The sequence below is a fragment of the Canis lupus genome, chromosome 3 (assembly GCF_048164855.1).
Source record: "Canis lupus baileyi chromosome 3, mCanLup2.hap1, whole genome shotgun sequence".
Lineage (NCBI taxonomy): Eukaryota > Metazoa > Chordata > Mammalia > Carnivora > Canidae > Canis > Canis lupus.
Window position 1 is genome coordinate 79,496,831 of NC_132840.1, and position 50,972 is coordinate 79,547,802.

The following is a 50,972-nucleotide window of genomic DNA, read 5'->3' on the forward strand; positions in this document are numbered from 1 at the left end:
GCTCGGCTCTGCTCGGGTCCCGGCGGCCCCCCCGCCCTCGCCCCCGCCCCGCAGGGGCCCCGCGGCCGCCCCCGGGCAGGGGACCTGTGCACCTGCGGCGGCGGAGGGAGGGGCGGTCGGCAGGTCCTCCGAGCCTCCCCAAGCCCCCGGGGCCCCGGCTCTGGTGCCGCACACCCCGGGTAGGGAAAGGGCCGGCGCGAGGAAGCCCCAGGAGCTGAGCGGGAAACTGAGGACAGGAGCCAGGCTCCCAGCTCCTCGCCTCGGAAGAGTGGTTTAGGGCCTCATGCCGACTGCGGAGGGGTTTATGGGCGGCTCTGGGAAGGTAGACCGCACAACGCCCCCCGTTTCTTTATCCCCGTATCTTCGCTGCCCCCCATCCGTCATCAGGCCCTCTCTGATCCTTTAATTTCCGGGCCAGCTCTTGTTCGCTGTGAATCTAATTTAACCGTGTCCCCCCCCCATCCCCCCCGCCAGGCGGTCCGCAGGCACCTCGGCGCCCTCTGGCGGCCGCAGCGCCCTCACAGAGGGGCGCGCACCTGTTCCTGCTTCTCCGTCCAACAGCCCAAACACAGATGCTTCGAACATCCGGGCACAGCTTAGGGCACAGCTTAGCCACCGAGCAAAGGTCACCGGGGCCAGAAAGCAGAACAACGAATTCCTGGCGCTGCCTGCTCTGGGTGCCAGTTGACTGGGAGGAAGAGCAGCCAGGCCTCCGATTCCATTTATTCCACAAGGTTCTGCTCTATTTTAACGCGGAATGTGGTCCTTGTGCCCGACTGCGCAGGGGCTTTTTCTACACAGCGCCCCGTAGACCTTCTCAGGTGCCTCTTCCTAGTGTGACTTGCCTGGCTGCGCTTCAAATACCTGCCATGCAGTGGCTTTGAGAAATGCCTGTGCAAACACTAGACCGCTCATGCAACCCCTGGAATCTAACACTTGGCAGCTCAGCGGCAGCCAGCAAAGGCAACAGAAAAGAGAACTGCGGGTCTCATACACTTATGCAAGGCCGTACACACTTGCATTGTCAAGCGATTGTGTGTGTGTGTGTGTGTGTGTGTGTGTGTGTGTATGTGTACTTGGGGGCTGTTGGTTTGGTTTTTTCTACTCTACCACACTCAGATTTTTCTTTAGTTTACAGTGCAAACCACCACCTCCTATAAACATCCCCCTTCATTTCCAGACCAGGGTTAAGTGACCCCAAATAAGGAACTCCTTCCAAGAAAGGTAGTACAAAGTCTCTTGTCTGTGTCCAGGAATGCCAAAGCATCTAATTACACGGGCTGTGCTCAGCCCTATCAAGTGCTATACAAGGTAGAGTCTCAATATTCACTCTCTGTAGCTGACTTTTCCTTTGGAATGTAGATCCTAAATAATTTGCAACATCGGAAGTAAAGCTGCAACCAAAGATGGGTAGGCGGCGAATCTCTCCCTGTGACACAGGGGCAGGCCCTTCAGGACTCTCACACTGCCCTCATCCCAACCAAAAAATTTCCCACTCACTCCTATCCCAACCATTTCTTTCTGCTGGCCCCGCATCAAAGTGACAGAAATTAGCAGAGCAGCTCCCTTCCTTTCTGAAAGCTTTTGCCAGGATGCATTTTAGGATGAACACTGCTCCCTGCCCTTGTGTAATGTGAGGATGTTGGCAGATAACCTGTGAGTGACCTGGAGACTGCTTCCATAAACATGTTGCATTCAAGAGCTAAGTTCATAGTTTGATATGTTAAGAGACATGCAGGCCACTAGCGTTTCTTCCAATCATACTTCACCTCATCTCTCAAAATGTGCTAATTCTTAGTTTGAACATGGTGTCTCCATTCCCCACCCCCACCCCCAACTCAGATATATGGCTTCATTAAGGGTCCACTTTTTGTCTTTAGCAATGCTCATATAGTTATATGATACCCTGTTACCCTCTCTTCTAGACTGTTCTGGCCAAAGAAACTGGATATTCAGTTATCAGCAATCTCCTTTCTTTCCAAGCTTCATTTCCCAGTGTCGTTTCGTCCTCTTGCCCCTACTGCTCACCCATTCCAAGCCAAATGGTGAAAACATACTGGTTCCTGGATCCAGCCTTGGCCACCTTCTCTGTGCTGCCCACAGTGCTCTAGTAGTAATGCCTCATTCTCAGGTAGATTAAAACAGGTAAAATTAGGTAGATTTAAAACATCCACACTAAATTTTCCCCAAATGACCACCCCAGCTAAAGTAATAGCAACAGGGAGTGGGATAGAAAGAAAAATGCACAAAGCATGTTGGTTTTGGGGTTGGTTGGTGGCAAAGTTTGGGGGATACCAAAGTTTGATAATGCTTTTTCCTGAAGCACTTAGCACTGAATATTAAGAAATTACTGCTAAAAGATTGTCAGCAGAACCTCAGCCTTTAAGTCTGTAATTCCAAGTTCTAAAGAAAAGCAAAGTCATAAAAATTCCCTAAGGCCCATCCCTATAGACTGTGCCCAGGGAGAAGAGGTGCTACACTCAAATTCCAAGAATATTTATACTCCCCCTGAACTAGTATCCATTTTTAAAATTTGTTTTGTTAAGTAAGCTCTACAACCAACGTGGGGCTTGAACTCACAACCCCAAGATTAAGAGTCACGTGCTCTACCAATGGAGCCAGCCAGGCACTTCCACTAGCATCCATTTTTAGCAGCTCATATCAGAAAACAGCCAACTGCTTAAACCTAGACTAAAATGACATTAATAAAAGTCATCCCATTGATTAAAAGCACTCCAGCCATTCGAAAAATAAGCATCAACTAAGAGGTATCAGGATGAGAAAAATCACTGATTTGAGTCATTCAGGTTGTAGGAAGGAGAACATTTTTTTATCAATATGCAATTTTATCTTCAATAGTATAAAAAATAGGGAAAATTATAGCTCTTACCTGGATTTGCAGTCCATCTAAAGTAGAGAACCTGAGAGATGTTGGGGCAGTCATTAAAGATAAATCACCAATCTAATAAGTCCCAGCCGTGAGACCAAAGTGACCCTTGACTGCTCTTCTAGTAAGCTCGTTGTTAGCCATGAGCACTAACCACTAAGTGGAGCGCTAGGTGATGCAAAGAAATCCCCGAAAGGTCTAAATGAGATAGCTACTTTCCTAATGGACTGATACCTTACAACTTCCTTTTCTGTGCATCACTCAAAAAAGTTTTTGAATGTTTCTATTGGATCTTCTCTTCTTTATATAAACAGCATGATGACCACACTTCTCCATTTGTACTCTCATTTGAGAGAGCTGCCCTTGACTACTGAGTATAAAGATGAGGAATGAAAATCTCTTACTAATTCACGTACTTAGGGTCAGAAGGAACATCTCAGTCATTTAAAAAAAGGAAAGAAGAAAGAAAAGAAAAGAAAAGAAAAGAAAGAAAGAAAGAAAGAAAGAAAGAAAGAAAGAAAGAAAGAAAGAAAGAAAAGAAAAGAGAAAAGAAAAGAAAAGAAAAGAAAAGAAAAGAAAAGAAAAGAAAAGAAAAGAAAAGAGAAAAAATGAAATGTCCAGTGACTTTGGTACTCTGACAAGAAATAATGATATTGGTCAGCGGGGTACAGAGAGTAAGTGAAGATATCCTACTCCCTTTGTTCTGTACATTCTCAGCAGAAAAGTCAGAGCACAGTCCCCAGTGCCAGTGAGACTATACCCTGCTACAAAAAGTTCAACTAGTACTCCAAGAGGTCAAGAATTACTTTAATATTTTTTTTCTTAAAAAGTTTAAATGGCAACACAACCGTAAAGTTGGTACATCACAGAAACAAAGGTCTTTGCAGGCAACACTGATTGGGAATAGCAAAACACTTGGGTGGTGAAAAAAATGAGACTCTAAATTATATACAATCGTAGCTAAGGGTGATATTGAAAAACAGTCTTATTTACTGTGACTCAAGATTTAACTTGCCATTATCTATTGCTTATTTATTCAGGGTTGTAAATAATACTTATATAGAGACATAGAGATGTGTAAAAATGAAACATTGTGAAAAAAATACAATTTTTCAATTTCATATGAAACTCAAAGTATAAGTTTTGTCCAATATGGAATGTACCTACATTTGTTTATATCAGGGCTCTAAAATCCATTTAAAAATTGTTTTTTGTTTTTAAAAAAGAAAACAGCTAACCCACCATGCAAGTTCGCTGTATATCTTGCTTGCTCAAAATGAGCATTTTCAGGTGAGGTCTGTTTTTTTTTTTTTTTTTTTTCTGCCCAAAGTCTAGTATGATTCTGTAGAAGTTGTACTGGCCCAATGGTGGTAAGAGTTCCCATGAAGAGCCTGATGGCAGCATCTGGATGAGAGGCAGTCTGAGTAATGCCAAGTGAGTAGAGAAGAGGGAGGTAAGAGCCCAAATCCTTATGAAGGATGACATTCAGTTGTTAAATTTTAAGGGGTACCCAATGGCTTTTTCCAGGCACTCGACTAAAGAGCCAGCGGAAAGAAAATCCCTCTCTACTTCTACAAATTTGATATAGATGGATTTGGGGGAAATTCCGGGATCCACGATACAGTTCTGAGATAAAAACCCATTAATACCAACCCAATCTTTGCTGAAGGTTTTGGCATTTGCCTGGAAATGTAAAAATAAGCATTGCTGGAGAGTCCTGACCTCAGCAATCCCGAGGTAGCAATAGATTATTCGGGTGGGTTCGATTTCCACCTGTAATGAGGCTTGCGCTGAGAGGGTCTCCAAGTCAACCCGGCCCTCCTTTCCTGGGTCCAGAGGACGTCGCTCCAAGTGCGGTGAAGGGGGCCTCTCAATACATTCTTCGTAGCCAATGGCATAAAGGCCTGGACTTTTGGGAATGCCTCCTGGTAATAAATATTGAACCACGTTCCCACCAGTTGGTTTGGAATGGGCAATGGGTATCCAGTCAATTTCCATGTGCAGCTCCAGGCATCTAGCCTCACTAATGGTGATCTCTAAGAATTTGTAGTAAACATTTTTCCAGTTCATTTTCTGCACACGGGTCATAATGATTCGTCCCTCGGGCTTCTCGGAGTTGAAGTACTCCCGGAGTCGCTTGCCAAGGGGCACCTGGGAGCTGATCTCAGCATAATGATAACGGATGTCCTCTTTCCAACGGGTGTTATAACCAATTCCAAAAATGGCCAGTTTATTAGAAAGATGAAGCCTTGAAAAGTCTGTCCAGCTCTGAAATAGTTCCCATTTCAATTGTACTGATTCCAAAATCTGTACAATGTTTTGCATGATGTCTCTCTTCCTAGAAAGAGAAATACAAAGTCAAATTCCTCAGGGATCAGCACGGTCCAACAGAACTTTCTGCATTGATGCAAATGTTCTAGATCTGTGCCATCCGATATAGTAGCCATTAGCACTTAAAATGTGACCAGTGTGAGTGACACAGGAGATTTTTAGTCATAACTGGAAATTACGGTTAAATAGTGGCTACCCTATTGGACAGTGCAGGTCTAGATAAACACAGCATTAAAATCTGAGAAATACTCTTTCCTAGGAAGTTTCTAGGAATTATTGATAAGCTGCTTACCATTACTTCTATAGTCTGGCTGTATTAAACTTAGTAACTATTGATATGTAAGACCCTAAGATTTCAGAAACCCAAGGATTTAGAATTTAAAATTTTTTTAATTTATTAATTCCAGTATAGTTAATATACAGTGTTATATTAGTGTCCGGTGTACAATATGGTTTAACACTTCCATACAACAGCCAGCGCTCCTCACGACAAGAGCCCTGCTTAATCTCCATCCCCCATTTCCTACCCCCCACCCCCACTCCCCTCTGGGAGTCATCAGTGTGTTCTCTATAGTTAGAGTCTGTTTCTTGCTTGGTCTCTCTCTCTCTTCTCCCTTTGCTTGTTTTTTTTGCTTCTCAAGTTGTATACAGTGAAATCGTATGGTATCTATCTTTCTCTTACTGACTTATAAAGTGGCTATTACAATGCATATGATGGCCTTCAGACCTAAGTACCAAAAGCAGATGAAGGATGTTGTATTTAAAAAACTATCCACTATTACTTAAAGTAATGAATAACTTAATTTCTAATCTGTAAATTCTTAAGAGTTCAGTTATTTTGACCCATTCATGCTTCCTGTAGGAAATGTACAACAGATTATGACTAATGACCTGATGCAGAAACAAAATGGTATTTTCTTCTATTTGTCTGAAATTCATTACTACTCCCAAATTTAGAAGAATGGTCAGTTAAGCACAGAATCAAGATCTGAGAATTCAGATGGAAAAGGTCTACATCAAGCTTAGGATTTAAAAGGGAAAAATGAATGAATGGAGACTACTCTAGAAAAAAAATTTGTTTTTAAGATTTTATTTAGTTATTCGTGAGACACACACACGAGAGGCAGAGACATAGGCAGAGGGAGAAACAGGCTCTTTTCCCCCGCAGGAGCCTGATATGGGACTCGATCCCAGGACTCTGGGATCATGACCTGAGCCAAAGGAAGATGCTCAACCACTGAGCCACCCAGGAGCCCCTAGAAAATATTTTCTAAAGTGGAACAAAAGTATAGAAATAATTTTGATTTGGATAGTAACAGGGAAAACATGCTGGGAAGTTCTTGTTTCACATGCTGCTTAACTCATAATTCTAACTGATACTTCATGATAACTCATGTGCTATATATGAGGGGATATGTAATTACAAGTTTGTTTCTCAGGTATGGCAAAACTTTGATATTGAAAGACTGAAGTCTGTTAAATATTAACCTAGCAACAGTCTCTTACAGTTTTATCGTTACAGGTTTGAGTTACAAAAATATTCAACGACCACCCTTATGTACAATCAAATGTAGGCAAGAGACAAGAGGTATATCGTTGCTAACAGGTTCTTGGAAGGAGATAGATGCTTCAAAGTTTCATATTAAGATCCTTGCATCTTGGGGGTGCCTGGGTGGCTCAGCTGGTTAAGCATCTGCCTTTGGCTCAGGTCATGATCTCAGGGTCCTGGGATTGAGCCCCGCATTGGGCTTCCTGCTCAGTGGGGAATCTACTTCTCCCTCTGCCTCAGCCCCTCTCCTTCCCCTTCCTCTCCTCCTCCCCCTGCTTGTGTTCTCTCTCTTGCACTCTCTCTCCCTCTCTCCAATAAATAAATAAAATCTTTAAAAAAAACAAAACATAAATCCTTGTATCCTCTAGGGGAAGAGTTTGGGGAACAAACTGGGGGAAGCTTCCACATAGTCATTTTCAATCTGTCCTCTTAACACTCTTTGGCTTTCTTTGTAAGATGACAAGACGCTAAGATTTTGTTATCTGCTGCTGCTTGGAGCCAAAGACTGCCCTAGACTCCTCTTCCACTCTTTAGTTTGTTATGAAAGTTCTCAAGCTTTGGAGTGGCCATCAAGATGAAATCACTGCATTTCTGGAGAACTGTTTTTCTTCTCAGAGTACACAAAGGCACTCAGTTGATTGCTAATGTTTAGCTTGGTGTTCATGAGGTGAAGATATAGGACCGTGCTTCTGCATGAATGCTTTAAAGAAAAGCTCTCTTTCGTAGCCACCCTGCTTCCTCATCCTCTTTTGAAATGCTACACTGATCACAAGGACTAGGCTAAGGACTTGAGATGGACGGCAGAGATTTTCATCTGTTCTGCTCACTGATATATCACAATGCCTGACATAAAGTAGGCACTTGACAAATAAACATTGGCTAAATGAGATTAGGTGACTCTTCTTTATGGATGAAGGATGGTATCTTTTAACTACAGGCTATGTCCACTAGCTCAGGCTAATCCCACCTATACTTAGAGGGGAAAAAAAATCCAATGCCCAGATGGAATTATTTTACTCAGCACTCTCCTAGCCCTAAATAATCAATAAGGAACAGTTCTGAAGAAACTTGCACTGGAAAATAAATGGCCTAATAAGAACCACAAAAATCTCTCACCATGTGAGCTAGAACCTGGAGAGCAAAGCTGTCTATTTCTATGGAACCTGTCAGTGTCTTGCCCTGCTGCTCTGATGCCAACCTGAAGATCCCTGGGCCTAAGACTCATCACATTTTCAAAACTATGGAGCACAGTGAAAATGAGACCCAGTTATTTAAATGGCTCTAGAGAACTGTCTATTTTAGTTCCTGATTTCTAAAGTTCCAACCACAGGAAAAGTGCAGATGGTTTGAAGGTGACACTAATTCTGTGAGGTCTGAGTTCACATCAACTGGGCCTCCCCTGTAGTGAAACGAAGTGGTAGTGAAAGGACGAGTGGGATGTTTTAGTGAAGGAGAGACAATGGCCTTTTTGGGGACTAGGGGTTTGAAGGTAGGGACTAGTAATAATGCATCTTTAAAAATATTCATCAAAGTTTCCCTTCCTTTGGGACATTCTGATGTCACAATTTGAAAACAGACCCATTTCCTAACAAGAGATGGCCTCAGTAAAACCTACTGACTTGAGTCATAAACTTCTTTTTTGAGGGGTAGGGAGTGGTTATAATTTTAAGGAATAATCCTGGATCCCTAAACTTTCACCCTCTCCCCAGATATGGGAGCAACTGGTACTCTGGTCCCACAGATACTCTGAAGACAGTAGCATTCGCAAAGCAGGTGGTGGTGGTGTTTTGCTCAGTGAAAACCACAGTTTCCTTTTCATATTGCTTGTTGCTTATCATACCACCTTGCCTGTTCTCCTTTTTTCCCACCATATCCCTCAAACATCAAGATCACATATGTGGAATGAAATACAGAAAGAAAAAAAAAGGGGGTGCTATCAATGCTTCCAGGTGACCAGGTGGGAAAAAAAATGGTGTTCCTCTACTTTTCCCATAAATTCATCTTTTAATATATTTGTTTCATACATTTAATCAGGGACTTCCTTAAAGTTAAGGAATAATTTCCTTAAAGTTATTGAAAAGAACCACAAACATAGTATCACTGAAACCCAGACACCTGTGCTATCCTTACAGAAGAGATACTGCTGAGGGAGGAGGATCAGGTGAAGTAGCTAGCCAGTGGAAGGAGTCTAGCCCCAGACTTCATCTTTCTTCTGGCAACTACTTTCTTTTCCAAATGTATAAAAAGGCTACCTACGAGCTTGATTTTTGATCCCCAAAATGTAATATCATAAGGAAATGTAAGTGCCCCTCTGGCCCTCCTGTCACCTCACCCAACCCCAGCTAAACTCAGGGCCATTTTTGTGCTATAATTAAACACCTACATATCTACATCTGCATACAGGGAAGCACCATCAACACATTTATTTTTGTGTAATACATTTATTTCTTTACGTTGTATACAAAATCCTCAACATTTTAGATTAAATACTAGCAAATGTAAGCTAAGAGGATGAGAAGCAGTGAGTACACTTGCTCCCTCAGTGGTACGGCAGTTACTTTCCATACGTGCCTAATGACAGCAGTGACTTTCTAGGTCTTCCCAACAGTCATTAAATTTAGGTAAATACACTTTGTAGAAAGAAGCATCTACTTACTGTGCTTCTTCAGAAGACTCTTGTTTTATTTTTAATGTTCTCTTTGTGACAGGTATTTCATCTGAAAAGCAAGGTTTTTGAAACAAATTATATTTTTCTAAGTAGCATACATTTAGGCAGAGAAGTAACTGTATTGACTGTTCATCCCATACTTTCCAATGCAAGGCTGTAATTGTAGTGTCAAACCCTGTCCAATGCCAGATTTATAAATATAACTCTTTTATAATGAGATGCATACATTTATATGCAAGATCAGAAACCAGCTCTACAAGTATAAAATTCTTCAAGGTCACCAGTGGATTGCTAGCTAGGAGCTTAAAGCTTAATTTCACTGCAAACATGATTTTTAAAGGAACGAGAATGAAAAACGATTCTCTTCTATTTAGATTTTCTGTGTAGGTTTTACAGAGCAATTTTCGCCCCAGTATCATGATCAATATACTCTGGACATTATTTTTCCCTAAGGTTTGGGTGACTTAACTCTTTAGGGCAAAACTCCCCGTAATGGGAAGCCAAAGCAATTTAGACCTTATTATCTTAGAAATTAAAAGGCAGCCATCATTTGGCATCAGCCCTTTCTATTCTCCCAATCTTTACATTGCGTTACTCTTACAGTTTTATAGCCTCTTTCTTCTCTCCCTTCCAATATTGAGAGATTTTTTTTAATAGCATTTGTAGGAGATATTAGCATTTAATCCTTTTTCTTTTCAATTAGCATTTCTTTATCATCAGGAATTCTATGAAATGGTGCCTATGGATTTTTATCTTAAGCTAGGAAAGCACATTTAGAGTGCCAATCCTACTTATAGTTCCTTGGAGGTTGCCTGAGCAACTCACTGAGGAGTCGAAACATTTACTTAGAAGTGAACACTCATCACATAACTTGCTATCAAAGCACAGTGGCTGCAGCAGAAACTGGATTCGGACTTCCAAAGTATGAAAATCCAAACTGGAGCGTTTGTTGCAAAAAAAACCAACAAATATTAGACCACCCCAGTTTGGACTTGACGGCCAGGAGTTTTGTTTTCCATCTTTAATGCTAAGTCTAAATACTTCCAGCTACTGCTTGGATGGGATCCTTCATGAATTGTGAAGGAGTATAATCACTGACAAAATTCAAAAGCAGCTCTTTTCAAGATAAAATGAGGCTTCTCTTCCTTTTTTTGTTTTGTTTTCTTTTGTTTTGTTCAGACTCAAGTCTGGCTGGGGACCTTTTCCAAATCATAAAGAGAAAAGTATTTGGAATAATGGAAGGAAAAGATACTCATGAGCAGCTGAACCAAGAGTTAACATTCTTGGCAGCTGTCTTAGAACCAAGGATATGCAGGATATTTTAAACTGCTTAGGATTCCACCTGCCACTGATTAGGAATTCTGTGTCTTTAGGACTTTTGCTGGTACCCAAATCCAAATGACCAACACCAAGCACCTGTTGGCAATTTAGGGCTAAACCAACGATGACCAAATTGCCCCCAAGTAAGGCTGGCTGTGTGCCTGATGCTGACAATGGGAACGGTACCAGAAGAAATGACAGATACTAAGTACTGGTGCATATATAAAGGTGTACACACACACACACACACACACACACACACACACACACACACACATTAGTTAAGCATCATATATATTGGCTTTCTTACCCAATTCCTGATCTGTTGGATAACCATGGAGATCCTGACTGTGGTTTCCCCAGTCCTCCTGTGGATACTCCTCCATAGTGCTGCCATCTGACTCCAGCTCCTGGTACAAGCCACTACTGTTAATAAGTACAGGCTGGCAGGGCTGAGCATCCCATCCTCCCTGACCAAACACCTGTTCCAACTGTTCAAATGTGTAACTGCTCTTTCTTTTCCCAACACCATGTTCTTTCACCCGACTGTAACACCTGCGAAGGGTCTAAGACACAAAGTCTTTTGTTATTCCTTTAAAGCTGTACTTCCTCTTCCAGGTACGGACCACAGATATTAATTACTATGAGACAGACACAGACAGACAAACAAAGACACATTGTTACAGGAATGCTAGATTTCAAATTCATTATTATATTAGAAAAAAAAACTAATTTAGCATTTACTCAAACAGGTTATAATTCAAACAATTATTTTGCAATTAATCATCCATTTAACAACAAGAAACATTACAACATTATTGCATGTACCCCATACACATATTTTTATACCCCCACTCCCCCCTTAAAAAGAATAAGAAAAAAAAAAAGAAAAAGAAAACAAGAAATACCAGCCAGCCAATAGGATGCACACCTGCCACAGAAGAGAAAGAGCTGCTATTGTGCCCAGAATTTGGAAAAAGTGAGGGAAGGGAGGACAGAAAGAAGAATTTCCCAAAGCAAAGAATATAACCTTCCTTACGCTTAAGAAGGAAAACAGAGTAAAAAACAATGCCTCAATGAATCAGCTAGTAAAACATATTACTTACAAAGTCTGTAGTCCTTACTAACTTACTCTGTCTTTAGGGAAGTTGCTAAAATTTGAAGGAAGTCAAATCAATTATGCTACAGATCCCTAGTCTCAAACATCAACCATTAAGAAACAACACACTACTTCCTACAGCAAAAGATCAGCCAATACTCATCCATTCTATCAACTCAAACTGCCAGCTAAACAAACCAACAAAGGAGGCCAATAATTTCCTTTTTTGTTGGGGGGGGGGGAGTGAGGTGGAGGGGTATCATTTCATTTCTTCCTCTGCCTTGTGCCACACAACAAATAAAAATCACTACTTGAGTCCACAGAGAAAACCTGGATGATTTTATTATCTTGCACAACCCTTCCATTTTCATCTTGGTCTTCTAATGAGTACTTCTGATCATTTGCCCAGTTTTGTTAATTAATGGTAGATCTTAATTCTGTCTTACATGATATTTTAAAGGATAAATCATGGACTTAGTCCTGGCATCCAAATTTAGTTAGTGCTACCCAGTGTCTATCATCTCTGCTCCTCTTGCTCCTTCTAATCTCCCTTCTACTTGACTGGATTTCACTCAGTTTTCTTGAGAGACAAGACCTTTTCTCCTTGATGGCTCCCAAATATTTTCTAACTCAACTGTGCAAAACCAGCTCACCTCAGACTTAATTTATATGCACTAGCCAGACTGTAAGTTTCTCCTAACAGTGAGATTACTTTCCACTTTCCATAAGCCAATATATCACATATTCTCACCAAACTAAACCAACTCTTAATAATCTTTACAGAGCCTCCGTGAAAGTTCCATATCTACAAATCACAGTTGACAAACGACAAGAAGACACTGTCAAATACTTTGCAGATCTGTCCCCTGAGAACAGAAATCCAGATGGGCAAAAGGAATAATAAAAGCATGACACATAGGATGATCTTCCTCAGACATAAACACAGCCGTGATGTGTTACCCCATCTGAAAAACCAGCCAGTCTACCCCCTGCATAAGCACCTGCCTTTCTCCCTTTCTAGAGAACTCTTCTGGTGCCTCAAATGATGCCTTAAAGAACTGAGATTTCTGATTAATGCACTCTTAAAAAAAAAAAGTGTTCCCTCTTTGCCTTTGTAAAACATAGTTACAACTACATAACACAAAACTTTCTAGAAAAAAATCAGACATGAACTTGGGAAATGTGTCTCAGGGCAACCCTTCCAATGGAAGGAGACATATGCCTGCAGCAGATCTCATTTGACTTTCTATATATTCTCCTTTCCCAGTGCCCTCTGCCCTCCTTGCAGGGATTGGAATTTGAATTGCAAACATCTCCTGCCAATTTATTTTTATCTCACAATGTCTAGTTGCTGCCTCCAAGAACATCCCAACCACTCTTTTCAACTGCTCCAAGGACCGTACATGGAGAGTCCCGGCCGTGTCCCTTTCACCCTTCCAAGGCCATAAATGGAGATGCCACTGCTCACTTCTGACTGGCTGCCTAGAGAAAAGCATGCAGCACACCAAAGAGCCCAGTCAGATCTGTCACTAAGGGTTATTTCAGAAGTCAAGAAATAAAACTGATGTTCCTTTGAAGAAAGGTGCCACGGTTATCAGGATGGGATACAGGCATAAACAAAGCCACCAATCTCTGACAATATACATGGTGGGAAACCACAAAAAAGATTTACTTTCTTTGAAACCACCAAATTGAGCTTGAAATTTTAATTGGCTTATGTAATTGTGAATGAGGAAACTACCAATATCTAATGATTTTAGATATGGAAGAACAGTCAGATGATATATATTTCATCAAAAAAGGCTAAAAGATCTTGCCTCCTCTTTCATCGTGTACTTTTGTAATACACTTTGATAGTGTAATGTGCTGATATGTAAAATATCTATCAGGAGCCTGGAAGACAAATGTTTAGTAATTCCTAAATCTGTATGATAGGAATTCACTATATTGAAATCCTGTTGAAAGGATTTCCAAATTGATTTAACTCTCTTAAGACATAAATACACATAAGAGGTACCTTCTGGGTTCAGTAAAAGATCCACAGATCCAAGGAGAAGCTGTTTGGATAGGACACATCAACTAAGATAGAAAAAAAAAAAAGTGAGAACTCAAACGTGAAATTGACCACCACTATAGGAGACACTGGAATTCAGTGAAACTGCAGGGACTTTAGAAACGGATAAAAGGAGCATATGGAGACCTTCCAATCAGAAAAAGTTACACTTCCCACGCTCTAAATGATGAACCAAAGCAGGCAATTAAATGACTGTGTGTCTGTGTCAACAGTCCTAAATAAGCCAACTTAAAAACCTACTCTAAATCTGAGATTAAGAGAACGCTCCAGAATCTAGGAAAAACAAAGTCTCACCTCCCATTTCAGACAGCCATGCCAAACCCAACAAGAATCTCAGTTTAGCCTACTTGGAAGGCCATTTCCTACTCAACACAAATACCTTACTTCCCTTCCTTCTTTCTTTACCTCATTTGTCTTAGAAATGTGCAGTAATTTAACGTCTAGCACTTATTTTTTTAATTAAGATCTTGGTGGGGGGGCAGAGAACGGGGAAAGAATCTGCTTAAAATTATTAAAGACTAGTCTATTCACAATTGCAAAGAATAATATTATCCTTATTGGCTAGAAATTTCCATGGTAAATCAATCTTACAATCTCACTGGGGAAGAGGAGTGAGATAACATTGTTATCTTGAATGAAGTCAGAGGGACAGAGGTCAGGAGGAGTCAAGAAAATCTGGAAAGAAGAACTAAAGCATAGGTAACAACTAGATCAGGCGGTCAAATCAGAGGAGTTCGTAGGGAACCGATTTGGAAAAAATGCCAAGTGTTTAATGATTCCGACAGGAAAAGCACCAGAGAGAAGACTAAAGGTTGTCCCATTACCAAAGCAGGGAGGAAAATCAGGTGGCTGACAACTGATAATTTATAGACAGAGCAAAAGTTTTATCAAAGTGTAAGATTGGAGTGAAAGGAAATGAGAGAATAAAGATGACATTCATTGTGGATGAATGTAAGGGGGGGGAGGGTCTGGGGGGGAGGGGAGCAGGTAAACAAAGGCAGGAGTCTTAGATTGGCAGGATTGGGGATTTAACGGCAGCAATGCAGAGAGAGACCCAAGGTTACAGTACACGTAACATTAAATACAGTGCACAATGCAGCTATCTTGCCAAAGTAAGTAAATCCAGTATTGGGTTGTATAAGCAGAGGAATCACATGTAAGCTATGAAGGTGGCTCTTCCTCTCTATTCAGCATCGGTGAGGCCACAGCTGGAGCACAGCATTCAGTTCTGGGCATCGAACCAGCTACAAGAGAGGGAAATTGTAGAGTTCAGAAAAGGGTAAATAAAATAATGAAAGGCTTGGAAAATAAGATCTATCAGCGGGGCCAGTGGTTTCATCAAAGCCCTTCCTGACATTATATAAGCTACTGGAGGGGGGAGTGGTAAAAACAAGGTCTCTTCCATTTCAGTGTCCTCCAATCCCTCGTTGACTTTCAGGAAGTAGAAGGAATTGAATCCTTCCCTGGTGTAGCAAAGCAGGGAAGCAAATGAAATAAATCGTATGGGCATATGCCAACCAATTCTGCTACTGGCTCAATCATTTTCTCAAAATTTGCCCCATTGCATATAATCATAAGATAATCACCATGACAAAACCACTGTTCTCATAGAACTGACTGCAGGTGGGGCAGGGTCTATATAATGAGGAACGGAAATAAGGCTTAATAACTACATAAATGTGTTGTTTAGAAAACACTGGCATGATCAGTCTAAGATGTCAGATGAAAAATAAAGTCAAACTGCAGGGCAGGACAGCTTAGTTATTATAGCAGGAAACAATGTTATAAGAAAAAACAAGCAGTGAAACAGATTTTCAAAGGCAGTTGTCAAATTGGACATCCTAGGAATGGATTACATAGTTGATCTTAACCCTCTGGCAACTAAATATAAATTTGAGACTTTTTTAACCCCAATGATTACATAAAGAATATACTTATTTACAGTCCAAGTCTTAAAAATCACATATTTCACAAGAGATAGGGGAAATTATCCTGGGGGCAAATCTCCAATGACTAATTGTTTATAAAAGTGTTAAAAACAACACCTCAGCCTAAGATGTGTATTTTGTAGCAAAAAAGTCTTTGTGAAATATATCTATCTTCTTTCTTCCTTTAAAGTTACTGCTTTAGGGGCACCTGGGTCTCTCAGTGGTTGAGCATCTGGTCCTGGGATCAAGTCCTGAATCAGGCTCCCCTGATTCCTATGTCCCCAGACATAGGGAGCCTATGTCTCTGTCTGTCTCTGTCTCTCTCTCTCTGTTATAAATAAATAAATAAGTAAATAAATAAATAAATAAATAAATAATTTTAAAAATAATAAATACAATAAAGTTACTGCTTTTGGAGAACCTGGGTGGCTCAGTTGGTTAAGCGTTTGCCTTTGGCTCAGGTCATGATCTCCTGGGATTGAGCCCCACATCAGGCTTTCGGCTCAGCGGGGAGCCTGCTTCTCCTTCTGGGCCTCTCCCAACTTGTACTCACATTCTCTCTCTCTCAAATAAGTAAATAAATTCTTAAATAATTTATTGCTTTATTGTAACTGTTACAACTAGTTGCTCTTAGTTAATGAGGCAACAACAACAACAACAAAATCACTGAATTTATTGCAATATCTTGTAGAGAGAGTCAAAATTTCTTTAGCTAGCTTTAGTTTCTTACTGTGAGCACAAAAGGTGGAAAATTTTTAAAAACCTGAAAGAGGAGACATGAGTAAGTAAACACATTTCTGCACACAGTAAGAGGGATATTATGAGTACAGCATATATCACTGCATATGTGTGTATATTACACAGAGCTGTGACTAATGATTAGGAAGTCACTGGAGGCACAATCCATCTGGGGCCAGCAGAAGTTTTACTACCTATTTTCTTAGGTTCTCCAATATATCAAAATCTGGCAAACTGATTTGCCAGGCACCTAAATCCTTTAAAACCAAGCAACTCTAAATCCCAACAAATCAAAACCAAAACCAAAAATATAGCACTTGTTTCACACTCCCCCAGTCCTTAGCGCTACAGGGGAGGTTTTGGCAAGTGAAAGATATTTTTTTTCTTAAATTTTCTTTTTCTTTTTCCTCTCCAGAATAGAGGTTCTTAACTTTTTTGGGTCATGGATCCCCTTCCCAGAAAAACACACATATAAAACTGTTCTATACAATTTTAAGGGGAACACAACTCTCTGAAAAGCCCATACAAGAACCTCACGTTCAGAAACTGCTCTATACCATGTTGTTGTTTCTTCCATAAAATACATCAGGTATTAGTTGGAAGTCCTAAAACAAGGCAGACTTAATTTGTGTATCAGGTTTTATAAGAGATTCTAAAAATTGGGACAACCAGTTTAAGTACAATTTAATCAGTTTGCTCCGTATCCTGTTCATTTAGATAAGGCAGCATTAATATTTCCTTCAGGAGGTAAATTAGTCAAAATCTCCTGCTTTTTGAAAGAAACGATTTCTAGCAGTAAAAACATATAAGGATATCAATTTACTTATCACAAAAATATAGCACTTTTTCCCCACCTGCTAGGGAGGAAATCTTTTTTCTGAAGTGGCAATCAGGCAATATTAAATGATTCATAAATTATGCCAATTATCTGTTCCAATTGAATCACATAATATATGATCATTCATTATCTGATTCACTTACCAATACAGATGCTAGATAAACTACATAAGGTAACAACTTACAACAGGGAAATTCACCATCTAGAAACAAGTATAGGAAAGAAAGTCTTGACTACTTTCCTTAGTAGCCACAATGGCTAAGCTTTAGCATCTTCCCATTTTAATACTTTCTAAAGACCAAAAGGTCTCAAAGGAATAGGCAATGTCTACACTAATTAGTCCTTAACCCAAGGGGACTAAGTCTGATATATCATTCTGCTGAAATCATTCATATCATGGTCATCGATGTCTTAATTACTAAGAAAATTACCCTCAAACTTTGTCCTTAACTCACTGGAGCACCTGATACTATTTATTATCTGTATATCACCATCCTTGCGGGATAATCTCGTGGGTGAATGGAGCTGCCAAAAGCTCCAAGAGCAAAGAGCAAGGTTTCAGCTTCCAAAATATTATGGGCATTTTGAATGGAAAAGAACCTCAGATTATGTTAGTTCACCTTCCTCACTTGACAAATGAGCCAAGGACCCAAGACAAATAGGTAGTCCTTCAAAAGGGATTTGGCCAAAAAAAAAAAAAAAAAGTCCCAAATGCCACTCACATAATGTGAATGTTCCCTAAGAGAATATTCCCCTAGATCATAAACTCTGTGAGGTAGGAATTATGTCTGCCTAGTTCACAGTTTCCCTGAGCCCAGAATACTGCCTATCACATAAGAGCTATATATTTATGTGTGTATATATATTTATTAGGTAAATGAATTAGGGTAATTTCTACATTGTAAACCACTAGCAGGATTATTTTTTTCCTGGCGAAGAAAACAGGAAACTCCCTGTATAACCACTATGGTCTATTATCTTTATAGAATCGATAACTCCAAGGTAGGTAAGGCTCCTACTTGAAAAAAGCAGGAGCAAAAAAGGGTATGAAACACAAATACAGCTATAATTAGCAAAGCAAACTCCCTCTGTAACAAAAGGAATAACTGCAGAGGGCAAGGGCTATTTTAAAAATATCTACCATTCTGGTTTATATTTTTCCTTGGGTGGGGTCACTCACCAAAGAGAGCTCTGTCACTCTGTCCAAATATTATTATTACTTATGCCTTACAAATTATATAATATAATATTCAAGGATATAAAGTAGAATTCTGTCAAAGATAGAAAAGGAAAAAAGACTCAACTGTTCCCTGGATTCTGATTGGGTCAAACGGAAGAACGACCACCAGAAACCAAGAGATCTTACCTCGCTGGAGCCCCAGTCTCTGTAGGGAACTGTCCAGGATTGATTTTATCAGCTCACACCGCATTCCAAATCTGGCTATGAATGACTCACTTTTGTGTCTATAAAAGTACTGTCTTCATGAGGGAGAGAGTCTTGCGTAGAACAAATAATGCAGGAAATTTTGATTCTGAGTATCAACTCTTCTAAGTTTCCTAGTTCCTCCATGCTAGCAGGTGAGGGTCCTATCCATTCAGACTATGCAGAAAAACCCTCAAGGAGGATAATACCAATTGTCAAAAACAAACATCTTCCATTGCTCAAGAAACTATATTCATATGACCATAAAGTTTTTAACCCTATACCATTGGTAAATCATAAGGGTGCTCATACAATATCTCCTATTGGTGGCAACACTGTACAAGCCATACCTAGTAAGTGTAGTCATGTTTAAGGGCTTCTCTGGGATACAAGAATCCTTCTAGGCGTGAAATCCTCAAATGCTTCTCTATTTAGAACAAGACAGGTCAAAATATTAGGGCTTACCGAACTGCTTAACTATTTCAGACACAAGCAGCAACAGATAGTTAAGAGTCAAGACAGTCACATACCACTATTTGCCTAGAACTTCTTCGGCATCCAAATGGGGGAAAAATCAGTTGTTTGGCAAAGAATTAACCTGGATTAGGTTATTTTCATCTGACCTCCTACATCACTTCTGAAGTTACTACATTAGCATCTCTGTTAAGTCTTTTTCTTAGTAATTCACACCCGGGGGCATCACCTCAAAGTGGTATTCAGATGATATTTAAAATGTTAACTTCTATTAATATGTGAGAACTAAACACTCAAGAGAATTATCTAAAATATTTCTAGGATAGTAGGGGAGAATCATTCATCTGTAAAGGCCTCCCACACCAACATCCCACACTGCACACTAATTGGTCCATAATCAACCATGTCTAACAATTAAAAACTACACATGCAAACACACACACGTGCACACACATTACAAAAATACCTCACACAGCTTTACCATTACAATGCTGTCCTGCTCCCCAAACAAAGGGTACTTTCTACCAGCAATGAGACCAGTGTTTAGAAGGGAAATGGTGCAAAGCAGTTCGCCTCCCCCAATGGCCACCTCATTCCTTTCATGTGAACCATGAAAGTTTTGTAGTTCTTTTCTAACTAAAAACTACCATCTATTATGCAAAGATAATCTATAATACAAATTCTTTCCATTAGTAAATTTTACATCTTTGGTTGTGACATCTAGACAAAATCATGGAAGAAATAAGGTTATTAGAAATCCTCCATCAAGGTATCTGGGTACAAGCATTAGTCCTGACTGAATCTGGGACGAGATTCAGTCAATTGTTTTAAAAAGGGTAAATACTGGGGATCCTTGGGTGGCTCAGTGGTTTAGCGCCTGCCTTCAGCCCGGGGCGTTATCCTGGAGTCCTGGGATAGAGTCCCACATCAGGCTCCCTGCATGGGGCCTGCTTCTCTGTCTGCCTGTGTCTCTGCCTCTCTCTGTGCGTCTGTCATGAATAAAGAAATAAAATATTAAAAAACAAAAAAGGGGGTAAATATTGAATTAAAGTTGACCCTTGAACAACACAAATTTGAACTACAAGGGTCCACTTACACGTGAATTTTTTCAATTACATTACTGTAAATATATTTTCCTTTATGATTGTCTTACCATTCTTTTCTCTAGCTTATTTTAAGAATACAATATATAATACATATAACACAAAAAATATGTTAATTGCTCATATCATCAGTAAGTCTTCCAGTCAACAGCAGGTTATTAGTAGTTAAGTTTTAGGGGAGTCAAAAGTTATAACCAGATTTTTGACTGTTAGGTGTCCTTAACCCTTATGTTGTTCAAAAGTCAACAGTACTTCAAAAAATAGTGGGTTTTTTGCATTTACATGGTATAAACTACAGATCATAAATGCATGAAAAGAACACATCTTCATATGCTGACAGATATCCCATGAAAAACCTGAAAATAAGCATGTTTTAAGTTTATGCATCTGTCCTTGGGCAACCTGAACTTATATAGGAAGTTGTTAGAAAGAAATTCAGGTAATCATAAACACTTTTTATAGCTCATTTGGCTGTATTTTTATATTTTATTCTTACCTTTATGAGGATTGCTAAAAGCAATGGCCATATGAAAAATGTAGTCTACAAAAATCAAACATTTTCCATATGTGGCTCAATGTCCTGTGCAATGAAGGTAAAAACCGTAACTACCACTTCTCTCAGTGCCTACTGTGTGCTGAGATTTGAACTAAGCAGTTTATATTTATTATTCCTAATTTTTACTGCTAAAAGAGAGGGTCCTAGGAAATAGCCTGCGGAGTCCGTGCAGCAGGCTCACTGAGGAAGGCTCTTGAAAACACCTCTAAGAGACTGACCGGAATAGGGTTGGGCAGACAAAGTTGAAATAAGATACGGCTGCAACAGAGGCCTTGGCTAACCCAAAGTGACATGTGGCAACCGGGATGACCCTTCAGAGTTGTCCTGAACTGGGGCAAGGTGGCTGGCTGTATGTTGAATTTCAGCACTGACCAGCCACTGGATTCAGGCTGCCCCTGGAGAGGGAGTCTAACCTTGGGAGAGGTAGCTCCCTTGGGCTAAGGGAACTTCCTTCCAGGAATTCAACTGGAAGCCCTGGCCAGTTATTTGTCCAGGTGTGGGGGCGGGCAGATTAGCATCTTATTCCTGGAGGGGTCTGGAGAGTGTATCCCATGTATATGAAAGATTTGTGATATATCCTTATTTAACTAAATCGTGAACTAAGGGAAAGGTAAGAGCTTATCCAAGGTCACTATCAGAACCTCGTTAACATAAATTTCGGTTTCAAAGCTAAGATCTGGTGTTCCCCTCTTCGGTAGACATTGAAAAGTATAGAAAGTCATGGTGTTTACCTTTTTGCCATAATTGCCAGGATGTTTATACAGAGCTCATTTTATTTTATTTTTTCAGAGCTCATTTTAATATTTAGCAGAAGTAACCATATTCATGTGGGTTACTCCCTGCACTCTCCTATTTATTTTGTTTTTAGCTTTCTTCATATGCATATATACTTTGGGGGGGCACATTTACATTATATATTACAAACAGCCCATCTCATCCTCATCATCTCTAAGAAGAGTAAACCATTTACATATTAGGTGAACGATGGCAGCTTAGGTAATGGACATTCCATGGCCTCTTTTCGGTAAGCCACATCCTTACCTGCTTTTACTGCCAAAAAGTAATTCTACCTTTAAATCCTTCTGCAGTTCAAACTTACTTCCTTTAAGAGAAGTTGGTAGTTCAATAAATATCATCATTTCTATAAAGATTTGAGCAAACTGAGTCTTTAACAATAAAAGCCTTATTTATGTTTCAACACCTGTTGTCTTTCTTGAGACTTCCAAATCAGATCTTTTTCACTGTGCTTATAATCTCAGGACACCATGAATTATCTGCAAGGATTTGAAAACTTCTGTTTTCCTTCCGTGATAAGTAACATGTATGAGCATAATAACATCCATCTGTGTTGCTATGTGTTTTGGCTATTGCATTTGATTGTTTATGATCACACTGTTGCCAAAAACTTACTTCCATTGTTAACATTTATAAAAGGTGGGCTGATGATTCATAAAGGGGGAACAGAAACAAGTGGTTAAGAGCATGGAGATAGACTGCTCAGTCTAACTTCACCACCTGCTAGCTCTGTGACATTAAATGAATTAATCTCACTGTGCCTCAATTTCTCCATCTGTTTGGTGGGGCTAATAACAGTACCTCCATCATAGATTTGTTGTGAGTGTTCAATGAAAAATGCAAACAGAGCACTTAAAACCGTGTCTACCTAATAGCTTGTACTCAGTAAATGTTCATTATAACAAAAATGACAGTCATACCACATGGAGACCACTTATAAATAAAGGTTAGTTTAAGTAAAGAAAGCCCCAAAATTTTATCACAAAGCACATGGCAGGAACAACAAACTGTAGCAGTTAGTATCAGAATTTTGTCTGGAAGTAAGTTTCAACTAAACCACCTCATCTGATGTTAAAGGATTGCTAGCTTGATTTTCTCATTTTTAGTTTTATTGGTATGTAAAAGTAATTTAAAGTTATTTTTGATTACAAAGGAGATCTGTAAATGTTATACCTAGATTTAGGTTTGTTACATATTAAGTAACATTGTTGTATAAGCATGCTTCAGATTTTTCAAGTTTCAGAAACACCTGATTATACTAGTATAGCTCCTTTAACTTTTTGCTTGTATTTCCTCTTTATATATAAAGGCCAATCATTTAACTATTTTCAAAGGTCTGTAGTCTTGGCAAGAATATGGTGACTAACACTGACATATAAAGAAAAGGGGAGAAAAGGAATCCTAACTAACCACAGGAATAGGCCTCACTCATTGGGCAACCTGCATATGAGAACCAGTAGGCAGACGAACAGCATGAATCAAATAGTAAGTATGGATGACCCATAAATTTTCCTTGAGTTCGATAGGGGAAAAAAGCATGTGGATCTCTCATTCCTGTTTTGGCGCATGGAAATTTACTGGAATTAAAATCATGGGGCTCCTGGGTGGCTCAGTCAGTTAAGCGTCCAATTCTTGGATTTGGCTCAGGTCCTGATCTCACCCCACTTTCGGCTCCATGTTCAGTGGGAGCCTGCTTGACTATTCTCTCCCTCTGCCACTTCCCTGCCCCCTTCCTCAAATAAATAAATAAATCTTAAAAAAAAAAATCAGTTTCACCACTTCTTGAAAAATAACATGTCATAGGTATGTAATTAATCATGCTACCATGAAGTTAAAACTTCCCCACTGATTTTTCTTAATTCTGTAATGTGGTTTACAAAGGAAAAATATTATTTTATACTGTTCTAGAACAGGCACGACTCTGATCCCTCAAAGTCCAACTATTAACCATGTCTCCTAATCGCAAAAGAGAGAAGGGACATTACCTGATTATGCTGAAGACTAAACAGGGGTGCTCATTATCTAATGACTGAATGAATATTAACAATGTTGCACTTTGCTGCTTGATGGGGCAAACCTCAGTGACCTGAGTGGACATATCACAATAAAAAGGTATAATATAAAATCATGTAACTCTTGTTAATAAAGAAAAGGCAAACTGAACCTCTATGGCTAACATACAATGAAAGATAAGAGCTCAAACATTCCCGGGCGCCTGGCTGGCTTGGTGGTCAGCAGAGCATGTGACTCCAGATCTCAGTGAGTTCAAGCCCCATGTTGGATGGGGAGCTTACTTAAGGGAAAAAATAAAGAGCTCAAATGTTATAAGGTCAATAAGACTGATATCTATTAATATCATATTTGAGTGGCCTTCTTTCTTTTGTGCTATTTGTTTTGAATTGCATATTTAAAATATCATATTGGTTTCTATTAGAATGTAAGCTCTTTGAAGGGAGGGTTTGTTTGTTTTTTTTCGATTTTGTATTTCTAGCACCTAAATCAGTGCCTGGCATGCAGAAGCAGCTCACCGGATTTTTTACTAAACGAATGAATGAATGAATGAATGAATGAATGAATGAATAAAAATTCCCTAACATTTTATATGGTAATTGAGAGATCAAATATAAGGTTAAGATTCTTTTTGACCTATCACACTCTTCTTTCTAAATCATAAACCAGCTCCTTCCATTTAGAGAAAGTATCTGTAAATTTAAAATAATAATAATAAAAGCAGTTTTTGAAGATATGAACTTTATTCTGGTTTTATTAGTATCAATTACAAACATAATTGACTTATTCAAATAAATGAAGAAATCTGAAGGTAGATATTAGAGAAACAATATAGTGAGTTTCAAAACTTCAGGCTATTACAACAAAATAGACTTACACAGGCTGAGAAAATGCAACTAGAAAACATATCTAAGTAAATAACTTCCATTCTACTGCATCAATTTGTATAGAATGAAGTATTACTTGGTAGCTCAAAATATGTAATTTATGAATATAGCCAAGAACACATATATAAAAATAAAATGATGGCTGTTATTCCTAAAGTCTGAGAATAAACACAGGTTTGTATTTTACTAAGGAATAACAATACATCCCGCTAAGTGACAAGATAAAACTCACTTGATTAGTGCCGAGAGAAAAAAAAAAAGTTTTTCCACTGGCTCAAGGACTCTCAACTACAATAAGTTAAGAATTAAAACAGACTTAAATACATGCCTTTTTTCCAATATGCAGACATTTTCCAGTGATTCAGAACAGTAGGGGGAAGACTCCGTATAGATTACAAACTCCAGATAATTTATAACATATGCATACCAGGCACAGATTCATTAAGCACTCATTCTGAACACTGAATAAAGTTTTTGCAATGGTCAATATCAGGCAGACAAACACACTGCATGGGCCCCACAACAGAAATAAGATTAGAGAGTACCTAATAATCACAGCAACCCTAACAATCGTTTAAAACTAAAGCTCTTTGTGGTACTGGTCTTTGTTTTTGACATTTTTCCTATTTTGAAACCTTTTTGATACACAGATGTGACCTTCATAAAGGGGGGGAAATTGCTATTCTATCTGACATGAACATACTTCAGAGTGCCTGTATGACAATTAACATCTGAAATTGGAGACGTGACTTTAGTCCTTGCCCTTTGGTAATGTTAGAAAAGAGGAAAAAATAAAAAGGCAGTATCATTACTTCTGAAAATCATAGAGATCAGAATCCAAGAGACTCCAGAGTACATCCTAGAGGTAACAGGACTGTGCTAAAATGGTGTTTTAGATGGGTTCTAGAACCAACTCTAAAAACTGAGGTTACGAAGCACTGTGACAATCTTTGAGGACTGCAACAAAGAATCCTGTGTAAGTGGGTAGAAGCTGTGACCGGTTAAGATCTATCAAACCCTACAGATTAGAATTTTCAGATTCCCCAATCAACCCCTCTGATTTGGGTATATCTGAAATCTACTGTCTTGTTTTCATCGCACTTCTTGTCAAGCTTACTGCAAGAAGCCTCTGAATGGTCTTTGCGCTTCTAAGTCTCATCCTTTCCAACTCATTTCCACATCACAGCCAGTACTAAAACCTAACACTAACCATGTCCACTCCCCATCTTACAGCTCTTTGATGATTAGGGTAAAGTCTAAACTCCTTGGTTCATCATCTCACCTCTTGTTTATGTCTCCAATCTCATTTCTTATCACTTCCCATCTCCTTCCACCTTCTTCTCTCAAACCCTAGGCTCAGGCTATCTAGAACTACATAGTATAAAACATTTCACCAGAATGCCTGGGATACAACCTGTTCCAAATTATGATATTTCTGAAGTTCTGACACCTTAAATCTAAAAGAACACAATGACTTAAAAACCTTGATCTCACACCAATATCTTCTAATCTTTTATCTAACTGCAGGTTAGGGCCCATTAGTGGGTTGGGAAATCAATTTTAGTAGGTTATGACCACCTTTCTAAACATGCCAAATGGGAGATGAAGAGACAAAGCATAGGGGGTCAAGAACTGTTGTGGGAAGAGGACCCAGGGGCAGAGAGAGGGAGGCTAGAGAGACAGCAGGTGAATGAGGAGCTGGTACAGGGTAGAGGGATGAGTACAGGGAGGAGCACTTGAAGACTGCCAGCGTGGGGGAGGCGGGTCAGCTGAGCCTGTGGGCACAGGGCACACACGGAATAATGGGGAGGCGTTGTGCTCCCCACCAGGTGTTGGCGTACATCAGTAGGGCCACATCAAGCAAATCTAGGGTATCCCTGGTCTACTCCATGCCCTCCCAGAATGTGTCCCTGCGGCTGCAGGGCCTCCGGGAGAAAGACTCTGGGTCCTACCGCTGCTCTGTGAATGTGCAAGACCATGAAGGCAAAAATAGGAGCCATGGCAGCAAAACTTAGAACTCAGTGTGCTGGGTGAGTGTGAAGTACACTTTGCAAACCTTCCCCATGGGGGGAGGGGGGGACAGGCAGGTCTCTCTCCCAAATGGCAGAGTGTTGAGGTTGGAGGAGGGGGGTACAGGGAACATTTTGGGGGTGGGGATGGCAGGGGTCTATTTTCCCTTGGGTTTGAGTTTTTAACCCATCTCCCTGCTCTAGTTCCTCCAACTCCTCCCTCCTGTCGCCTCCTGGGCGTGCCCTGCATGGGGACCAATGTGACCCTGAGCTGCCAGTCCCCAAGGAGTAAGCCAGCTGCCCAGTACCAGTGGGAGCGGGCACCCCCATCTGCCTTTGGCTCAGGGTATGATCCTGGAGTCCCGGGATCGAGTCCCACATCGGGCTCCCTGCATGGAGCCTACTTCTCCCTCTGCCTATGTCTCTACCTCTCTCTCTCTCTCTCTCTCTGTGTGTGTGTGTGTGTGTGTCTCTCATGAGTAAATAAATAAAATCTTAAAAAAAAAAAAAAAAAGATGCACTGCTCTGGTTTTTCTATATAAGAATGAAATATATAGGGCAGCCCCGGTGGCGAAGCGGTTTAGCGCCGCCTGCAGCCCAGGGTGTGATCCTGGGGATCCGGGATCAGGTCCGTCGGGCTCCTTGCATGGAGCCTGCTTCTCCCTCTGTCTCAGCCTCTCTCTTTCTCTGTGTGTCTCTCATGAATAAATAAATAAAATCTTTAAAAAGAATGAAATATATAATAGATATCTGCACAACTACAATCTAACACTACAGAAAGGTTATTCATCAAAACATAAAATTGTCTAGAATTGGTATCCCACTCTACTGTTATTCCAAAACTACCTGCTCCACCCCATTCTTGGTCCTTTAAGACACCAACTAGTCAATGGTAGATTCTAAGTCATACCTTCATCAAATGCCATGCGTGGCGTGACTTCTAAACAGCTTATCACTTATGAATTTTTTGGAACTACAGCGTTTAGGTGTTTTCAGTTTAGGATTCTTGAACAAAAAATATTTTACCATATTTGTAGTTTTCAGTGTCTTAGGTTATGCTGTCTTTGGTCTTTTACCCCAACTGCTCATCTCTCTCTTCCTTCTCAGTCCAGTCCCACGTTACCTTCAAGATCCACCTCCTGAGAGGCTATGATCCCAAGATACCCTCCTGGGCCTTTGCTGCGTGCATCTGAAGCACAATGAACATAATGTCAACATGCTACACAGACCTTGATCACAATACTGTAATTGATGGTTTACTAATCTGCCACCATCGCTGGAAGGTGGACACTCAGTGGTAGATGGTACCCTGCTGCATTTCTAGGGCCTAACAGGCAAGGTACTCAAATATTTGCGTGTGAATAATAAAAAAAATATCAAGTCCTTATTTCAGACTTTAGTATTTGGAGAAACCCTGTGATCAATCTGTCAATTGAATCTGATGAAAGGGAATGGGCAAGATCTCCAAATCCTCCCAAAGATTCTTGGACTTTAGCCAAGAGTTAAGCTCCACACCTTTCTCCTGTTTCCTAAGGGCAATGGAATCTAATGGCCCAGTCCCACTATATCTGGAAAGAAAGAAAGAAAGAAAGAAAGAAAGAAAGAAAGAAAGAAAGAAAGAAAGAAAGAAAGAAAGAAAGAGAGAGAGAGAGAGAGAGAGAGAGAGAGAGAGAGAGAGAGAGAGAGAGAGAGAGAAAGAAAGAAAGAAAGAAAGAAAGAAAGAAAGAAAGAAAGAAAAAGAAAGAAAGAGGCTCAGAGTTCTAAAGCAGTGGCCTCCTACTGGGATATCTCTACTCTTCCTTTAATGATTAATCAAGGCACCTTAAAACATTAGAGATTCCTGGCATTTCTTAGGTGTAAAGCTTGGCTTTTAATTTAGAATAACCAAAGCAAAATAGGCTAGTGATATTGTTTCTTTTAAATGTAAATGGAATATTGTCTATCAACATTTTCAAGATGCACTTTGATAGAATCTACAGATATGAATTTTGCATGGATTTTTCAGATTCAGAGTACATTACTAAGTTTACAGCCAATCCTCAACTTGTTCATCTCATACTAGATTTACTATTTCCTATATCCTATTAACTTCCTGTAAACTTTCATATATAATGAAAAAATTGTAATGTCAGTTTTAAAATATTCAAGAGAGTACAAGAACTCGTTTGGGAGTACATAAACAAAGAAGCTCGAATACCGTTATTCCAAAGCTGTTCTGGCCAATAGCCAGTGGTTACATACATAGGACTATTTAAATTTAATTAAAATTAAATAAAATTTTAAAAATTTCATTTCACACAGTTACACTAGCCCCGTTCAAGTGTTCAGTAACCAGCTATGGCTAGTGGTTATTGCACAGTGACAGATGGGCATACAGACAATAGGACACTCGTATCACAAGAAACTTCTATCAGATGTCATCATCCTAGAGAACCAAGAATATGACACTCTCTGCCCCAGCCAACTGCAGTTACAGCACTTTATTCCTTGCACTAAAAGCTCTTCCTCCCTAGTACATGGACCATTTTTCTTGACTTCTATCAAGGTTCCTCTAACACAGGAATAAAGTGACAAGGAGGGCAAGAAAAGGGAACTTTGAGCTTCCCCTAAAAGTTTGAGTATGTAGCTAAGAGAATTGTTTCATAAAACAGACTTCTTTAGGACTCTAAATAACTTTTTATGGACACTGTTCAATATAGTAGCCACTAGCCACATGTGGCATTTATAATTTAAAATTAAAATAATTAAAGGGGTGCCTGGGTAGTTCAGCTAAGTGTCTTAACTCTTAATGTCAGCTCAGGTCATGATCTCAGGGTGGGGAGACAGAGCCCCATGCTGAGCTCTGCACTAAGCATGGAGCCTGCTTCTCCCTCTCCCTCTGTTCCTTCCCCCTCACACTCTCTCTCTCTTGAGATTCCTGGGGGAATATCTCTTGAGATTCTTGGGGATTCCTGGGTGGCTCAGTGATTTAGCGCCTGCCTTCAGCCCAGGGCGTGATCCTGGAGTCCCGGGATGAAGTCCCGCATCAGGTTCCCTGCCTGGAGCCTGCTTCTCCCTCTGCCTGTGTCTCTGTCTCTCTCTGTGTGTCTCTCATGAATAAACAATAAAATAAAATCTTTAAAATAAAAAAAATTAAAACAAAACAAAATTTAAAATTCAGTTCCTTGGGCACATTAACCACCACATTCCAACGTCTCAACAACTATAAGAGATTGGTGGCTGTCGCACTGAACTGCATTAGATATAGAACATTTCCATGATCGTAAACAGCACTCTTTGTACTATGTGCTTTCTAAACTCCCTTTTCCTTTTACACATCTTCTTCATGAAGTGTCCATAATAATTTCATTCCACTCTTCACTAGATTTCCCAAAATGCCAAGAAACAGACTTGGAAGCCTATTCATCAAAAGTTTTAACATGTGCTCATTAGACCCTTACCTCCTAAACTGAAAGACTCTACGTATATGGTCAATAGTCTAAGATGGTCTGGTCTTTTAAGACACACACCAGGCCTGTATCAGATTCACAAGCCGGCAAACATTCTGGAACACACAAGTTTCTGGGTGACAGTGGCATGGCAATAACAGAAAAGGAATATCTAAAAAAAATGGAACCCAACAAACCTGACTAAATCTTCCTTACAAACTATTTGACTGGTATACCATATATCTTGGAAATCTTTCAGTGATAATACAGAGGGACCGTCTGGGCTGCAGACACCAGAGAAAAGTCCTCAGAGATGGGTGGAGTCTGTTAAAATGCTTACACAGGAACAAAGGTATCTAGCTTCGGGCTCCAAGTCATCTTTAGCCTATGGGTTCTCGCAAACAAATAATGACAAGGCTTGAGTGCTAAAATGAAAGACCAAATGTACTATACGTAATTTATCTGTTAAAGTATGAAATTTATTCTACAGATTTTAAAAATTACTGATGACTAAATCTAAGCAATATCCCTTAAAAAATAACCATTTTTGCTTGCCAGGCAGAAGGCTCCTGACCATGTTTAAATTTGATGAACAACCCATATTGGTCCAGCAAAGACAAGCTTTTTAGGTCATACAATCACCTTGCATTTCATCTCAAGGCAGAGCAAGAAGTACACATCTGTTTCAAAGACATAAAGCCAACTCTCAAGAGGCAAATATTTGGAGAACACCCAAAAATCTGGGACTTGAGAATGAGTTTTGCAGTGCATCAGATTAACTGACTGAAGTGTGAATACAGCATCTGGCTCAGAAGTGAATGCTTTCATGAATGCCAAGTCTAGATGGATCTTTCAACTACTACAGTATGGACTGTGATGAGATCTTTCCCTCCTTTGAAGTCATCACACTTATTGTCTGCTTTAGTCATATGACACTTAATCAAATACTGCCATCACATACCATCCCTTGTGTTGGAGAGCTTTTTAACTCTCTGATGTGTGTACAGACTTCAACTGCCGTGTAAGCTCTGGAATGTATATTACAATTTTTTAATTCATCCTAACATCTAGCATACAGCCCTGCATATAGTAAGCAGTGATGTATCTGGTAGATGGAAACAGGGAAAAAAGGCCTTTAGGAGATAAGTCATACATGGACCAGACAGAAAATCACCTCACTATTTATCTGACTCTAAAATTAGACTGCAATTGTTAGTGGGCAAATTTCCTTCTGGCAAACAAACAAACAAACAAACGCAAAAAAACACTTCAGAACCAAACAATAATCTGTGGAGTGAGGCAGTCAGTCTCAAACACATCCATTTCATCCAACTGACTGAACAAATACTAATAATAGGACATGTCAGACTTTAAAATGAAACTCTTTACAGCAATAAACAAATGGTTCTATGTGACTTTAAGGTAAAATCCTATGCACTTAGAAATATATGTATTCACTTGGACAGTATTCAAAAATAGTACTCTGGTAGCAAAATCCAAGAGTCATTACTTAAGTTCAAAATTTGGAATTTTAGGGATCCCTGGGTGGCGCAGCGGTTTGGCGCCTGCCTTTGGCCCAGGGCGTGATCCTGGAGACCCGGGATCGAATCCCACGTTGGACTCCTGGTGCATGGAGACTGCTTCTCCCTCTGCCTATGTCTCTGCCTCTCTCTCTCTGTGTGTGACTATCATAAATAAATAAAAATAAATAAATTTAAAAAAAATAGAATTTTAATAGGTAAGAAGTCTCAAACACAGTTCTGAAAAGGGAAGGAATGTGCTTTCAGTTTATTCAGAAAGGTGGCCAGGCTGGGCTAGCGGTCAGCTTTCTGATGCCTTCTTGTGATGAGGTGGAAGGCTGCTACATTAACATGCTGAAACTAAGATTGAGGGAAAGTTTCGTGAACAAAATCTAAGTTACTGTCTATCTCTTCCCTCCTTTCAAACTTAAAAGATACTATGGAGTTTTCATAATGGAGCTTTAATAAATATTTCCGCCAGAAATTTCATTGACACATGATATCCCTTGATATCTGTGAGCCTCTAACACAAGTCCACATTTAAGGGAGCACAATATCGTGCACAAGAAGTTCCTCATGGTCCACATCTTCCTGCACTGCTTTTCTCTTTTGTAAAATCTAAAGCAAAAAAGATTGATTTTTTTTTTTTTTTTTTTTTTTGCAGTTCTCATCAAGACAATAAAGTGAAAGAGATTTCTGAATTACAAATTCTAAATAGGTTTTCTGAAACTGGGATCTAAATATCTGTTTTCAGGGATTTGAGATTCTCTGATAATTTTTTGAAGTTGTGTTTTTATTTTCATAAACATATTCTGGGTTACTTGGACATCCACCTCAAAACTGTGTAAGGCTATGCTATGATCCCCGTGACAACATTTGCTTGTATGCTTAAGATCTCATTCATACTAAGTCTTCTGGACAGAGCTTAGCTTTCAATGCAAAATGTTTCAAATGGGGTTTCAAAGCCTATGTCTTTGAATTAAAGTTTGAGGAACACTAATCTAGATTTCTATATGTTCCAAACTTCTCCTTCTAGACTTTATTTGGTAAATTTAGTAACCTCCAGTGTCTACTAGGTGCTAGGCACTGGAGATACAGCAATGAATAAAAGAAACCAGAACTTGCTCTACTGAGCCTATAATTCTGGCAGGAAAGACCGACATTAAGAAATCTGGTTCCTTGTTGGAAATCATTTAACAAGTAGAGAGTGTAACACAAATACAGTTATCTGCCATCCTTGTCAACTACAACTGTTGATCACCATCAACATATTCTCAAAATATTCTAAGAACTTGAGGTCAGTTTGGTCTTATCTGTTCAAAAATAGGTCTTATCTGTTCAAAAATTCTCTTTTAAAAATTCTTCAGAGATGCTCAATCTCCTTTCTTTGCTTTAGGTTATGGTTCTCATAACTGGACAAAGATGCAACCCAACTAGACAGATAGTTCCTGGTTATCTGAGAAACAATTTTATGGAAAGATTTAAATTCAGTGAGGTTTTGATAGCACATTTTTTCCGTTTGATTGGGAAATTTCTACGGACAAAAATCGATTACGCTAAAATGGCATTTGTAAAAATGCCTAAGTATGCTTCTAAAGTCAAGAAAAGTTCATGAGTGGATGCTAACCAACACAGTGCAAAAACTCCCCCAGAAATTTAACCTTGATGATCTTGCAATCGAATTTATAACTCTATTCTTTAATGCAACAATGAATGAGATTCAGAAGACAGTGGCTACTATTAGCTACTACTTTAGTCCTGTCTATAAACTGTGATTTTAATGACACTTTTGTTAAGAGGGGAGAGGAAGAAGGGATACAAGAAAACCTAAAGGTATATGTTATCGAATAAACCAATTTTGTAATTGACAAATGGGTGCCGAATTCCTTGAACAACAGTTAATAAGTCTGAAACATCTTAGTTTCTGGCCCAAATTTTCTAAGCAACATCGCCGCAGGATGAACATTACTTGAGCCAAGATCTCCTCAACTTTGGAGCCATCTCCAACTTTAGTGTGATTGCCTTTGTACTCACTGGGTTTTTTAGCCCCCTTCCCTCCCAAGGGAGTTCAAAAAAAAAAAAAAAAAAAGTGCCATCCCTATCAGAAAAGAAGTACACAGATTAACTATGACTATTATTAACAAGAAGTAGTTCACTGACAACTGGGAGAAAGAATCCTAATACAACCTTTCAGCAGACACTATGATGAGGGGAACCAGCTTACCCAAAAAACAAAAACTTCCTAGCTGCCAATAATACAAATCGGAAAGCCTACATTAAAAGTCAATAGAAACAGCAAAAAGATAACCTGGCTGATAATTTAAAAAAAAAAAAAAATGTCTAGCCCGAATTAAGCCTCTATATTTAAACATTCAGATAACACAGAGATAATGGCCAGATGCACACACTGAGAGCTTTACTCGTCACCACATCCGGCACAGTAACTACAGCAGGGGGAAAACTGGCTTCCACGAAGGAGCTTGGTCAGAAACACAGCAGGGCCTCAAGCCAATCTAACTCTGGAGGCATCCACACTCCACAAATTCCAGACCGACCCTCAGGCAGGCTAACTTTCACTGCGCCCCTGACTCCGCGGTAACAATACGCTCTCTGACTGCGATCGAGCCTTTCCAATTCTCCAAAGCATCTCGAGGCTTACTCGTCCTTCGAAGCTCAAGTTAGAAAGCAAGGCGACGGACACAAAGGCCAGCCGTCCAAAGGCGCTTTTCTGCAGGGCTCTGCACTGCCACTCGTTTGAAAATTCCTAAACTGGGGGCTCGCCGGCCCCCCCCTCCTCTACCCCTTCCTCGATCCCGCCCCGGGCCAGTAAGCCTGGAACAAAGCGAGGGGCCCCGGGCGGTGGGGGCGAGAGGCGCCAGCCACACGGGGGCCGCCGCGCAGCGCACAATGAGCAAACTACCAACTTCGGAGGCGCAGGAACATCCTCAATTGGCAAGAAAGAGGGGCGGCGGCAGGCACGCCCAACTTCAAACTCAGGAAACCTACGGGCTGGCGGCCATCTGGGAAGAGAGGAAAAAAAAAAAAAAAGAAAGAAAAAAAAAAAGAAAAAAAAAAGCCCCCTTCCCAGGGAGAGAAGAAAAAGGCGGAGGAGATGCGAATCGCCCGCGCCCCCCCCCCCGCCCCGGGCCCCGGAGGGGAGCCCCGCGCTCGGACCGGCCCCCGCCCCCGAGGCCCGCTTCCCCGCCTTCTCTCTGCCTCTGGTTCGCTGCCCCAGGCCGGGCGGCCGGTTACCTTGATGCGCTCCCGGCACTGGGACGGGGTCCGCTCGTAGCCCAGCTCGGCCAGGGCCCGGGACACGCGCTCGTACATGGCTGGCCCCGGGGCCTTGCTGCCGAACACCGTGCCGGCTCCCTCCAGCTGCTGGTACCGCGCCTCCACCAGCCGCTCGTTGCCCCACACTGCGATGAGCGCGTTCGTCTCGGCCGGCGTCCACGACATGCCCCGGCAGGCGGCGGCGGCGGCTGCCGCGGCCCCGCCGCCGCCGCCGCCGGGGGAGAAGGAGACCGAGGACGAGGCGGCGCTGCGGCCCCCCAGCCCCAGCCCGAGACCCCCGGACGCCGCTGCCCCCGAGCCCGCCGCACTGCCCGGCCCGAGCGGGGAGGCACCCCGAGGCGTGGAAGGGTCGGACAGCGATGGATTCCCGTCGCTCAGGCCACCAGGAGAAGCCGGGGAGAGCACCTCCATCTTCGGGATTTTTAGCGGCGAGTTGGCGGGCAGCTCCGAGCCACAGGGCGCAGCCATCTTCCAAGCGGCCGCCGCTGCACCGCCCGGAAGTGACGCGCCCGCGCATCCGGCCGCCGCGGTCTCCGGGGTTGCCCCGGGGCCTGGCTCGCCGGTGGGCGGGCGGCTGCGGGCTCCCGCCGCGGGGCGGAGGCGGGCGGCTGCCGCCGGCCTGAGCCCGCGGGCCCTGCCGCGCCGCCCGCTCCTCTCCCGGGGCGGGGGGCGGGGGTGAGGCGCGCCGCAGCCCCGCGCCGCGGAGAAGGGCGGGGGCATGAGGGCGCTGGTGCGAAGACCAGATTGCAGCCTTCCCACTTCCTCTGCAATCTCAGCCCCCGGGAGGAGGGGGGCGGCCCGCGAGGGGGCCCGGAGTTAAGGAGGACTTGACCGCTGGGCCCGCTCGCGCCGCCGCGTCCCGCCGCCCGGCCTCGCCCCGCGCCGGGCCGGCCCCGGGGTGCCGAGGCTGGCGTCCGGGGCGCACGCCGGGGGCACCCGCGGAGGGCGCATCCTGCCAGCGCCCCGGCCGGAGGAGCGCATTTCTGGGGGGAGGCTTAAAAAAAAAAAAAAAAAAAAAAAAAGGCAGCGAGGACCAGGGTTAGACCTGGTACGCTGCGGCTTTGCAGGGAAGCCCTGCGCGCTGGTGGAACCGCAGCCGCGCTGCCTCCGGTTGGGCTCAGCTTTGCAGGCAGCCTGGGTGGGTGTGACCGTGTGCACGAAAGTGAGGCGCCCTCGTCGCGTGTTGGAGTTTGCAGCTTAAATTCGCTTTTACGGACTCTGGAGGCCCGGCCCGGAAACTTACTTTCCAATAACCAGTCCCCATCCTCCCTCATTTGGAAGTTGCCTCGTAACTGCATTTCACACTCTGGAGTGTAAGGAGATTGAAGACTCAGTTGTGGCAGCTCCTGTGGCCCCTAGTAATTAGTGTATTAGCCGTTCCTGAGTACCCCTCAAAGTGTTGCTTTTTTTTTTTTTTTTTAAGATTTTATTTATTTATCGTGAGAGACACACAGAGAGAGAGAGGCAGAGACACAGGCAGAGGGAGAAGCAGGCTCCATGCTGGGAGCCCGATGTGGGACTTGACCCCGGGGCTCCAGGATCAGGCCCTGGGCCCAAGGCAGATGCTCAGGCGCTGAGTCACCCAGGGGTCCCATCGTGCTGCAGTTTAAAGAGCATTAGCACGCCCACTCCAATGCATAGCTGAAAGGTAATACTCTTCAAAGCCAAAAATCTAATTGTTTAACTTGGATCCCTAACTTAAAAGCCTCAGCGGAACTTTTTTCAAATATGAATAAGCCATGCGATAGACACAGATTTTGTTTTTTAAGGAAGCAAAAAATGCATTAGGTTTAAAAAAAAAGAAAGAAAGAAATGCATTAGGTTAAAAAAAAAAAAGAGGTGAGGTCAGCTACATTTAAACTCAGAATCACCTGGGAGATAGAGTGATGGGGTTAGAAACCCAAAAAGAATGAGCAATAGGGATGAAGTAGAGGAGGGGACTCTCAATTTCACATTACGGGGCTGTCATAGTTTTAAGTTACCAGTATGAGAAGTCATAAAGAAGTTCCAGAACTTATGCTCTCTTTTCCTCTTTTTCTCAGAAAAAAAGATAGAGTCAAGCAACTTGGTTAAGAGTGCAGAGTCTAAAAAATAAATAAATAAAAAATAAAAAAATAAAGAGTACAGAGTCTATCTTGATAGAAGCGCGAACTCTTCTCACTGTAGCATTCCAGCTGTTCTCTCTTTAACTCTCAGACCAAATTTGTAGATTTTCAGGATGATTTGAAGGTTATCTAGGTAATTTGGTGGGGACAGGTGACTTAGGGACCCTACTCTTCCACCATCTTGTCCCTCAGAGTACAGAGTCTAGAGTCAATGCCTGGCTTCAAATTCCAATCTGCAGCCTCAGCCCAATTTTCTTTCTTTCTTTTTCTTTCTTTCTTTCTTTCTTTCTTTCTTTCTTTCTTTCTTTCTTTCTTTCTTTCTTTCTTTCTTCTTTCTTTCTTTCTTTTTTTAAGATTTTATTTATTTATTCATGAGAAACACAGAGAGAGGCAGAGACACAGGCAGAGGGAGAAGCAGGCTCCATGCAGGGAGCCCTATGCGGGACTCGATCCTGAGTTTCCAGGATCACGCCCTGGGCCAGGCAAACGCCCAACCACCAAGCCACCCAGGCGTCCCTCAGCCCAATTTTCTTACGCAATCCCTCAGTAGCTTGGTTTCTTGATGGATACAATGAGGGTGGCCTCACAGCAGTGTGGTAAATGGGTTAAAATCGGTAAAGCCCTTAGAATGGTGCCTGGTTCACAGTAAATGCTGTATGAGCATTAGCTCTTTTTTTTTTTTTTTTTTTTTTTTTTTTTTTTTTTTTTTAGCATTAGCCCTTACCTCACTTTGGTTATGCATTAGTTCCCTCTTATGCCTGGTTTCACTTTCAGGGTTTCAGTTAGCAGTGCCAGAGGCAACTGGGAAAGCAAATCAGACTCCTGATCTGTGGTCAGAAGGTCAAAAGTAGCCTAAGGCTGCCTCACCACGCCTCTGTCACTCACCTCTCTTCTCTCATCATGTAGGCAACTTATTGTTGCACCTCATCCCAAGAGGGGGTGAGTACAGTACAGTAAGATATTCTGAGAGAGAGGAACCACATTCACATAACTTTTATTACCACATGTTGTTATAATTTGTCTATTATTATTGTCCTTAATCTCTAGCCATGCCTAATGTATAAATTAAACTTTATCATAGCTATGTATGTATAGGAAAGAGCATAGTACATGTAGAGTTGGGGACTGTGTGTACTTTCAGGCATCCCCTGGGGATCTTGGAACAATCCGCTGTGGGTTAGGAGGACTACCGTACTTCAGTTAATAGAGAATCTTCCCTTTGTCGCTTTCTCTCTACCACTAGTTTTCAGTGTCTTCATTGTCAGTTCTCTTAAGGGCCCTTGTGGCATCTCAGACACCTGTCAAAGCACAATTCTCTCTCGTTCAGCCCAACAGTAACTTTTTTTAATGTCACGAGGTATTTAATGTGTATGAAAGGGAGAATCATGTCTAGATCAGAGACTCCACAAAGACTTTTAAAATCACTGCTTATCCTGCTCTCATTTTCCCACAAGCCTGAAAAAGATCCTCCCTCCCTCTATTGTTAATTCTGGATGATTCTCAAATCAACTCTGACTCATGCAGGAAGCCTTCCTAGATAAAGTGGGTTGACTGGGAAGTCTCCCTTCCCACCAACTTCTGTTTCTAGACATTATTTCTCTATACCCCCCCCCTTTATTCCCACACTCGTCAGTCTATCCAATGAGAAAAAGTCTCAAAAATAAAATTTCCAGTAACATCCTGAAGTTAAAATTAATTCAATAACATAAAAGCTATTAATATGTACTACACAGTGTGGAGCATTGCTACATAGGTGACCTGAATCATGTGCTCGTCATGTTGGCTTACCATGGCTGATCCTGGATTCCAGGGGCTGTGTGATGTGCTGGCTCAAGGCTTCATAGTTCGATCAGAATGTATAGAATGTGTTTGAAGTAATGTACTGCACCTTTTATCGTGCATTCAAATGATAGCATAAATAGATAAAAACCTATGTGAGATAATGTATGCAATGTCTCAAAATAATATGCAAAGAAATACAGGACAATGCACGATAGCTTGACCTGGAAACTGTCAACTCTTCCCTTTAATCGTATCCTTCCCCTTTTCCATTTCCTCCACAATCTGTGTCCAGGATATGTTTCTCAGCTTTTCTTTCTTTTTTTTTTTTTTTCATTTATTATCTCCCCATGACTTATTCATCCCATAACTGGAAGCCAGTATCTTCCATTCCCCTTCACCTGTTTTGCCCATTTCCCTACTTCTCTCCCCTCTAGCAACCAACACTTTGTTTTCTGTACTTATGAGTCTGTTCCTGCTTTTTGTTTGTGTGTTTGCTTTGTTTTTTGGATTCCACATATGCTATTTGTCTTTCTCTGTCTGACTTATTTCACTTAGCACAATACTCCCTAGGTCCATCTATGTTGTCACAAAGGGCAAGATCTCATCTTTTTTTTTTTTTTTTTTTTGGCTGAATAATATTCCATTGTGCACATATACCACCTCTTCTTTATCCATTCATCTGTCAGTGGACATTCATGCTGCTTCCATATCTTAGCTAGTGTAAATAATGCTTCAATAAACATAGGACTGTATATATCCTTTCAAATTAGTGTTTTCATTTTTCTTTGGGTAAATATCCTATAGTAGAATTACTGGATTATATGGTATTTCTATTTTTAATTTTTTGAGGAAGCTCCATACTGTTTTTCACAGTGATTATTGTACCAGTTTATGTTCCACCAGTAGCATATAAGGGTTCCTTTTTCTCCGCATTCTTACCCACTCTTATTTCTTGTTTTTTTTAGTCTAACCATTCAGACAGGTGAAGGTGATGTCTCATTGTGGTTTTGATTTCCATTTCCCTGAAGATTAGCAATTAAGCATCCTTTCATGTGTCTATTGGCCATCTGGATATCTTCTTTGGAAAATGTCTATTCAGGTCCTCTGCCCGTTTTTAAAAATTTATTTATTTGAGAGAAAGAGCACAAGAGCAGGGGGAGGGGTAAGAGAAGGGGGAGAGGGAGAAGGAGAATCCCAAGCAGACACCCCAGTGAACACAGAGCCCATAGCAGGACTGGATCTCACGACCCTGGGATCATGACCTGAGCCGAAATCAGGAGTCAGAGGCTCAACCACTGAGCCACCTAGGCGCCCCTCTTCCTCCCATTTTTTAATGGGGTTGTCTTTTTGGTGTTGAGTTGTATAGGTTCTTTATATACTCTAGATACTAACTCTTTATCAGATATATCGTTTGCAAATATGTTCTCCCACTGGGTAGGTTGCCTTTTTATTTTGTTGATGGTTTCCTTCACCGTACAAAGGCTTTTTATTTTGATATAGTCCCAATAGTTTAGTTTTGCTTTTGTTTCCCTTGCCTTAGGAAATATATCTAGAAAAATGTTACAGCTGATGTCAACGAGATTACTGCTTGTGTTCTATACTAGGAGTTTTATGGTTTCAGGTCTCACATTTAGGTCCTTAATCTATTTTGAGTTTATTTGTGTGTATGGTGAAAGAAAGTAGCTGTCCAGTGTCCCCAGCACCATAGAGCCAGTGCATATTTCTGTATGCAGTGTTTGTTGTATTCCCAACTTTTCTATGAAGCCTCTCCTAACCAATTGGACAGAAGTCCTCTGTCTAATGACCATTCATACAATTTAGGACTTCACTTTAATGTTTTCTGTTTCAAAAGCTTTGTTAAGGGCAGCCCGGGTGGCTCAGAGGTTTAGCGCCAAGGCCTGATCCTGGAGTCCCGGGATCGAGTTCCATGTTGGGCTCCCTGCAATGGAGCCTGTTTCTCCCTTTGCCTGTGTCTCTGCCTCTCTCTCTCTCTCTTTCTCTGTGTGTGTGTGTCTCATGAATAAATAAATAAAATCTTTTTTTAAAAAAGCTTCTTTAATTCTGTTATATATGCTCTTGCTGTGTTTTATGACCATCGGTGTGTGTGTTGCTTCATCTTTTCTACCCTTCACATCCTACATCAAGACCTGTTACCTCTACCTCTGAAATATTTCCTGAATCCAACTGCTTTCTGGCTCTTGTGCAAGCCTACATCATGTCTTTACTGGACAACTGGACTTCCTGCTTGCACACATGACACAGTAGCAGAGGTGAATTTGGCTTTTTACAACTATTTTCTTGTGGAATATAACATGAGTATAGAAGAATACACGAAACACACATGTACAACTATTATATGATTTACTATAAAGCAAATATTACATGGCCATCATCCAGGTCAGAGAAATAGAAGCGCTCTAAAAGCCCTGCCCCATAATCTCTGCCCAGTGTTAACCCTTATCTTCCTTATAAAGATAACCACTCTACTGACTTGTCTTTCTTTGTAGTTTTATCACTGTATCCTGCATTGCTAAAAGTTTTTGCAAGTGAAGTCACATGTATTCTGTATCTGGCTTCTTTTATTCAATATTATGTTTTTAATTAAGATTCATCTATTCTGTATGAGGCCACAGTTATTCATTTTTGTTGCTGTAAAATACTCTTATTTTATGAATATGTCACTTTTTATTTATCCATCCTACTGTTGAATTTTGGGGCTGTCTCTAATTTAGGATATTATGAATAATGCTGCTACAAACATTCTTGTACATGTCTCCCAGCGCATATGTGCAAGAGTGTATGTCTTCCTCTCTCTCCTTCTCTCTCCCTCCCTTCTTCCGCTCTTATCTTCCTTCTTTCCATGTGGATACCCAATTATTCCAACTCCAATTTCTGAAAAGACCATCCTTTCCCTTCTTATTTTGCAGTGCTATCTTTGACATAAAGCAAGTGTCCATATGTGCCTGGGTCTGTTTCTGGGCTCTTTGTTACATTGGTCTATTTGTCTATTTTTCTGTGTTTCTTTCAGCGCTATCACACTGCCACAATAATGAGTCACACTGGCTTTATATCTTATGTCAAGTAGATAAAGTCTTTCCTCCTCCTCCTCTTATTTTTCTTCCTCTTTCAAGAGTGACTTGCTATTCTTGATCCTTAATATTTCCATATATATTTTATTTTTAAAAAAGATTTTATTTATTTATTCATGAGAGACACACAGAGAGAGGCAGAGACATAGACAGAGGGAGAAGCAAGTTCCCTGTGGGAAGCCTGATGTGGGACTCAATCCCAGGACCCCAGGATCATGACCTGAGCAAAGTCTCCACCACGCCTGAGCCACCCAGGCATCCCCCCATATATATTTTAGAATTAGCTTGTCAAGTTTACAGAAAAAGCTGTGGGTATTTTGATTGGAATTGCACTGAATCTATGGGCCAATATGAGAAAAACAGACATCTTTATAATAATTGGTCTTACAGTCCTTGAAAATGATATCTCTTGGGATATATCCTTGGACTGATACCCCTTCATTTAGTCTTTAGTCGTTAGTCTCTCAATAAGGTTTTATAGTTTTCCACGCAAAGTTTTCGTATACCTTTTGTTGGCTCTACCCCTAGGTAGTTGGTATATTTTTTTAACACTCTTATAAATGGTATTGTTTCATAAATTTTATTTTCTAATTGTTTACAGTTACAAAAATTACAACTGATTCTTGCATGTTTATTTTCTATCTAGTAATCTTGATGGAACAGTCTTATAAAATTGTAAATATCATTGCACATCCTTCCTTTGCTAAAAACCCACCAATGGCTTCCTATTGCGAAAATATAATCCAAATTCTTTGCAATGACCATGATGATTTTAAAAACATATTCACACATTATTTGACACTCTTCCAACAAGAAATTGAGTCTGTGTTCCCTCCCCTTTGGACCCGGGTGAATCTTTGTCACGATTTCAATGAACCAAATGTGGTGGAAGTGATACTGTGTGACGTTCAAGGCTAGGTTTGGAAATACCCTGAAGTTTCTGCCTGTTTCTCTTGATGTACTTGCTCTGAAGACCTTTAGCCATCATGTAAGAAGTTGGCTAGCCTACATCCATGTAGAGAGACCTTGTACATATAGAGAGAAAACCAAGGAGTCAGAAATGTTCCAGTCTCCAGAGTTTGTCTACCTAGCCACACATGTGAATGAAGAAGCTTTGAAATAATCCTAGCCTCAGCCACCACCTGACTGCCTCCTTGTGAGATACCCTTAACCAGAGCTGCCTAGCTGACCCTAGGTACCCCCAGATTCATGAGCAAAATTCATGATTGTTGTTCTATGCCACTGATTTTTAGGGTGTTTTGTGAGGCAGTGATAGGTAATTGAAACAATGATGTTCAAGATCCTTTCACTGTAATCTCAGCCTGTCTACTGCACCAATCCCACCTCCCCCCTCAGATATGCTCCAGCCACGCTGGCCTTGTATATGTCCTATCAAACAAGTCAAGCTTATTTCTGCTTAGGGGCCTTTGGAGTTATCACAAATCCTTATCTTAGAACACTTTTAACTCTTCACGTGGCAGCCTCCTTCTTATAATCCATCCCCTCAGATGCCATCTCCCCAGAGAAGCCATTACTGCCTCTCTAATCACATTACCGCCTTATTTTATCAGTGCACATTTTCCAAAATCATTTATTTATAATATTTCTTTTTCTTTCACGTATTTATTGTCTACCCTCCTCCTCTGGAATGTAAACTGTTTGAGTCCAAGTATTGTCCATTTTGTTCGCTTCTAATAGATCCAGCCCTTAGGATGGTGGCAGGCAGGTTCTCACCATCAACAAAAATGGAGTAACAGGGACTAGATATACCCCCCTATCTCAAATAACTAGAAAACCAGACAAAGCATATGAAACAATGGATTTCAAGACAATGGTACAACCACTTAACAAACCTAAACATAGTTTTTTACAGCAGTGGTGCCTGTGTGCCCACAAAAACCTGCATATGGGTGTTTGTAACTGCTTCATTCATAATTGCGCAAGGCAGGAAGCAACCAAGAAGTCCTTCAATAGGTGAATGGAAAAACAAACCGTGGTACATCCACACAAACAAATAAAGGAAATAAGCTATCAAGCCGTGAAAAGACAGAGGAATGTTTCTGAAAGTGAGAAAAGCTAGTCTGAAAATCTACATAATGTAGCTTCAAACTACATAATGTAGGATTCAAACTACATAATGTTTTGGAAAAAGCAAAACAATGGAAACAGTACAAAAAGAAAGTGGTTGTCAGGCTGGGCAGGGGGGAAGGGAAGGATGCATAGGTGGAACACAGGATTTTTTGGGGCAGTGAAAATAATGTGTGTGATACTGGCGTACACATGGATACTTACACATTGGTCAAAACCCATACAACTGGGATCCCTGGGTGGTGCAGCGGTTTGGCGCCTGCCTTTGGCCCAGGGCGCGATCCTGGAGACCCGGGATCGAATCCCACGTCAGGCTCCCGGTGCATGGAGCCTGCTTCTCCCTCTGCCTATGTCTCTACCTCTCTCTCTCTCTCTCTCTCTCTCTCTGTATGACTATCATAAATAAATAATAAAAAAATTAAAAAAAAACCCATACAATTCTACAACATAAAGAACCCATACTAATGTGAACTATGGTCTTTAATTAATAATAATGTATCAATACCAGTTATCAGTGGTAACAAATATACCACAGGAAAGTAAGATGTTAGAAAAAGGAGAAGCAGCAGGATGGGAAGGACTCTCCAAACTTTCTGTTCAATTTTTCTACGAACCTAAAGCTGCTCTAAGAAAATATGTCTATTAATAATTTATTGGAAAATAGGCTTCCATTACAATTTATTAATTTTTAAAAGGGTTGAAATAATATGCAACAAGTTTTAATATTGGTTATATCTCAATTCTGGTTTTTGTTTTGTGGTCGATCTTTGTTTTCTCACCCAGAAATGATGGTGTTGTGATACTTGAGGAATATTTCAGTGATTTTATTTGTATTATTTTTTAAACTAATTTTTTTATTTGAGTGTAGTTGACACACAATGCTACATTAGTTTCAGATGTACAGCATAGTGATTCCACAAGTTTTAACATTATGCTGTGCTCACCATGAGTATGGCTACCATCCGTTGCCAACCAACACTGTTACAGTATGATTGACTGTATTCCTTAAGCTGTGCCTTTTATTTCCATGACTTACTCATTCCATACTTGGAAGCCTGTACCTCCCACTCCCCTTCACTCATTTTGCCCATCCTTCCACCCTACCTCCCCTCTGGCAATGATCAGTTTGTTCTCTGTGTTTACAAGTCTGATTCTGCTTTTTAAGACCCGGTTATTTTTTTTTTCATTTTTAAAAAGGATTTTATTTATTTATTCACAAGAGATAGAGGCAGAGACACAGGCAGAGGAAGAAGCAGGGTCTCCACAAGGAACCTGATACAGGACTCCATCCCAGGTTGCCGGGATCATGCTCTGAGCCAAAGGCAGCCACTCAACCACTGAGCCACCCAGGCATTCCAGATCCAGTTATTTTAAAAAGAAGTGTTGGGGTGACTGGGTGATGGGCACTGAGGTTGCCCTTGATGGGATGAGCACTGGCTATTATGCTGTAAGTTGGCAAATTTAACTCCAATAAAAAAATATACAAAAAAAAAAAAGAAGTGTTGGAAGAAATAATGCAATAATCTTCCCTCTCCCACTGCTGTAGCACCTGTGGGACACTGTGACACTGAAGATGGACTGTGTCGATTTGTTCCCAAATGGGGACATAATACCTACCTCTTAGGAAAGTACAAAGCATAAATAAGATAATGATGAAGTCCCTTAATAAAAGATAGCTGATAAGGAAATTTTCCCACCCCAAGCCCTGACCCAACCCAACAGCAACAGCCTTGCCACCACTATTTGATTTGGGACTATGAGGACTAATCTCATTGTGCCCCTTCCTTGTATAAGTCACCCCACCTGCCACAGGAAGCCCCAGAATACAAAGACATCCTAAATGCATTCGAATTTAATAACCCTGGGACTCTGTAAATTCTCTTTAATGATTCCGCCACCACCCCCTTCAAACTCCCGTGTCCCTTGTGTTTGTGATCCGTGGTAAGAAAAGCTCCCTATGTCCTCAGCTCCTTCTTTAACGCTTCTCTGTGCCTTCTTGCTCTTACTCAACCTTGACTGTCCCCAGCTTCCCACTTCAGCCTGTTATCTTTCATCTGCTTGTTCCTTTCTGTCTTTGTAGCCCTTATTGGCAAAAATCACAATCCTGTTTAAATCCAACTGTCTCCCTGTGCACCCTGCGCTGTGCAACTGCTGGTGGTTGGAGGAAAACACAAATCAGGCTGACTGGTTTGCCTCTCAATCATGCTGATTGCTGACCTCAAGAGGCCCCTTGATATGGTTGAGCAGCCATTTCATTTTTCTCATTCATTCTCTCACCCTCCTCTATGACTAGACTTCAATCCTTTTGTTCATCTCATATTAAATATTTGTGAGAAAAGGGTCCAACTTTTTTTTCCTTCTTTCCCTTTTTTTGCACCTAGATATCCAGTTGTGCCAGCACTGTTTGTGGGAAAGACTATTCTTTCCCAGTCGAATTGTCTTGCTCCGCCCCCCATCAGATATCAATTGACTGTAAATGTGAGATTTATTTCTATATTCTCCATTCTATTCCACTGATCTGAATGTCTATCACTTTGACATAATCACAATGTCTTCATTACTGTAGTTTTATAGTTTTTTAAAGATTTTATTTATTTATTCATAAGAGACACACGAGAGAGAGAGAGAGAGGCAGAGACACAGGCAGAGGGAGAAACAAGCTCCATGCAGGGAGCCTGATGCGGGACTCGATTCCTGGTCTCCAGGATCAGGCCCAGCTGAAGGCGGCACTAAACCCCTGAGCCACCAGGGCTGCCCTTTATAGTAAGTTTTGAAATTGTGAAGAGCAAGTCCTCCAATTTTATTCTCATTTAAGATTGTTTCAGCTATTCTGGGTCCCATGTGAGTACATGTGAATTTTAGCATCAGCTTGTTAATTTGTGTTCCTACCCCCCCCCACCAAAAAAAGCCAGCAAAGATTTGATAGGGATTGATTGGATCTGTGCATCAGCTTGCCATCTTAACAATATTAAATCTTCCAATCAATGAACATAGAATATCTTTCCATTTATTGAAGTTTTTTTTAATTCCTTTCAACAATTTTTGTGTTTTTCAGAGTAGAAGTTTCATACATTTTTTGGTTAAATATATCCCTGATAGTTTATTCTTTTGGATGCTACTCCAAATGGGATGGTTTTCTTTCTTTTTCTTTTTTTTTTTTTTAAGGTTTTTATTTATTTGTTTGACAGAGAGAGAAGCCAGAGAGCACAAGTAGGGAGAACAGCAGAGGGAGAAGGAGAAGCAGGTTCCCTGCTGAGCAGTGGGCTCGATGTGGAGCTTGATCCCAGGACCCTGAGATTGTGACCCGAGCTGAAGGCAAACACTTAACCAACTGAGCCAACCTCGAGCTGTTAATTTTGTTTTCAGATTGTTCATTGCTAGTGTCTAAAAATTCTATTGATATATGCATTGATCCTGTAGCCTGCAACCTTGTTGAACTTGTTTATTCTGATAATCTTTTAGTGAATTCTTTATGATTTTCCATATGCAAGATCATGACATCTAAAAATAGAGATATTTGGGGTGCCTACCTGGCTCAGTCAGGGAAACATGGGGCTCTTGATCTTGGGGTTGTGAGTTCAAGCCCCACATTGGGTGCGATTATTTTTTTTTTAACTTTTAATTTAAAAAAAATAGAGGGGGCACCTGAGTGGCTCAGTCATTGAGCATCTGTCTTTGGCTCAGGTCGTGATCTGGGGTCCTGGGATCAAGCTTCGTGTCAGGTTCTTCACAGGGGTGGGAGGTCTGCTTGAGATTCTCTTCTCCCTCTATTCCTCCTCCCACGCACTCTCTCTCTTCTCCCTCTCTCGAAAATAAGTAAATAAATATTTAAAACAAAAAGGAATGAAGTACTGTTAAATGCTACAACATGGATAAGCCTTAAAAAAGAAACTATGCTAAGTGAAAGAAGCTAGATGCAAAAGGCCACATATGTATGATTCCATTTAAATGAAATGTCCAGAATAGGTAAATCCATAAAAACAGAAAATAGGTTAATGACTTCCAGGGGATAGGAGTAGGAGGGAACTGCATTAACTACCATGAGGTATAGAGATATTAGAAATGTCCTGATATTCCTGGGATGTTAGAAATGTCCTAGAAAAAAAAAAAAAAAAAGAAATGTCCTAGAATTTGATAATGGTGATGGTTTTACAACATAGTGAATATACTAAAAAAAATCACTGAAGCATTCGTTTTAAAGTAGTGAATCATATGTTATGTGAGGTATATCTCAATTTTAAATGCTATGAAAATAAAATTTAGGGATGCCTGGGTGGCTCAGTGGTTAAGTGTCTGCCTTTGGCTCAGGGCATGATCCCAGGACTGGTCCCCCATCCGGCTCCCTGCAGGGAGCCTGCTTCTCCCTCTGCCTGTGTCTCTGCCTCTCTCTGTGTGTCTCTCATAAATAAATAAATAAAATATTTAAAAAACATAAAAATAGAGATTTTTTACTTCTTCCTTTCCATTCTGAATGTCTTTTACTTTATTTTCTCACCTAATTACCTTGACTAGAACCTCCAGTACAATGTTGAAGGGAAGTGGCAAGTGTGGGTATCCTCGTCTTATATGTGATCATAAGGGGAAAAGCGTTCACTATTTCACCATTAATAATGATGTTAGGTGTGAGTTTTGGTAGATGTCCTTTATTAAGTTAAGGACATTTTGTACTATTCCTAGTCTGTTGAGTATTTTTATCATGAAGGGCTACTAGAGTATTGGATGTTGTCAAAGTACTTTTTTAAGCCTCTATTGAGATGATCATGTATAAGATTTTTGTCTTGTCTCTATTGATATAGTAAATTATAAAGATGTTTACTACTTTGCATTTGGGGAATAAATTCTACTTGATTATGAGTTATAATCCCTTCTCTATGTTGCTGGATTCAGTTTATTAGTATATATTTTTTAGGATTTTTACATCCATATTCACACTTGACAGTTAGGCTCCACTAATCGTCAGCTGACTGTTCTCTACTGTTTTCTTTCATCAAATGGGACACAAATTGTCCCGCAGTGTAAACCAGTTAAATCTGGTCTGCTTTGCAGAGGTAGTTTTTTTGTTTTTGTTTTTTTGAAAGATTTTGTTAAGTAATCTCTACATCCAGGTGCCTCTACAGCCAGGCACCCCTACAGGGAGTAGTTTTTGAGGTTTGTCCTGACCCCAGGAGTGCTGCTCTTAGCTGACTTTTTCCCCTGTTCTCTCTGGTAAACTTATTGGCCTACAGCTTAGCCTATTGTCCTCAGGAGCTACCAACTTTTCAATTGCTTACCACCAAAATCTCCATTGTTTTCAAGAGCGCCTTTAGGCTTGAACCTCCCCACAGTCTGTTCCAAATCAAGTCAGTTCCCTTGGCAAAAGCCTTGGCACTCTATGTTCTTATGGCCTACCTCTCCCTGTGGGCAAAATCTTTGCACCACTGCTTTAGAGCTGGTAGCAGGGACAGTAGTCCAAGTGTCTCAGAATGACACACCTCTCCAGGGCACAGGATGGGGGTAGTAACTATCTGGTCTTCGTGGCTTGCCTCTGGCTAAATGGAGCCTCTGTTCTGAGTGAATTGGGCTGAGAAAGATTGAGATCCCAGTATTCTAGGCCTGTTACCGCTAGGTAGAGCCTCTGACCTACAAATGAGGGTTCAGTGAAGAAAGAGACTCTAACTTCTTGGGAGCACTTCCCTATAATTTAACGTCTGCAACACAGAGTTTGGAGGTGTGGAAAATGCTGGTGGCCACACTGGACAGGGAGATAACACATCTGTGATTGGGAGGTGGGGGGAAAAGAAGCCCTGTCTTCATGGTCACTGCTACCGTGATGAATTTCTATCAAGCAGAGGTGGGAGAGTGGTCAAGAGAGGCAGTGGGTTGTGGCTGAGGTGCTACAGACTCTATCTGTTCAAACAGACCTAATAAATTTTTCTTGGATAAATATTTCTTCATTTGCTATATGCCCTTAGGGCAATTTCCAGGGACTGAAAGTTTGTTTTTAAAGAAATAATTTTCACCAGTTATGGCTGTTTCACTGAAGAGAGGATCCACAGGGCTCCTCATACTACCATTCCAGAAGGGATTCTCTCTCCTTCCCTCTGGAGCAAAGCTTCTCAAAAGTGTTGTCAATGCTTCCATGTTCAATTCCTGTCTCCTTCTCTCTGACCCCTGCCAACCTCTTTCTTGAACCAACTCCAATCAGGCTTTGGTCCCCCACAAAGTCAATGAAAATACCCTTGTAAAGGTCATTGATGATTTCCATGTTGTTAAATTCTATAGCCAGAATCTCATTTTCATCCTCCTTGACTTGGCAGCCGTATTTGACACGATCGATCTCATCTTCATCCTTCAAATGTTTTCATCACTTTGCTTTCAGAACACTGCACTCTCTTGGTTCCTAGTTTTCCTCTGACCACCTTCATTGTTCCTCCTCTATCTCCTTTGCTAGTGTCTCAGAACCAGTCCTTAGACCTCTTGTCCTTGTTATCTACACTCATTTCCTTGGTGATCTCCTTTGGTCTCACAGTTTTCAATAATTCTCCATATACTGGCTTTCAAACATCATTTCAAGCCCAATCTCTCCAGGCCAGGCCTCCCTCCCAAACTGCTCACTCATGTAATACACTGTCTACTTGATGTTTTCACATGATCTCCAAATGGGCTTCTCAAGCTGTATGTACAAAACAGCTCCTGATCTTCTCCTACAAACCTCTTCCTTCCAATCTTCTTCATCATTCCAGTTGCTCAGCCCAAGAACTGTGGTATAGTCATTGACTCTTTCTCACTCTAGGTCCAAGCTATCAGCCAGTCCTGTTAAGTCTACGTTCAAAATTATTCAGAATATGACTTCTTACAGCTCCATTGTCATTCCAAGTCACTAGTATCTCTTACCCAGATTATTTCAAGAACTGCTTGAGTGATCTTCCTGCTTCCATTTGGTTACCTCTCTGACCTCACCTCTTACTGCTGTCTCCAACCTCCAGTCACACTGACTT

The 50,972-nt window shown here is 41.0% G+C and overlaps 1 protein-coding gene across 15 annotated transcripts; it reads right to left on the reverse strand.

Annotated features, from left to right (window-relative positions):
• Positions 1-3,673: 3,673 nt before the first annotated feature.
• On the reverse strand, positions 3,674-35,487 carry MSANTD2 (Myb/SANT DNA binding domain containing 2). 15 transcript variants are annotated; one of them, XR_012028807.1, is made up of 5 exons: positions 34,890-35,487; positions 15,083-15,172; positions 11,066-11,165; positions 9,424-9,484; positions 3,674-5,225 (listed from the first exon to the last, which is right to left on the reverse strand). XR_012028807.1 is itself a non-coding variant. In XM_072822505.1 (5 exons), exons 1-4 carry the CDS (start codon positions 35,397-35,399, stop codon positions 9,455-9,457), a joined length of 702 nt encoding a protein of 233 aa, XP_072678606.1. In that variant the 5' UTR covers positions 35,400-35,483; the 3' UTR covers positions 3,674-5,225; positions 9,424-9,454. The 15 variants fall into 15 exon arrangements, 10 of the variants coding, with proteins under 10 accessions (XP_072678606.1, XP_072678601.1, XP_072678604.1 ...); XM_072822505.1 differs by lacking the exon at positions 15,083-15,172 and adding an exon at positions 13,872-13,933 and having other exon boundaries at positions 34,890-35,483; XM_072822500.1 differs by lacking the exon at positions 15,083-15,172 and adding an exon at positions 11,238-11,321 and having other exon boundaries at positions 34,890-35,459.
• Positions 35,488-50,972: the final 15,485 nt, after the last annotated feature.

Bases quoted from the DNA above. Each gene is read 5' to 3' on its own strand.
- MSANTD2 (XM_072822499.1), bottom strand. From the start codon at position 35,399: ATGGCTGCGCCCTGTGGCTCGGAGCTGCCCGCCAACTCGCCGCTAAAA. The intron at 11,322-34,889 runs GTAACCGGCCGC...TTTGTGTCTTAG, and splicing joins AGTGCCGGGAGCGCATCAAG to ACCCTTCGCAGGTGTTACAG. The intron at 5,226-9,423 runs GTAAGTAGATGC...TTCTCTTTCTAG, and splicing joins GAGTCTTCTGAAGAAGCACA to GAAGAGAGACATCATGCAAA.